This window comes from Micromys minutus (genome assembly GCF_963924665.1).
Source record: "Micromys minutus genome assembly, chromosome: 15".
Taxonomy (NCBI): Eukaryota; Metazoa; Chordata; class Mammalia; order Rodentia; family Muridae; genus Micromys; species Micromys minutus.
This window is the reverse complement of record NC_137984.1, coordinates 56,005,601-56,077,689: the sequence shown is the minus strand read 5'-3', so window position 1 is coordinate 56,077,689 and position 72,089 is coordinate 56,005,601. Positions and strand designations below refer to the sequence as shown.

Genomic DNA, 72,089 nt, shown 5'->3' with positions numbered 1-72,089 from the left:
ATTGGCATTAACTTTTCTTTGAAAGTTATTTGGTGCTAGTAGAATTTGGTGCTAAAACAATCTTGCCCTGGTCTTTAAAATAAGTAGTATTGTTTATTATTTATTTTATATGTATGAGTGTTTGTATACCACATGTGTGCCTGACTTGCTTCCTGTGGTGTAAAGAAGAACATGCCAGATCTCCTGGAACTAGAATTACAGATGCAGAGAATTGAACCCTGGTCCTCTGAAAGAGCAACCAGTGATTTGAATAGTGAGCCATATCTCCAGCTCCTGGCCCTGGTATTTTTATGGTTGTGAGACTTTTAATGACTGTTCTAGTTCATCCGGTGTTATAAGTGTACCTAACATGCTTATCTGATCTTGATTTAGGTTTAGAAAGTGGTACCTCTCTAGAAGTGAACAATTTCTTTTAAATTTTTCCAGTTTGGTGGAGTACAGGTTTTTAAAAAGACTTTCTTATGATTCTCTGCATTTCCTCAATTTCTGTTGTTATATACCCCCTTTTCTTTTGTAATTTTGTTAATTTGGGGATTTCTTCTCTCTGCCCTTTAGTTTATTTGGATAAACAATCTTTTTTCTTGTTTGTTAGTAGATCCTATTAATTTTTCTCAAAGAACCAACTCTTTGTTTTGCTGATTATATTTTATTTGTTTGTTTCTATTTTATTAATTTCAGCCCTAAATTTGATTATTTCTTACCACCTACATCTTTTGGGTATGATTTCTTCTTTTTATTCTAGAACATTCAGGTGTGCTGTTTGGTATGTGGGTGGCATGATATCCCTAGTGTTTTATGTAGGTACTTCCTGCTACAAACTTGCCTCTTAGAAACACTTCTATTGTGACCCATAAGATGGGTAAATTGTGTTTATTCTCATTCAATTTTAGACAGTCTAATTGGTTTTTCTTAATTTCTGTCTTGATCTGCTTTTCATTCTGTAGAGTATTTCTGTTTCTATAAGTCTGTAAGGTTTCTGTTTTTATTGATATCTGTCTTTTTTTTTTTTTTTTTTTTTTTTTTTTTTTTTTTTTTTTTAGTTGCTCTGGCTGAATTTATTACAGCACGTTGACTGGAATGCTGTATGATGCTACTAGGTGGTAATGCAGGGGAAGGCAAGGGTGGAAGGAACAGTCAGTGTTTCTGCAGGCAAGGTTCGAAAAGCCTCAGACGCCCTCCTTAGGAAGTAGTCAGGCCACAAGTCACTAGGCAGATGACATCCCTTAAGAGACTCTGGGCACCAAGTTCACAGCCAACTTACACTTGGAATGGTAAGCACACTGATGTACAGAGACAGAGGGCATAGCCTTGCGCCATCCACCTCTCCTCTCTGATGGGCTAGAGTCACTGCTGTGCAGAAGTTTGTACCTTCTTTAAGGGATACTTGCAAACATTCCCTGATGCCCAATTATTTCAAGATACTTTATTTTCAAATGGATCACAACATAAGCTTTTGGCCCATTCTGCCAATGTACAAGCTACAAATGCTTGCTCAGCAGCCAAGGGGCACTCATTAGTATCATGTCTGAAAAGTGAATAAAAATCCATATAAAATATTCAAAGTTTCCATAGGAACATAGTAAGTGTGACCCCCCCCCCCATCTCCTAGCCTTCCATACTGCATTGGTGCCAACCCTACTCTTACAAAGACATTCCAAACTAGCAGTAATTAAGTTAAATGGTCCCCCCAAATGCCATAATTCAAGCTAAACTTGCAGGTAAGAGCTACAAGAATGGCATCTACACATTGATACTAGCAGAAGCACAGACTGCAGGGTGAAGGTCCATCCCACTCTCCGGGGCACAGGACATGGGCAGAGTGCCAACATCCTGCTCCTCCACTTCCGGCGGGAAGCCATGGCTCTGGATCTGCTTCTTGAGTTGCCACATTGGCCGTGATATTACATAGTAGATGTTTGGCCTCTGGAACCCATGGAAAGTAGAAGCAGCAGCAACAGTGTATGCACCCATGTTTTCAAACAGCATCCAATCACCCACATGTATTTCTGGCAGGTTACAGCGCTCGACGACCCGATCAAGGCCATCACATGTTGGTCTCCAGATGCTGGATGAGTAACACTTCTCATCTGTCTTGGGTCTCTTCTGCAGCAGGGCCTTCACATGGGCATGATCATAAAGAATGCAGTTAAAGGATCCCTACACTCCATCATTCACATAATACATGAAGGTTTGCTCCTTTGACTCATCTTCATCGTCAGAGCCCAGCTGCTCCTTCCACACGGTTTTCTTGGCAATGATACTCACTGCAAGTGTGAAAGCTGATGCGACATAGTATCTGCCTGGCTCAGCTATGATTCTCACTCCAGAGTCTGATGGGAAGTACTTGTCCAGAGCTGGGCTTATTACACTGGTGATCTCTTCAAATTTAAGCTTCGTATCTTCAGATCCAGGAAAGCCACCACCAATATCAAGCAGATACATGTTGAAACCAATTTCTGTTCCCATGTCAAAGACACAGCGGGCACCTGACACTGCCTGCACGAAGGTCTCAGGGTCAGTACACCCACTGCCCACATGGAAGCTGACACCAATGACGTCGATATTTAGCTCTTTTGCCCGTTCCAAGAGAAGCCTGCTGGTTTTTAGTGTGGCACCAAACTTAACACTGAGGCGACAAACTACTTTGGAATCATCAGTGGCAATCCGCAAAACCAACTTTGCCTTTGGATGTGCTCTGGAGACTTTCATCAATTCAATTTCACTGTCAAAAGTCATCATCTGGACTCCATTACTGGCAGCATACTTGATCTGAGACACTTGTTTACAAGGATTTGCATATATAATCCTCTCTGGAGGCACCCCGAGCCCCTGCACCAGCTGTATTTCAGTCTTGCTTGCACAGTCAAATCCTGTCCCAATGGCAGCTAGGGTGCTCACTATAGCGCTACTATCATTACACTTGACTGCGTAAAAGGGGGTAACTCGGGGAAGAGCTTTTAGCCACCTCAGATGCTTCTTTACAATGTCTCCAAGGTCCGCAACATAGAAAGCATCCTTATCATCAGAGGAAGAAACTTCATTGATTTTTTGGTCCAGAATGTCCTTAGCAGTAAAGCCTTCATCAAGGATATGGCAGTCAAACTCTTCCTTAGTAAAGCTGTTCATGGTTCTCTGATGTACCTACAGGAAAAGCCCAGGGACGCGGCTGGCCGAACCCATGGAGAAGCCCCCGCCGAACCCCGAGGACCGCCCGTCCGTCCGTCCGCCCGCCGCCGCCCCGTCAGCCGCCTCGTCGAGCCCGCCGCAGACGCCGACCTGAGGTGGCGCCGAGCTGCTGGCTGAGGGCGGCCGGTGGCGGCGGCTGCAGGGACTGACCTGATATCTGTCTTTAAATTGTGGCAGTCTCATAGGACGCAGAGTGTTATCCTAATTTTCTTGTATCTGTTTGACTATGTGGTCAATATTGGAAAAAGTTCTATAATTGCAGAGAACAGGTATATCATTTTGCGTTTGGGTGAACTTGTCTGTTATCTTTTAGGTTCATTTGGTTTATATTATGCATTAATTCCAGCAGTTCTCTGTTGACTTTTTGTTGGACGACCTGTCCATTGGTGAGAGTGGGCTATTGAAGTCTCCCATTATTAGTGTTTCATGGTCAATATGTGATTTAAGCCATAGCAGTGGCTCTTTTGCAAATGTTGGTGCCCCTTTGCTTACAGAATACATGCTACAAGTTGCAACATCTTGGTGGATTTTTCCTTTGATGAGTATGTTGTATCTTTTCCTAATCCTTTTGAATAGTATGAAGTGCATTTTGGTAAATACTAGAATGGACACATCAGACTGATTTTTGGTTGTTTTTGCTGGAATGTCTTTCCCTAACCCTTTACCCTGAGATGATATCTGTCCTTGATGTTTAGGTGTGACTCTTGGATCCTATTATTCCATCCATTGTTTTAGTGTATTTTTATTGGGGGAATTGTAACCATTGATAGTGAGAGATATTAACTATGTATACTAGTTGGTTCCTGCTATTTTGTTATTGGTGTTGGTGGTAGGGTGTGTGTGTGTGTTCCCGTGTCCCTTCTTTTGAGTTTGCTTGTCTGAGATTATTAGAACAGAGAGGGAACAGAGGTCACCCCAGAATGTCTGCTATAGAGCTCGGGACAAAGCTAAAGTATTAGATATGGAGGAGCAAATATCTGGAGGCAGACATGCAGTCCACCTTGTCATTTCCCTAGCAGGAACAGCCTTTGGATGAGCAGGGGGTGTCTCCTCGACTAGGGTAAAACAATGGTAGGTGGAGGGAGATGATGAGGGGAATTATGGGAGATACACAGGAGATATCAGTAGAGAGACTAGGAAGGGCACAGCAGCTTGGGATGTTGTAGAGCTAGAGATGAGACTGGAGGGAAGAGAAGGTTTGGAGAGAAGTGGGCAGGGAGTGGTGCAGGTTAGCTTATCTGTTACTTTGGCCTGCTCAGCTGGTGTGTTCCCAAGAAATATCTGCTGATCTTGGAGCCTGGGAGCCTGGGGTGAGTTAGGAGAAGGAAGATTAGAGAAGGCTTTTGTTTGGTTATGAGGTTATGAGGAAAAGGAGATCTTAGCAGGTGTTCCACTCTCGAGTTGTGAGGACCAGGAGAGCTGAACATCTGGAGTCAGCCTACCTGCTGGACATCTGGAGTCAGCCTCCTGCTGGACATCTGGAGTCAGCCTCCTGCTGAACATCTGGAGTCAGCCTCCTGCTGGACATCTGGAGTCAGCCTCCTGCTGGATATCTGGAGTCAGCCTACCTGCTTCCTTGGCAGGAGTCAAGGCATCTTTTTATAATATACTCAACTTTGGTTTTTGTGTTTTACATAAGTATATTTTCAGAGTTAATTTCATAGTTGTGGTATTAAAAATGCAAGGACTTTACAAAGGGAGCCAGGAAAGTATCCCTTTACACAAACAGTCCCAGGAAAGTATCCCCTTACACAAACAGCCCCAGGAAAGTATCCCCTTACACAAACAGTCCCAGGAAAGTATCCCCTTACACAAACAGCCCCAGGAAAGTATCCCCTTACACAAACATTCCCAGTCTTCTTGACACATCTGCACCAGAATGCATCCCTCCTTACTCCCTATCCTCATCTTACCGTGTAGCCTTGCCCTGCTGTGTAAGAGTGTCTGGGGTCACAGGGATGATTGAAAGCACCAGTTTAGGGTAACCGTATGGGTAAAAATCCTTTTCCTAGGCCGACCTCTGACCTCCATGAGCACACAGCTGCAACAGCAAGATACTCCCCCATCCCATGTTCACACAAAATAAATAAAATGTAAAGAGGAATTTGCATTTAAGAAGGAAATAAGTAATTTATTTGAAGGGAAGGCCTTATGGTTGAACAACAATCCAATAGTGTATACCTGCTTCTATGAAGGAGAGCAAGGCTCACCTTGTGTTAGACCCTTCTAGCTAGGTGGACTTAGAATTCAAGTAAGTCTCTAGAAGTAACTCCTATGTATAGGTTGTACGATATAAGCTGGAGAAGAAAAGCTTACACAAAGTGGAACACTGTTACACCTGTAGTCCTAACATGTGGAAGGCTGAGACAGGATGATTGTAGAGAATTTGAGGTCAGTCTTGGACACATAGCAAGATTTTAACTTGAACGAACAAATTAAAACAACACAACATGAGGCACTCAGGCCATCTGCCACCAGGAACACAGGATATCCAGGGACACAGGCCTGGTGAGACTGCGCTGTGAGTGGCTGGGGTGCAGAGAGGTCTGGGTTAAGCGCCCGGATAGCGCCTGCCCCCCAACTGGTTCAAGAGAGCAGGAACTCTGCCATAGGGACTTGGTTTCCAACTGGAGGGCCTGTGAGTGCAGAACAGGCGCTCAGGCCATCTGCCACCTGGAACAGCAGAGATCCAGGGACACAGGTCAGGTACACTGGAGAGACAAGAACCAATCACTGACAACAAGACCACGTATAATCACAGACAACAAGATGGCAAGAGGAAAGCAAAAGAACGTACTCCCAGGGAAACCAAGACAACCTGCCAACACCAGAACCCAGCTCTCCCATCACAGCAAACAGCAGAATGTCAAACACTCCAGAAAAAGAAGACTCAGACCCGAAATCATACCTCAAGATGATGACAGAGATCTTTAAACAAGAACAGGAGGAAAAGCATAAAGAAATAGAAGCTTTTAAAGAGGAAACAAGAAAAACACTCAAAGAACTCAAAGAACTAGAGGAAAACAGAACCAAAGAAATGAAGGAAGGGAAGAAGGAATTTAAAATAGAAATGGAAACAATAAAGGCAACACTAAATGAGATAACCCTAGAGGTAGAAAACCTAAAAAAGGAAACCAGGAGTCACAGATGTAAGCATCTCCAACAGACTATAAGAGATGGAAGAGAGAATCTTGAGGGCCAAAGACAACATTGAAAACATAGACAAAACAGTCAGAGAAGATGCAAAAACCAAAAAGTTCCTAACCCAAAATGTCCAGGAGATCCAGGACACAATGAGAAGACCAAACCTAAGGATAATAGGAATACAAGAGGGTGAAGAATATCAACTAAGAGGCACAGTAAATATCTTCAACCAAATTGTAGAAGAAAACTTCCCTAACCTTAAGAATGAGATGACCATGAGCATAAAAGAAGCCCACAGAATACAGAATTCCAAATAGAGTGGACCAGAAAAGAAATTCCTCCCGACATATAATAGTCAAAATGCCAAGTGCCCAAAGCAAAAAGAATGCTAAAAGCAGTAAGGGAAAAAGGTCATGTAACATATAAAGGCAGACCAATCAGAATCACATTCGACTTCTCAACAGAGACTATGAAAGCTAGAAGATCCAGGACAGATATCATGCAGACCCTAAGAGAACACAAGTGTCAGCCCAAGCTGCTATACCCAGCAAAACTCTCAATCACCATAGATGGAGAGACCAAGATATTGCAAGAAAAAACTAAATTTACACAATATCTGACCACAAACCCAGCACTACAAATGAATTATAGGTGGAAAACCCAATACAAGGAAGGAAACTACATCCTAGTAAAAACAAGAAAATACCTAAGGAAGAGAACCAAAAGAAGAAAGACTCGCAGGCACAATTCTACCTCTAGAAGCAAAAATAGCAGGAAACAGCAACCACTATTCCTTAATAACTGTTAACATAAATGGACTCAATCCCCCAATAAAAAGATATAGGATATCAAACAGGATACATAAACAGAATCCAGCATTTTGCTACATACAGGAAACTCATCTCAGAGACAAAGACATACATTATCTCAGAAAAAAAGGTTGGGAAAATACCTACCAAGCAAACGGCCCCAAGAAGCAAGCTGGAGTGGCCATTCTAATATTGAATAAAGTAGATTTTCAGCCAAAAGTTATCAAAATAGATAAGGAAGGACACTTTTTACTCATTACAGGGAAAATTTGTCAGGAGGAACTCTCAATCCTTAACATATATGCTCCAAATACAGGAGCACCCATATTCATAAAAGAAACCCTACTAAAGCTCAAAGAATACATTGCACCCCACACAATAATAGTGGGAGACCTCAACACCCCACTCTCACCAATGAACAGATCATGGAAACAGACACTGAACAAAGACACAGTAAAACTAGCAGAGGTTATGAACCAATTGGAATTAATAGACATCTACAGGACATATCATCCTAAAACAAAAGAATATGCCTTCTCAGCACATCACAGCATGTTCTCCAAAACTGACCATATAATCAGTCACAAAACAAGCCTCAATTGATATAAGAAGATTGAAACACTCCCATGCATCCTCTCAGATCACCATGGTCTAAGGCTGGTCTTCAATAACAACAAAGACAACAAAAAACCCATATACACATGGAAACTAAACAATGCTCTATTAAACAATAGCATGGTCAAAGAAGAAATAAAGAAAGAAATTAAAGATTTTCTAGAATTTAATGAAAAAAAAAAAAAAAACCGACAACATACCAAAACCTATGGGATGCATTGAAAGCAGTACTGAGAGAAAAACTCATAGCTCTGAGTGCTTCCAAAAAGAAACTGGAGAGAGCATACACTAGCAACTTGACAGCCCAGTTGAAAGCTCAAGAACAAAAGGAAGCAGATACACACAAGAGGAGTAGATGGCAAGAAATAATCAAATTCAGAGCAGAAATTGACCAAATAGGAATAAAAAGAATCATTGAAAGAATCAACAAAACCAAGATCCAGTACTTTGATAATATTAACAAGATTGATAAACCCTTATCCAGACCAACTAAAGGGCAAAGAGAGAGTATCCAAATTAACAAAATCAGAAATGAAAGTGGAGATATAACAACTGAAACTGAGGAAATTCAAGAAATCATCAGATCCTGCTACAAAAGTCTATACTCTATAAAGCTGGAAAATCTGGAGGAAATGAATGAATTCCTAGACAGATACCAGATACTAAAGTTAATCCAGGACCAGGTAAACTATCTAAATAATCCCATAACACCTAAAGAAATAGAAGCAGTCATCAAAAGTCTCCCAACCAAAAAAAGCCCAGGTCCAGATGGATTCAGTGCAGAATTTTATCAGATATTTATCGACAATCTAATACCAATACTCTCCAAAGTATTCCACAAAATAGAATCAGATGGAACACTACCTAACAATAATAATTTTCGAGGCCACAATAACCCTCGTTCCTAAACCACACAAAGACCCTACAAGGAAAGAGAACTTCAGACCAATCTCACTTATGAACATTGACACAAAAATACTCAACAAAATCTGTGCAAACCGAATCCAAGAACACATCAAAACGATCATTCACCATGACCAAGTAGGCTTCATCCCTGGGATGCAGGGATGGTTTAATATTCAGAAATTCATCAATGTAATCCACCATATAAACAAACTCAAAGAAAAAAACCACATGGTCATCTCACTAGATGCTGAGAAAGCATTTGACAAAATTTAACACCCCTTCATGTTAAAAGTCTTGGAAAGAGCAGGAATCCAAGGCCCATACCTAAACATAATAAAAGCAATATACAGCAAACCAATAGCCAACATTAAATTTAATGGTGAGAAACTTGAAGCAATCCCACTAAAATCAGGGATTCGACAAGGCTGCCCACTCTCCCCCTACCTATTCAACATACTACTGGAAGTCCTGGCGGGAGCAATTAGTCTGCAAAAGGAAATCAAAGGGATACAAATTGGAAAGGAAGAAGTAAAAACATCACTGCTTGCAGATGACATGATAGTGTATGTAAGTGACCCCACAAATTCCACCAGAGAACTCCTACAGCTGATAAACAAGTTCAGCAAAGATGCTGGATACAAAAATAACTCAAACAAATCAGTAGCCTTCCTCTGCTCAAAGAACAAACATGCAGAGAAAGAAATTAGGGAAAAGATACCCTTCACAATAGTCACAGACAATATGAAATACCTTGGTGTGACTCTAACTAAGCAAGTGAAGGACCTGTATGACAAGAACTTCTAATCTCTAACAAAGGAAATCGAGGAAGATTTCAGAAAATTGGAAGATCTCCCATGCTCATGGATTGGAAGGATCAACATTGTAAAAATGGTCATCTTACCAAAAGCAATCTACAGATTCAATGCAATCCCCATCAAAATTCCAACCCAATTCTTCATATAGTTGGAAAGAAAAATGTGCAATTTCATCTGGAATAACAAAAGACCTAGAATAGTGAAATCTATCCACAACAACAAGAAAATATTTGAGGGAATCACTATCCCTGACCTCAAACTACATTACAAGGCAATTGTGCTGAAAACTGCATGGTACTGGTACAAAAATAGGCATGTGGATCATTGGAATAGAATAGAAGATCCAGAAATGAGCCCTCATGTATATGGTCACCTGATTTTTGACAATGGAGCTGTAAACATTCAATGGAAAAAGGACAGCCTCTTCAACAAATGGTGTTGGTCCAAATGGCACTCAGCATGCAGAAGAATGAAAATAGACCTTTTCTTATCTCCTTGTACAAAGCTCAAGTGCAAGTGGATCAAAGATCTCCACATTAAACCAGGTACACTGAAATTATTAGAAGAGAAACTAGGGAAAACCTTAGAACACATAGGCACAGGAGAAAACTTCCTGAACAGAACACCAATGGCTCGTGCTCTAAGGTCAAATATCGATAAATGGGACTTAATGAGATTGCAAAGGTTTTGTAAAGCCAAGGACACTGTCAAGAAAACAAAATGGCAACCAACAGATTGGGTAAAGATCTTTATCAACTCCACATCAGATAGAGGCCTAATATCCTAGGTATACAAAGAACTCAAGAAGTTAGACACCAGAGAATTAAACAACCCTATTAAAAAATAGGGTACAGAGCTAAACAAAAAGTTCTCAATTGAGGAATATCAAATGGCTGAGAAGCATCTAAGGAAGTGCTCGATATCCTTAGTCATCAGGGAAATGCAAATCAAAACAACCCTGAGATTCCACCTCACACCAACCAGAATGACTAAGATTAAAAATTTAGATGACAGCAGATGCTGGCAAGGATGGGGAGAAAGAGGAACACTTGTTCACTGTTGGTGGGATTGTAAATTGGCACACCTACTTTGGAAATCAGTCTGGCAGTTCCTCAGAAAATTGGACATAGTGCTACCTGAAGACCCAGTTATTCCACTTCTGGGCATATACCCCAGAGAAGCTCCAACATACAACAAAGACACATGCACCACAATGTGCATAGCAGCCCTATTTATAATAGCCAGAAGTTGGAAAGAACCCAGATTCTTCAGTAGATTTATGTATACAAAAATTGTGGTATATTTATACAATGGAGTTTTACTCAGCTATCAGAAACAATGACCTCATAAAATTCCTAAGAAAATGGATGCATCTAGAGAATATCATCCTGAGTGAGGTAACCCAGTCACAAAAGAGCAGAGATAATATGCAGTCACTGATAATTGGATACTAACCCCAGAAAACTTTGAACACTCCAGAAACAACTCACAGGCTATATGAAGTTTAAGAAAAACAAAGGCCATAAAAAAAAAGAAAGAAATGAAGCCTCAGTTCTGCTTAGGAAAAAAAATAAATGTACAGCACCTTCTCAGAGTTTGGTACACCTGAACCTCAAATTATTAAGTATCCAAGAACTAAGATAATAGCCTTGTGTCAGTTTTTTTATTCACAGATCATTGTGCTTATTCTTTACCCAACAAGAAATCTGTTTCCATGTTACATTCTGTCCTACATGTACTTTATGTTTATGGTAACTAGTGGGATTCAATGCACGCTATCAAGCCTCTAATAGATGTACTGACAAAAATATTCATATAGTGTTATGCCAAAACGTCTTTAAAAATCTTTATATGTATCCCTCTTTTTTTTAAAAAATAAAGTTGTACAAAAATCAAAAGAAAATTATTTGGTGGATCAGTACTTTAGAAGTCACCATGTGACTTTATAAAAAAGTGAGAGAGGGGGGTGGTGAGGGGGAGAGGGAGAGAGACTGTGACCAGAAAGTAAGACCAGGAGCTTGTCACTCATGCTGGCTGTGCTATTGAGGTACATCCCATGTGGTTTTGTTTCTTTATTTTGACATAAGGTTTGGCTAAGATGCTCAGGTAGGTTTTGTAGCACAAGCAGACCTTGAAGCTGTGACTCCCCTGTCCTAGGCTCTTCAGTAGCTGGATTACAGATCTATGCCACAGGCCTGGAAAATGTGTCCTTATAAAAGGCATAAGATTCTGTATTGTTCCCCTTTGTTGAATTGCAACTCTTTTATTTTATTTTATTTGCACAGACTTGGTCTTATCCAGTGATATCTTTCTAAGATTTCTTAGCAATTTAATGAGTATATTTTGTCTACTTTTCTGTCTTTTAGCCTAGCAACATAAACCAATTTTCTCTCTTAGATCTACAAATAATTCCTTGGAGGAAGAAATATTAAGTAAAATTGTCCCTTTGTACCTTTCTTAAAAGTCAGACTAAGCTGTGTATAAAAAAAGGAGTGAATTGTTATTTGTAATTTATATAAAGCAAGTACCAGCCTTGCAATAGGCAATTCACAAGCACTGTGTGGGTGAATACATTTATTCTAACCTAAATTGCTCATGGGTAGGGCTTAAGAGCCTGTCCTGTGTTGTTTGGTGTACCAATGAATCTTTTATAAGTAGTAAAACTGTCATACTATTTGTTAAAAAAATATATTTTAAAAATCTTTTCTTTTTGAGTCAGGGTCTCATTATTAGACTTACCAGACAGACCAGCCTGGCCTCAACTTGCAGTCCTGTCTCAGCATCCCAAATGCTGAGATTATAGGTGTAAGCTGCCACACTTGCTTGACAATCTACATTCCCGACAAAGGAGCAATCCTCACTGATTTCAAAGGGCTGAGGGGAGGCTGCTCAGGGAGAGGGTGTGTTGTTATGTGTTATCTGTATTCTGTTCATCCTGCAGGGGCCTAAGGCTTATAGATACCACGACCCAGACAAGCCAGGTATATATCTTCAACATGTTTGTTCCAGAAAATATGCTTTTATCCCTTTGATCCTGAGCTCATGTAAGCACAGTGGAAGAAACACGAATACTATGTCTCTTAGACTCTAGCTATATCTCTGGTCAAATCCAAGATCTTGGGCAGATGACAAGCTTTTGCTGTCCCAAGCTGTGGGGTAGTTGTGCTATTCTTAAAGTATAAGGAGGAAAATTTCTGTCAGAAGGGTTGTATGTTTTCTAGTTTTTCTCCAGAGCCTTTGGTCAGAAAATGACGCAAAAGATTGTAGCTTTAACCAAGTGCCCAGAAAGTGGTAAAATAAGACAGCAGAAGCCAGCACGAGGGGCCATGTCCTACAAGAAGTCTATGAAGAAGTTATTACTGGGATACTTAATGACCAGAAAACTTAAGAATAAAAAAAGTACAAGGTTCACATGAATCTTCATTCACTCCCTCATTAATCTGAGTAATTAACAGAATATACAACTGTTATTATGAAAGTAGAATCTCTGCTCTTAGAGACTGCAGCTCTGAGGCCAGTGGATAAAGAGGGCCATCAAAGGGAAAGGAGACTTTTCATTTAACTTCATACTGCTCAGCTTCTGCCTTTAAGAACTGATGCTCCCCTGCCCAGAATCTAAGCTGTTCATTTTAAATATCTGTAAGTTGCAGACATGACATCAAGTCTCATGATCCCATTCCTCCCAATCTTGGGCTGGCAGTCAAAACCCAAAGGGTAAAAGCTTGTTTGAGGGTGTGGTTATCTCAGAAGAGAATGCTTCCAGGAAGCTGCATTTTTGGATGAGTCAATGGCATTACAGCCATTACTAAAAGCTAAACTTGGTAGGTTCCAGAAGTAGTGTAAAAGCCAAGACTCACAGGCTTGCATCTCCACTTGTTCACTCTTTCTAGAGAAAAGGACAGGGTGGTTTATAAGGGACTCATTTTTATAATATAAAGGGAATTGTTTTCAAAATTTCTCAGTGTTTGTTTTAGCAACAGTTGGCTATTAGTGGCAGGATGGGGAGTTGACTAAAAGAAAACTAACGGCAATTAAGAATGGTGAATGGGAGGAGGACCACACAAACCTAGGTTCTTTCACAATCTTGCACAATATTATTAAGTTAATGCTCTAACATGAAGTCCTTGTCCTGAGTCACTTTCCTTGTGTCTGGAGAAAGTCCAAAAGGATGATAAATTGGTCTTTGTGGAGGCATGCTGAACTAACACAACAGAACCCATGGGTACTGATGTTGCTGAACAAGAATTGCCCTGATTATAAATAGTTTGCATATGGTAAAGGTCATTCATCCAATGCCATCTTTCTTAGTAAGCATTCTGGTTCATGAGCTTATATGGAAGTATGTTCAGTAACCACATGGTAGAAGTTGAGCATGTATGAGTGGACTCCTTGTCTGTGTAGTGATTCCCTGGATCCTTGGACAGCTTTCCCCGCTTTGTTTCCAGCTGCTGCTGTTACTCTCAAAGCAGTGTCAGTTGCACCTGGCTATGGGCTTCTCATATTCTCTTAGTTACTTCTCTGTTGCTATGACAAAACACCAAGGAAGGAAAAAAATGGGTTGACATTGGGATTAGGGTTCCAGAGAGATAAGAGCCCATCACCATGACAGCAGGGAAATTTGGCAGCAGGTAGGCATAATGGCAGGAATAGCAGAAAGCTCACATCTCATAACCACAAGCAACAAGCTACAACAGCCCCAAATGGGAATGGCCCAAGACTTTTGAAACTTCAAAGTCTGCCTTTAGTGATGTACCTCCTTCAGCAAGGCCATATTTCCTGAACCTCCCAGAACAGTGCCAACAACTGGGGACCAAATATTCAAATGTCAGAGGTTATGGGAGATATCTCATTCAAACATATCAGAATCATACAGCAAACATGGTGTTTCAACTGATTTTGACAAAATATAAAACTGAGGCTTCAAGATCTGATTTAAAAATAGAGAACTCTACAAAAATGCAACCAGGGAAACTCAAGCTCCCGGAAAAGCCACAGGAAAATAGCACAAATTACTAGAGGATTTCAAGGATTTGGGAGAGACACATGGATCCTTTATATGAAGAGATTTTGAGGCATGACAACCATTTAAAATGTGCCATCAGTCCTTCCTTTGGTTCAGATTCAAACAAACAAACTATAAATGTGACAGAACTGAGGTGTGACTGTCAGTGAATGTTAACTAGATTTCCTGTGAGACAAACAGATTGCTCATTTTGAGGTCGTACAATGGTATGGTTACAAAAAAAAAAAAAAAAAAAAAAAAAAAAAAAAAAAAAAAAAAAAAAAAAAAACCGTGAATGTGAAGGCTAGAACATCTCAGGTTCTCTTCAAAGTAATCTAGATCATGGGAGTAGTAGATAGAAACGTTAGTAATCTAAGATTGACCATGAGCAGATGTAGTTTAAATTGGGTGGTGAATACATGGATCTTGACTAGACAACTTTTTTTTGCTTATGATTGGGGATATTCACAACTTAATGATAAAGATAATGGTAAAATAACCATTAGGATGAGTGGACAAAGATGTAAAACTTTCTATGAGTAACAACTATGTAGGTTTATGTTAAGGCAATATATAATTGGACAGTGGAAAGGTAGGTGGCGGAGCAGAAGAGGCAGAAGAAGGCGAAGATTGATGGAGGAGATGGAGGCAGATATGTATGTTCCTCTTGTCGTATCTCTAGCTTGATGAGGTGGTCATAATTATTTCTAAGGGGTTCTATGGGTCTAATTTATCTTTTCTGGATGGGCAATTTGTATCTCTGTCTGCTAGGTTTAAGCTTATTGTATAGAGGGCTTATGGATTGAGAATTTAACATATAAACTTGTTTGATGAATTAATGGTTGTAGAGTCATGTTTTTACTGGGCAGTGGAGAATGTGAGTTAAGTTCTCAGCTGGCAGAGGAGCAGCCCAGGTGAGTGGTTTCAGTGTGGTTGCCTGTGGCCAAAGTTCCAGACTAAAAGGAGACAGCTGAGAGAGGGCGGCGTGGGGGACAGTGTGTGTAAGCTATGGCTAAGATAGGGGGGCAAAATAAACTACCAGGGAAGTGAACTGAGTGTAGTGGGCGTCTAGTGCCTGATTCTGCACTAGGGCAGCTCCCTTGGAGTGAGACTGAGGTGCCAATAACAACAGAAATTTTTGTTATTTAATGCAACACAACTATCAATTGAATAAGCCACCAGATAGCAGGGTGAGAGAGTTCCCAGAAAGCATTTTTAAAGAGAAAGCACAAAATTACATGGCTGAAATAGTCCAGACATGTCAGCAATGATGATACATGGACATGGATTAATTCACTTGTTAAAAGACAGATTGAGTTAAAAGCATAAAAAGATTTGCTATATGCTTTAAGAGACACTCCTAAAAAATACAGAGTTAAGGACAGTGAGGAAAATTGAAAGTGAAGAAATGAAAAATTATCTCATGTCAATTAAGTGATAATGAAAAATTAGGCATAGTCTTGGAGTAAGAACACTGTAGTTGATTAGCATCAAAGGAGCATTGGCGCCCTTGACAAGAGCAGCTCCTGTGGCTTTGTGGGTCAAGGCCAGTGGGTACTACTATGACAGCCAGGAGAGCAGAGAAAGCAAAGGAGAAATCTGGGGAGGGATGGGGGAACAAGACTTTGTAGTTAGCAGTGCTACATTTTATTGTTTATTATATTATTATTTATTATAAATATATACATTTATATTTATTATTTATTATTATATATCTTCTTTATATGGGAGAGGGGTGATATACAAGAAGTGGGAGTGGGGTGGGGAGGGGAAGGATAGAAAACATTCCTGGGACAGTAGTCAAGTGGGGAGGCAGAAGACAAGACCTAGAATGCTGGAGAAGATATTAGCAGTAGACAAGAAGAAAACACTTTCTATTTCATTTTATTTCTAATTTATTAATGTCACTACAGAAACAGTACATGAATGCAAATTCACAAACATCAAATATTACACTTTAGGCTAACGCACACTGCCAAACTACTGTAAACAGCTTAGTTAGTATCCTTCCAAACTCTCTATTTAAATTGTACACAGATAGTTATTTGCAGAAGTACACTATACAGTATTGTGTATGGCATGTTTTTTTTTTTTAACGTCAACAGTATCATGTGTCTTACATTTATTTCCCCCAAGCTTTTAACAAATTTAACATTGCATCCTAGAGATCTACTGTCAGCATAGTCCTTCTTCATTCTTTTTCACTGATAACTAGTATTTTATAGCATCTAGCATATTCCATTATCTTGGTAGATTTTGATTTGTCCAATTTTATATTCTTAGAAGCTGCCTTGTGAATACATGTGTTTCTTTAGGGTAGATATTAAAAATTGGATCCATTGGGTCACAGGGCATCTAAAATTTCAATTTTACTAGACATTACCCAGCTGCCTTAAAAAAAAGTGACTGTGCAAACTTTACATTTTAAGATCCCTGTTTTTCAACATTTGTCAGCTCTTAATCCTTATGTGTTCAATGCTCACCAACTGGATCTGAGATAGTGTGTTTCATGTGCGCTTTGCTTTGCTGAGGCTGAGCATCTCTTCATAATTTATCAAACTATTCATTTTCTTGCATTATCAAGGTTTTGAATTTCAGAAAGTAAAAGACTCACTTCTAGTGTAGCTGGAGTTTTTAATTTTTGTGAGAGAGCTAAGCTTACCTTTGTTACCCTCAGAGGTTATACAGTCTCAACATTGCCTGCTGACTAAGCCATTTTTTCCCCTAGTGATCTGAACTGTAAGGCTTACCGCTTACCTAGCATACAGCCTTGTATTTATCTCAAAATTCTCAGTCCCTAGTGGAGATTCATTCATTTTTGGCATCAGATACCTGAGTTATTAACTCCATTCACTGAATAATAGCTGATTAGGACAGCCAAAATGCATGTTGTTTATGAGACAAGACAATATAATTCATGACATGAAAATTCTAGCCAATAGGTTAAATTAGATCAATTGTCTACAAACTGAGAGTATTAAAAATGTGTAAACTCTCTCAGATTAGTTTTTTTTTTTGGGGGGGTGATCACCCAGGCTCATTATAGGTGTGAAAAGTCTTTTGTCTGGTTTCTTTCCTTATTTTCCAGAAGGCTTATTTGATGCTAAAGCTTTTTGGTGATTCAGTTATTTCCTTGCAGTGGCAAAAGATTTCACATGACACAACAAATTATTACTGATTTAGAGAACCTTCCAACTAACAAACAAGGTCTAGGAATTGTATTGTGGATAAGCAGCATAGTACTTCAGCTGCTACTCTCACACTGGATGATGAGACCCTGGGGTTGGGGGCACAGATCGTGTCCTAAACAGCTTTCTGTCCTCAAACATTTAGTAAGGGCTAAGCACCTAAGTTAAGAGAATTGAATTGCTTTTCAACATTTCTAGGAAATAAACATACAAACAAAACCCAATTTTCCCCAGGCATCAGCATATTTATCTGTGAAGACTGCCACCTTATTAAGGGATTTACATTCTTTTTCAGTGAGCTAGAACTAGACACTGGCCTAGAATTATATATGCCATGTGTGGACGGTGTTTCCTTGTCTGCAGTCTTCTTTGGGGTTATCTATCGATGTACTAATTGCAAGATGACGGAAACTGTGATCTGGAAGACAGTTTGAATTGCAGTGGGCAAGAGCACTTTATGGTTGTTTTGTGGGAATAATGAAAGCATGCAAACAGTTGGCACTACAAGTGCCTTAACTTTTACTATGGGAAAGCTGAAGTGTCATTTGGCTTGTCTTAATCTCCAATTAGTTTTCTAAAGTTAGCAATCTCTTTTCCTTCCTTCTTTCAGTTTATAGAACATTATGGCTTATGTGGGCAGGTCCTAGTCTGTAAACATACAGACCTGGATCTAGGAAAGGCAGTAAGGAAACACTCCAAACTGCCAAATTTATCGGTTTCCCTGGCAAGAAAAGGAAACACAAAGCTAACTCACTATCCAATCATGTTGAGCAAATTTAGTTTCCAAGTAGACTGTGCCATTACAAAATAACAGCTCATCTTACCATCATTAATCATCAATTCCTCTAAGACTGCTCATTTTTAAATTCCATTAAAAGAGAGAAAAGTGCAGTTCTGTGAAATTTAACTTGCTTTCTATAATACACACTTAGCAATTCCTCCATTTGAACATATCAGACCAATACAGATCACCACGGGAACTCTTGCATAATAACCCATCATATATATATATATATATATATATATATATATATATATATATATATGAAAGATTCACAAAGAGATTGAAATAGAGAAATTTGTAACCTGTTATGGAACTATGAGACAGAGATGTTCTCTGGAAGAGCAAATGGTGGGCCAATTGGTGCAAACATCAGAGGAGATTAGTATTGGAAAATTGAAAGACTAATTATTAAGAAGGCTTGAATCAGGGGCAGGAGAGGTCTGTTACTGCATTAGCAGGGTATTGAAGAGAAGGCTGCAGGGCTGACTCATGTTAGAGAATTAAAGGCAAAGTTAAAGGGAAACCTTTTCTTAGATGTCAGTACTGGCACTGGAGCCAGAATCCATGCAGAATCAGGAAGCAAGGGACTGGAGAGGCTCTAGAATTTGGTGACCAGTTATTAGTGGAAGATTCAATTGTTTACCACTGGGCTGGGTCTACAGAGACAGTGACCAAATTCCTGTTTGCCCCACTCTTCAGTTAGATTCTTGCAATTCCTTCAACAGGAAACAAAGACCTTAATTTTGTAAAGATGCATGGCTCCCGGGCATGAGACTTACTGCATGTACAATTATTGGCTGAGGTGCTTTTGTTCAAAGAACCAAGTGGAAGTGGTATATTCACTGAGAAATGGTTGAGGAATTCTCAACTTCTTTAGTGAACTTCAATTTGCCTCATGGAAATGCTATCTCACCACTTTTCTAGATTTTTCTAAACTGTCTCCAGTTTCCATCCACCACTCTACCAATGAACTGAACTGAGCTTATCCCACTAGCTGTCATCCAAATGAATCATTCTTGTTAATAATGCCAGACTACCAACACTGATGGGGCAGTTATTTCTAGTTTTCTTCCCACAAAGTTCTGTGCTTTTAGGAGCCCTGTTTATGCTTTCAGAGCTTGGAGCAGGCTTTTCTTGTGTTTGAAACACACCCTTCCTCTTGTGACCTTCAAGAATTAGATGGCAGCCATCCTTTACTGTTTTGTCTCACCCTATTGGTTGGTTTGTGTAGCCTCAATTCAATTGCGAAGCCTGGGGACTGGCCTTTCACCTTTTAACAGAATCACTGAAGAGAAATGAAACATGTCCATCATAAAGGACCTGTCATCAAGGTTGAATAGCTTCATCTAACAGTTAAAATAGCAGAATGCTTAATATTCTAAATCTCTACACTTTTTTGTTTTGTTGGACAGATCTTAAGATTACATTAGGACTACCTAAAAATAATTTCCTTTGGGCAAAGTTAGTTTTTAACTGCACATGCAGTACTGTATTAGAAAATTAAACCAACATAAAGCTTAAGTGTTAGCACCTGGTTTATAGGCCGAGACAGAAAATTAAAGGTAGACGACATTTCTGTTAAGACTTACCTCACAAATTGGAATTTCAACTAGTTGACAGTCTAGGTATTCAAAGACACTAATCCCAACAAAGACCTAATCTAATTGAAGATCATTAAGAAACCAATTAGGAAGAAATTATTCAAATTCAAATATTTCCAAATAAAAGCACAACACCTGGGTCACTTTTGTTCCTGACTCTGGAGTTCAGTGTGCCTCATAGAAATGGGAAAAAGATTGAGGTGTAAACTTTATTACACAACTTAAAGTGGGGGACAGGGTAGGCAATCAATAAAACTTCTGTAACCCAGGGAACAAATGAGTATATAGGATATGCACAAATTGTATTTTTTGAACACTGTTCCTTAAGTATCACACCACTGAGCTTGTTTACTAATATTTAAACTCTTAATGTACACTGCTAAATTTCATTCTGGAGACTACAGAAAAGCCCAACATACTACATTAATTCCCAATATTTAAAGACAAAACTGATTTAAATGATTTGCATTTCTTAGTTTATCAGAAGTCAATCCTTTTGGGATTTATTTTTTAAGTTAATCATTTTCTAGGATGTTTGGCCCTTTTAGAAAGTTAAGAGTAGTAGCAATTGCTGTCACCATTTTTAACCTTAGACTATTATTTCCTTGGTGGATACTATTATATTTTGTTTTTCTATCCGTAGAATAAAAACTCATTTCTTGTTTTTACAAAACTGATTTTTGTCAAGTGCCAGGCATCAAACAACATCTTGTGCATTCTTGGGCAACCATCTGTCATTTAACTGTCTCCTTCTGCAACCCTATTCTAACATTCTTTGTATTAGCCATGAAGGGCATGGAAGGTTTATATTCCAACAGCAGTTTCACATCCTATCTTGCCCACAGTGGCTCTACTAGAATCTTACTCTGAATCCTTAGGGTTATTACATACTCAAGTCTACACACTTACCTAGTTCTTTTAAGTATTACTAATGTTACTAATTAAGATGAAAAATTTGCTTACTGAACATTATTTCTTGTAGCACTAGAATATAAAATATTTGGTAATCCCATGTATGTTTCAATTTTATTCCTTTTGTTTGAAGCTAGAACGTTTCAAATAGATAAAGAACATTTAACCTCTTCTAACATGGAACGCTGACTACTGTTTCTCATTAAGACTTAATTAGCTAGTGGGCTACCCATACAGGACATGTTAATTTCTACAGGCACCTTTCTGAATTCAAGTAAAAGTTTTGGTAGACAAGGATTTCCTATTTATACTGTTAACATAATATGAATATTGAGTACAAATATTGCTCACATTGTGTTCTTTAAATTATTTTACTTTGAAAATTTAAGAACTATCATTGTCAATAACATGGGTGTTCACTTAAGGAATATTTTGAACTGTGAAAATACAAATCTAGTCAAATTCTGAACACATATAGAGCCAAATATTTGAACAAAACTGTAGTTTAATTTCAGAAAATGTGTTAAAATATATATTTTTACATCAATTTCTGACATACACTTAATGTGTTAGTATACACAAAATGATGCTTTCTCTTGAAACTGTATTTATGAAATGTACATTTTAATTTAAATACTCAGTATACACTGCACTTAATCTGCATGTTGCATTTATTAAATACATTAAAATCTGCAATGTAACAAAACGTTTTCTGCATATGAAATTCAAAACACCATTTTAAATGAACAAAAGATGGCTCACTTCATTTTTGTTTCTGTACAACTGGTGCATTGTGCACTAGCTCAGCTCCACCATACGACCTGTTCCTTCTTTTTTATTTGACATTGTTCACAGACTAGTACACAGTACAATAAGAGTGCTGGATAAAAAACATGAGGTACGAAAGTGTTCAAAGATTACAGGCCATGCAGATCATGCTAGACAGCAAAGAAAATTGTGACCAAGAAAACACTAAATAAAAATACATAAAGAATGTGCATTATAAAACAAAACAAAACTCCATTACACAGCTTTGCTTCTTTGGTTACAAAGTAGGTTGAACAATTTCACAGCTTTTTTATTCCCACCCAAAAAAAAAAAAAAAATGTCATAGGAAATGTTGGAAAGCAGAGGAATTGTGGCAATTTCTATTAGGAAGTAGAAACAAATGAACAAAGTTTTCTTCATGAAAATAGCCCAATTATTTCTTATATCACAATAACTGGTGACTACCTGTACAGGTGCACTGTGTTTTTCATACTTACAACTATACAAAATTTACATTCAAGCTGGATCTTTACTATTGAAAATAAATACCAACGGTAAATTGCCATTAGTGTTAGAAATGTGCCAGGATTCTTTTGTTCAATTATTGCCTAAACGTTTTTATTTATTAAATGTAATCCTGTCGTTCAATTCCTTTACTGATACTTATAATTATTCAAGAAAATTAAAAAAGTTCTGTGACACTGTTCATGTACAATATGAAAATAGCAGCCCTGTAATAAATAAAACACAAAATAAAACTTATGTAGGCAAATGTTACTGATATTGAAAGAAAAGTGGCTCTTTAGGTGAACTGTTACTTATAATGCGACAGAAGGCTCAAGGTACATCCATGGGTGGTAAGAAACTTGGGAGAGCCACCAAAACTTTTAAAGATCCCACTCATGCGCACATGTAGAATGCAGACTCTGTTTGCTTTAATAAACCCCATCTAGTATTCTCCTCGTGCACTGTTGACAGGAAAGTGCACATCAACAGTGCTGCAGGACACAGAGAGGGAAAGCTCCTGTAGAACGATTGTCTAATACTGAAAAGGCCAAGCACACAGCCGAAGCATGGCTACTTGCTTTCTACAGAGTGGAAAGAACACCAGTGGCACACAGGAAAGATTGCTTTCAGTTTTTTCCTTAACGAGGCTTAAGAAAGCTTTATGCTGAGGAGACATTCGGCTGCTGTGGAGGTTGCGTTGGCTGAGGAGGCTGTGCTATCATTGCTTGCTGTTGAGAAGTGCTACCAGGATTGGCCTGTTGGGCTGGGAGTTGGGACAACTGATCATTGTTTGAAAGAGATTTTAACAGTGCATTTTCTCGTTCAAGTAAAGAGTTTCTTTCCACTAATTCTTTTATTTGCTCCTTTAGAACTTCCACTTCTTCTCTTACTGCATACATCAAATGGCTTTTCACCAGATCCTGTGAAGAACAAAATTAGGAATGTCAAAAAGGAGTTGAGAAGAGTTAAGAGCTAGTTCTAGATTATTTGGGTGTCTTATAAACACTATGTGGTTTCTATATTTTTTGCTATTTTAAAGCAGTTTTCTCCTCTTGCTTTTTAATGTTTCTGTGATATCTTAACAGAACCTGTGGGAGATAGGGTGGAAAAGTCTCTTTCCCAGCTAGTATAGAAAGTGCTCCCAAAGTTTACAGTGAGCTTAAAGACAACAGAGAAGTAATATTCCAATGCAAAGCTGTCTGATAATAAACTAGTTACAGGAGTACTTTAGAGACTGAAGTGCCACATAGCTTCCACTTTAAGTGAACAAAAGGCTGATGCTTTTCAGATGAACACATACTGTACTGAATTATGTTCTGTTTCCCTCTTATGGTCCGGATCCACGGTGCAGCGTGATTGGATGGAAGGCCAACTAGCATGTGTGGACTAGAATCTTCCCATGTTCTAGCATTTTCTAAATTTTGATTCTGTAACAGGTAGCTCTTGGCTTAAGAAATTAGTCTGCTATCTGGACCTGGGAGATCCAGTCAGTCTGACCAACAGTGAAGTGAAAGGACAACTGGGAACCTACTTACCATTGCTTGTTCTATTTTGTTGTCAATGGCTACAACACCGCCCCCAGATGCACTGGAAAAAATTAGAATAGTTCATTAAATTATCCTCGAAACTTTAACCATCCTTTCAACTCTTAAAATAATGTAAAAGATATCTGTGTTTACCCAATATCAAATGTGATAACTTTAAATATAATTTATTAAGTATATTTTTAATAATTCAATGCTCAGAGGTTTCACTTCTTAACATGACATCTTGGTACATGGCTGTCTTCTACAAATCCTTTATAGTCCTAATATTTATAATTTGTCTATGACATACATATGTCACTTTGGAACTCCCAATTTTAATTATGAGTCTTCTCTTTGGTGGTCATAATACATTAAAATTTAGATGATTTCTATCAATTTTATATTTTAACATTTGGGTTTTAAGTGTGTAAAAAGGGTTTCCAAAAATAATTCAACAGGATTTTGGATTATCTGGTTAAAATCTATTTGGTAGATTATAGGTTACTTGCTGGCAGTTATTACCTAAGAAAAGCATGTGTTTTTCTGAAAATAATTCAGTTTTCTGGCTACTATGTAGATACCCCAAGTTCAAATACCACCTGAACATTTATATGACACAGAAGATTAAATAATTGTTCCCTATGATTTATATTTTCCCATCGTGTAAGTGGTAAAAGTAGCAAGAATCTATACATAATACTCTTGATGGTATTTTTATAAATTTTTCAAAGACAGAATTAGTTTAAACTTTTGTAAAAGAAATCTGATACTTCTTTGAGTTAACATGAAGACTTTAAATATAATTTTGGAATCAAACATTACTCAGTAATACTTACAAAGTATACTATACCCAACAAGAATTTGGGATTTAAAATAACTGAAGATTATTTTACTTTGAGTGGTATGGGCTATTAGTATTATGCCAGGTTGAGGCTCAGAACCATTCTTTCCCATGTACCTTTTAAGACTACAATCCAAGAAGGTCTGGCTATCATTCCAGGTTCTGCTACTCACTCATTTATTTAATGTCCCTGGATATAAGAGTCCCTGTCTGAAAATGAATGGAGTCAGTCCCTAAGCTTCAATGGACTTGCCTCCTTGGTACTTTCAGCCAACATACAGAAAATGCTTTATGTCTTTTTGTACTAGTTAACTTTTTGTTGCTGCTAAGATGAAAGGGCACTGCATATTTAAGATCTGAAAGGATATTCACTAACCAACATTGGCTATATGCCAATGGCTTTCAGTCACTGGAAAAATATGTGCAAAGTAAATTAAGATTACATGTAACTAAATTACTGACCAACTAGTATAATTTATAAGGCTTAGTATAAAAAACTATCACAAATAAAGATGGTGACAGGCATTTAAACTAGCTCTTGCTTAAGAATTCTGGTTTATATTTTCTGTATTATTACTTCTACCAGGAAAGACTGTTACTTTAAGTCATTTCATGTTAACTATAATACCAGTTTTATACATACAGCTTAAAAATTTTTAAAAGGTGTTTATTAATTCCTTTTCTTGTTAATTAACAAGTCAGTAAATTTCCAAGTCATTACTACAGCTAAGGAATAGGAAGGAACATGCTACACTTTGAATGCTGACCTAACAAATCCTTGTCCTGACTCTGATCTCACTGCAGCAAAGAAGAAATGGATTTACAAGCTATAGCAAGATCATGTTAAAGAAAAGTAGTCTATTGGGTCTTACCATTTCAATTTTGTTAAGCACTGTACTCTAATAAAGTTAAAGCCCTAGTACAATTGTTACTTTAATAACAGTCAACAATCTATACTGATTATTTTTCAAATTAGTATGCACCAATTATTTGTGGGTCTAGAGTAAACAGACTGCTGAGCTCTAAATGCACTTCTAACAAGGTCCCAGAAAATGCTGACTCTGTTACCTGACTGCTTTGAGAACCACTGGCTTACAGTGAAAATTACAGGAGAAAGAATAAACAAAAACAAACAAAACCCCAATCCTATTGGGGGGGGTGTGTTAACAGGGTCTTACTATGTAACCCTGGCTGACTGGAAACTATGTGGATCAGGCTGGCCTCAAACTCGAGATTTAACTGTCACTGGCTTCCCAGTGTTGTTATCAAAGGTATAAACCATCACACACAGCAACTAATCCTACTTTTAAAACGACTTAGTATATAAAATTCGTCATGACTCTGACATTTGTTGTACATGGTCTGTTATTCTTTTTAAGTATTCTGGTCTTATGTAATATTTGCAATCTAATACCCATGTTTTTCTCATGTTTTCTTCACTTAGCAGAAATTGCTCCCCGCATGGAGATACCTGAAGTTCCAATTTATGTGGCGTTCACACTTGTTCTTTAAGGAGCATAGGGCCATCTCTTTCTGTGATACCTTTTGCTGACCTATAATATAGCCAATTATTCTATCCCTCTTCTAGTCCAGCAATATGTATACTTTTTAATTTTAATAGTGTAGGAAGACGGCACAGCACCATACCAAAGTCTTGATCCTTAATAACTCACTGCGAATTTTGGGAAATTAGTTTATATATCTTTTTTTTTCTTCTACTTCAAAATAGTCATTTTATGTCCTAATCCTAATCCTTTGAGGATTAAATGAGTTTAAATAATATTTTGCATAGTTCCTGGTACAATGAATGATCAATGCAAGGTAGTGATTGGTTTTATGATACTAATAGAACTACAGTTGATTTTTAGATTGAGGTTCTTGAGGGAAGTTCATTATCTTTCGAGAAGAAGTAAGTAGTGCCCCGATACATAAGAGCTCAAATGCATTCTGACAGGAATTAGAGATAACAATAATTTGATTCCAAACATGAAAATTCTGTGAATTCAGATAAACCAGTTTTCAAAATGAAGTTCCTTTTAACCAGTACTAACTGGTTAACACTGCAACAACACTACCTGGGAACTCGCTAGAGGTGGCTCTATCTGAATCTGCCCTAGAACTACAGAGTCAGACACTCCTGGACCGAGGACAGCTAGTGTATTTGAATAAGCCCTCTGGGTGAGTCTGATAAAAACTTGGGTTTTGGGAACCGCCATTTAAGTGGCCAGATTTAAAATGAAGATACAGATACAAACACTGTTGTCTTCAGTGCAGTTTCAAATAAGGTAAAAGTTCTCTGTGGTGCTCAGGCCACAGCTTCTGCTTCCTTTAAAATGAGATTGATGAATGAAACAAAGTATTTTTTCCTTCAAGTTTTTGTCACTCAATGCTGATTTATATCTTGATTTCTTTTTTAGTACTACATCTACCATATTTTGAACAGTTTCAAGTTCTACTCTCCTCAAGGGAATATTCTGTCTTTTTATTTTTATTTTTTGCAATCTGTTCATATGGATTATCTACCCATTATATAATTAGTTACCCCTAAATGTATTGTTGGAATAAAAGCAATGTAAGAATAAACCATGTGTTTTAGATTAAGGGGTGGTGCACACACACACACATATAAACACTCAAACTGAAGTAAGTTCATTTTAAATCAAGTGCTATAATTACTACCAGAAATACAGAGAAAAATGAAACACTCAGAATCTTCTTGCTTTAAGCTATTAAGTGCAAAATGAAGCCAAAGGTTTCAATTATGGGCAACATCTTTTAGGGAAAATTTTTTTTTTTGATTAGCATTTATTAACAAGTTAAAAGTTCTAACAGAGACAACGAACAAAAATATAGGATTTTGAAAGATAACTACTGAGCTACATGCTTAGCCCTGAATTTAATGTTTAAATAAAGCTAATGATAGTTCTAGCCACAGAAAGAGCAGAAGGCAAAGTAACCATGCTACATTAGGTAGTGTGTCTGTCCATGCTGATACATTTCATCCCAGCTGGCTCCTAGTAGCTGAATTTCTTCCTATGTTTTTCTTATTCTTTAGCAACTGGTCATGATCGAGTACGTGCAGCTTTACCGAGAAGATAAGAAGGCAGAAAGAAACCTGGACTTTACAAGTGAAATCAGTGAAGACAAGGTCATCTAATTTGACTTCACTTTTTAAATGACATGAGAGGTAACCTTTGCTTAATCTATAATAAGGTAGACTGGCATGGAATAGTTACCTGTCTAAAATAAGAACAGAAACAATAAAAGAACAATGCAAACATATTTCTTCAAGTGGACATGGTGCTCTGACACATAAGAGCTCAAATGCATTCTGACAGTAATTAGGGATGACATAATTTGATTTTAAGTACTAATGGCTTGTAATGAGAAGCCATGAAAATTCTCTGAATTCAGATAAACTAGTTTTCAAAGTGAAGTTCCTTTTAACTAGATGCAGCAACACTACCTGGGAACTTGCTAGAAGTGGCTCTATCAGGATCTGCCCTAGAACTACCAACTGAGTCAGACACTCCCAGAATGAGGCCAGCTAATGTATTTTAATAACCCTCCAGTCTCAGGTCTTTTCTCTATCTAAATGCTAATGAACAAAATGATAAAGCAGAGGAAATTATGACAATTCATTTAACTGCAGGCCTATAATTATCAATAAGCCTGGGCAATATTCACATTGTAAAAGTAAAGAAACTAACACGCTATGGTTGAATTCAAACCTAGGCCTAATGTTAAAATCTGTAACTTTCTTCCTGAGAAAAACTAAAAGAAAGCACCTATCTATAGTGACCTAAACAAACTTTCAACTGTGGATGTTAAGGAATGCTCTAAATAAGCAGTAAATGTTAGCTGTGAAACTGAGCACGGACCCAAAGATTAAACAGTGTTCATGACAAGTTATTTATCTTATCTAGCACATTCCCAGAAGTAGTTCCACTCTCAGAATGAGGGAGGCAACTTCTTAGAAAAGGCATTTTTTGCTCATTGATCTTTGGACAGCCAGTAGTCTGCCTATTTGCTAGGAACTAAAATGTTTTTTGTCTGTTAGAGTTAATATATTAAAATTCTGTGTCTATGAATCAAAAACTATAAAAAAATTACGCTGTTTTTACTCAAAGATCCTTTGGATTTTTAGTCACATTCACAGTGACACAAATACAGTAAAAGAATTTCTTAAATTACAGAATTAAATCTTCTGTAATATGAGTCAATTACTTTGGTAGGTAATTCTGATTCTTTATCCCTAAGCTCCCTTCTGTAAACCAGGTAAAAGTGACTCTTCATCAATCATGAGAGGAGCTAAGTCCTAAACTCTTCAGATATCATATGCTGCTTACAGTAAATTATTTACTAACTTTATTCCTACCATTTCTCAATAGAAAGATACAATAATGACATTATCATTAAAACGTTAATTGAGACCCAGGTAGTATTTTGCCAGTCTTTCAAGAAATGCGGTTATTTAAGAGATAACAACTGTAAGCTGCTGACTGAAGAAGACTAAGTCTAACATAAAGTCCTACAAAACTGAAGGCTAAATTTACTTAAATACTTAAATTTTATTTATTTCTTAAGATTATAATTGCACCATTTCCTCCTCCCTTTTCCTCCCTCTAAAGCACCGCCCCCTTGCTCTTTCAAATTCATGGCCTCTTCATGATTTATTTTATTTTTGCTGTTGTTGCTGTTGTTTTTCAAGATAGGGTTTCTCTAATTAGTCCTGGCTATTCTCTACCAGACTCTTGCCTCTTGAGTTCTGGGATTAAAGGCATGAGCCACCATGCCCAGCTTAATCATGGCCTTTAAAAAAATTAATGTTGTTACAAAGATACATACACACAAGCATAATTCTAAGTACAACCTCTGTAGTCCATATGGTTTTGTTTGGATGCATGTTTTCAAGGCTATTTGGTAGTGGGTAATTAATCATGTGCTCTTCCCTGGGGAAGACTATTTCTCCAAACTTGCAGGGGCCTAAAATAATTACAGTCTAACAGTTAATTCTCCCCTCCCCTGAAAGGAGTCCAAAGAAGTAAGATTCACATAGAACAAATCTCTAGGCAAATGCAAATCTTAATCTCCTGTCTTAAGAAGAAAATATTACGGCTAAGTGCTTGTCTAACCTATGTGAAGTCCTTGGTTTATCCCTAGGAAAACAAGACAGAGACAGAGCATGCACCTGCATGCACAAGTTCGTGCGTACACACATACACAGACTGAGGTAAATTAAGCTAAACATTCATTTTTTAATGTATTTTGTACTGACAACTGATCAACATAAATTCTAATATAAAAGAAATAATGTGCTTAATGACTAAAAACTCCCAGAAAAATGTTCAATTGAGATTTTCATTAGTAGTAACCTAAAGTAAGAAATGGAGCAGAGGTTTTTAATATGGTCTCACTATGCATCCCAAACTGACTTCAAACTTATGGACCTCTTTCTTTAGTCTTATAAATATTGGGATTATAAACATGTGTTCCTATGCCTGAATCTCAGTAGGTGACTTTTTAAAATAGCTATTACTTATCTTGAACAAGCAGATATGAAGGCTACTGTAAGATTTAGGTATTATTATTTTCTCAAGTAACCAGAGTTAATAAAGATGTAGAAGCTTTTCAAAAGGAACCTTTGAAAACTGAGGTAAATACTTATGTAAAGACTGATATTCACAGCTAGCATTTTTTATAAAAATTTTGTTCACTAATCCTTCATTTTTTTAAAAAGTAAATTCATCAGCTAATTTTAGGTCAAATTCCTGGCCATAAAGGCAAATGTTTAAAAGGAGAAAAGGAAACATGTGGATAGTATGTGCCTATGTCAGGTTTCCAGTTTAGACATTAAGTACAGTCACAGAAGATTATTCATGGAACACACTGGTTAGTTCACAAGTCTCCTCTCTGTATGTATGTGTTTATGTGAAATTTCTTATAGTAAAAAAAAAAAAATTAAAGACATTCATATGGTAAGAAAATAAATTTGATAAATATGTGAGAGCATGCAATCAATTCAATGTTCCTTTCCAAATTTAGCCCCCCTTTGTCTAAAGTCAACTATGTAATTTATATTAAGGGGTTCAAAAAACTTATTAAGAACAGTCTATGTCTGAAACATAAAGAAAAGCAAAACAAGAGTCTTCTATAATTTTTCTATGTATAAAGTACTTATAGATATCTGAAGGGCTCTGAGACTAACAGAAAGACTGAATTCATACAGACAGCTTACAAAAATATTCAAGAAGACCAGACTGGTGTACATGAGACTGTTTCTCCAGACAAAACAAAACAAAGAGCAACCCCCCCCCCACCAAAACACAAAGAAAACCAGAAGACATGAAAAAAAAACATACTATATAAACTAAAACTATAGCATAACGTTTTCCAATTCAGACAGTTAACCCAATTTTCCCTCTCTTTTATTTATACGCTCTTCCAGTCAGTAGCCCTGTATCTGAGAACCTCTCAGTACTCATACAGTGTCTTATTTACAAGGCCACTCACTGCGGCACTGTTGTATTTATTTATTTGACCTTTTAATTTTCTGTGTCTGGTATTTTGCCTGAATGTATGTCTGTGCAATGTGTGTGTACAGTACCCATGGAGGCCCAAAGAGGGTGTCAGGTCCCTGGGACTGGAGTACAGACATTGTGAGCTACCATGTAAGTTCTGGGAATCAAACCAGGGTCGTCTGGAAGAGCAGCCAGTGCTCTTAATGATGTGCCACTTCTCCAGCCACTATAGTACTGTTTTAACAGCAAGAGTTCTGTGGAAATGTGGTTAAACAATAGCTGAATGGTATGCACCTCTAAAAGAGCAAACACCAAGACAGTTTCTCTCACAGCATAGCAATATATCTCTGGGTCAGGGGGTGCTTTTTTAATTTACTGAGGAGGGGACAATGTACAGAACATCTTTACAGTCACTGTGCGTATAATACATTATTGCATACACAATGGAATAATATATCTTGTATATGCTGTGCAAATGTACAAAGAAAACAAATAAGCATATCTACAAAAACTAAGAAGGTGCATTGGTGTTTGGAAGGTGGGCAAATGGAGAACAGAGATAAATGACTAGTTTCACTATATGAAGTATACAGGAAGAACATCTAAAAATCACTTATGTTATCCTGTGCAGCAGAAACTTAAGAGTCTATGGCTGCAGAAAAAACAAACAAACAAACAAACAAAAAAAACTAATGTGAAAAGGGGAAAGGATGGAAGGAAAGGAGGAGCTGTTGATTCCACTGTCTCTAGAGATTACTTCATCCTACAAAATAGGGCTTTTCTTCTTACTTTTCCACTTTAAAAAATGTGGCTGTATGTGCACATACCACACTGTCTGTACGCCAGTCAGAAGACAACGTGAGAGAGTACATTCCCTCCTTCTGCCATGTGGTTCCCAGAGATCAAGTTTGGTAGCAGCACCGATATCCACTGAGCCACTGCCATGAGGCATTAACATTTATTATCATTGCTGCTGTGTGTGAGGGCACACACGTGGAGACAACTGAGAACCGCCTCCTCCTGAACGGTTATAGGTTATAGGGATGGAACTCCAGTTTTAGGTTTACAGGGCAGACACTTGTACCCACTGAGCCATCTCACTAGTCCAGAACAAGTCAATTAAATATATAAAATAGAACTTACTGTAACATCTATGATTGGCAAAACTTAGGTCCTTAGTTTAGGAGAGTTGAACATATTTAGGAATTATTACAGTTATGGTAATAAGTGTACTTCTTATTACTGTTGGCACTGTCTGTCCAGTCTACTTACACAACAAAAACAGCTGAATTGTAAAGAAGATAAAACCAGGACTAATAGTATCTCTTTTTGGAATCTGTCTCCAATTCTATATCTGGGGATGGTGAGTCATCCTCGCTTTTTCAAACAGTAGTGATATATAAAAATAATCTGCAAATCGCAATATCCATTTAACATTAGCTTGGGAATTCTCAGTAGTAACAAAAAAGATGCCTCCTCTCCCTGCAAAAGGAACTAGATTATTTTTTAGACTGATTTCAAAAGGTAAGTTTTAAATCCCCCCACCCCCCTTATTTGAGGCAGTAGCAATCTTAGTCTAGGCTAGCTTTGGTCTCTTTTACATTCATGCTGAGGTCAAGGACAATTTGCAGGTACTGATTCTTTCCTACACGTAATTGCAGGATATAAAACTCAGGTAATCTGGCTTGGCCTTTACCTGGTGAGCTGTCTCACCATCCCAACTTTGAACTTTTTATATTTTATATGTATGGGTGTTTTGCCTACATATGTTTATGAATCACATGCATGCAATGCCCAAGAAGGCCAGAAGAGGGTGCCAGATCCACATGGAGCCAGAGTTAGAGAATGGTTTTGAGTTACCAAGTGCGGGCTGGCAACTGATGCCTAGTCTTCTGGAAGAGCACCACTGCTCTTTACCAGTGTGCTCACTGCCCAGCCCCCAGCCTTGAATTCGCTTGACCCTCCTGCTTCCACATCCAGAGTTTGAGGATCACAGAAATGAACTACCATATGTTCTTTCCTAAACCCATTTCAAATACCTGTTCAAATTTTAAGTTGGAAATTCTTCATTTCATTAAACCCTCCCAAGTTCTTTTACTCCTATTTTTTTCTCTTGGTGTCAAGGCTGGGGTCCAGTGTCTTCTGCATGCTTGGCAAGTGCTCAGTTACAGAGCTCTTTCTCCAGAACTCCCACTCTTTGCTTATCTCTTTCCCCCAAGTACTTATGGGATAATTATTCTTTTTTGCTCTCACTCAAATTTTCTCTTCTATAGAGGTTTAAAAAGATTGCATGTATACTTGAATCCTGTGTCATTTGCTATGCCCTAATTCTGAGGCCTTGTTCTGTGTATTCAATTTTATATCACTTCCCAAACTGATTCCTGCATTTATCGTGTAACTTTCCTTATGGTAATTCTTCCTAGATAGTGGACAGCGACAATGCTATCATTTTACAGTGGGACCCAATGAATATAGAAATAGTTCTAAATCTCATTCCTCATTTTTAGTTTGAAGCTAAATACCTGGCATTTAAAAACTTTACACTGATTTCATATAAGCATGCATACAAATAAATACTCATACACACAAAATAAAAATAAGTAAATTTTAAAAAAGGGGACTGGCTAAAAGGGGGGGGCTCAGTGGTTAAGAGTACTTCCTGCTCTTGCAGAGGACCCAGGTTTGATTCCCAACACCCACATGGCAGCTCACAACTGTCTGTAATTCCAGTCCCAGAAATTTGATATCTTCTAACCTCCATGGTCTTAAGGCATGCATATGATATACATACAGACAAGAATGCAAAAATGTCCATACATAAAACAAGTGAAAATATTAAAACATCTTTAATTACACTGATTTGTTTATTTTCTGCCTGTGAGAACACAATGGTTTATGGTCAAGGTGAGAAGAAAAGTTTTGGGATAATACACTTTCAACAAATAAATGACAGCATAGATTAAGCATAATTAATGAATGCCGTCCAGGCCCATCACTTTTCTATACCAAGGATGCCAGCCAAAGAACATTGGTTATAAGCAAAGTTTGGCAGCAACCAAAGGTGGTAGGATCACTAGATATGGTATTAGTAAATACACAGTGTAGCTTGGCTTTACCCCAAGTCATTTGTCCTTTGGCAAATTACTCTTATTAGATATATATTCCTTTATCAATTGGTTTTAGAGTTTTATGAAATAGTATTACCATGCAAATATTGGTTCTTTCCCTCTCTCTGTAGGAACTGGTAATAAGCTGAATGGTAGAGAAAAAGTTAAGGAGAGAAGCAGAAGCAGACAGGTATTCATAGGTATGAAACAGTACTGTGTACTTAAGATTAAAAAAAAATTTCCAAACTGAAACATAGAGACCATGAGAGATCAAACAGATGAAGAGGGACAGGGGCTCTACTGTAAAGAAATGCAAGGAGGCAAAAGACAGGGCCTAGGACAATCTGGAATTGGATAATGGTAGTATGTCATAATGAAGGCAGCTAAATTTGTAGGTAAAGTAGGAAAGTGAGTTTAGGTTTCACCTGAAATGTGAATCCTGGCAGAGAACTACAAGAAAGATATAGGGAGTACACACTTAGAACTCTAGGAGTCTCAGGCCAAGAGCTCTAAATCTGAGTTATAAGAATGTGGTAGCTAGCTTAACCTGTGGAAGAAAGCGAGCATGCTTAAAGTTAAGATAAAAGGGGACGCTCACTGCAAAAGACCTAAAGAGCTACAGAGTAAGATGAGCTTGAGAAAGCATGTACAGTTTTTAGAAATACTGTTTAATCAACAGTCAAAAACTATCTCCTTTCTCAAGAACCTAACATACTGTTTCTTCCAGCTAAGCAGCCATTTTTGAACAGATCCTCTCAATCCCATTTCTGCATGAGACTTGAACAAAATGAAAATCAAAACTATTCCCAAGTGAAATTTAAACAGCAACGAGTATATAGTTCTTACCCATTTTATAGCTAGTATTTTTAGTTATGCTCATTTCTTCACAGAAAAGATATTTAAACCTGCATTCTAGAAAAACTAACTCTATGAACAATGCAGATGAAAATAATGTTTTAAAATTAGCCAGTAAGATTCCACAGCTAAATCATTCAAAGGTTACTAATTTTTTTCTTTATTACCTTATGTTACTTCATTCATAACCTGCCCCCATCCGAAGTCCAGGGTAGTAATAAATAAAATAAAGGTTGTCAAGGGATTGTTTCAAAACTGGGCTAAACCCAGAAGCATAAGAGAATATCTTGAGGTTTCTGATTATGTAATTGCTTGCTTCTTGTTTGGATTAAAATAACACCAAACAGTCATTATTCCTTAAGGAAGTGAACAGTATTCTTTATTGGAGGAAATGTCTGCTCACTTTATTTTACTTAGAATTTCTTCATGTAGCACAGGTCTAAAACTTGTAATCCTACCCCTTCTTTCTCTGGAGTGCTGTCATTTCTGGTGTGCTTCTTTGGGTTTTAATAAACCAATCAATGTTTTCGAGTTGGGATGTGTAAAAATTAGTCTTAACTCTGAATAAACGAACACTTTCAACAAATAAATGACAGCATAGATTAAGCATAATTAATGAATGCCGTCCAGGCCCATCACTTCACTACTACTCCAGTCCCCTTTGTTCTCTTCCATGGTGGGAGTAGCCAGTCTGGGAGGTAAAGTATCTTTTCTTTTCAAAAAATATTAGATACTCTCTGTATTTACATTTGAAACATTTGAAATGTTATCCCCCTCCTCCACTCTGCTCTTATTGCCCCTCCCTTTCCACTTGTCTCCACAAAGATGCACTCGCTCCCGATCAACCTTGTCATTCCCCTACATTGGGAAGACATGCCCTCCCTGGACCAAAGGCCTCTTCTCTCATTGACGCCAGACACTGATATCTTCAGCTACATATGCAACTGGAGCCATAGGTCTCTCCATGTGTACTCAATGGTTGGTGTTTTAGTCCATGGGAATTGGGGAGGGTTTGGGTGGTTGATAATGTTGTTCTTCCCATAAAGGAGGTAAAACATCTTATCTCTCATCTGTTGTCTGAGCCAAAAATTGAATTCCCAAAGAATATTACATTTTTAAGAGCACATGCTTTTGAATTTAAGAAGTTAGGTGTTTTTTTTTTTTTTTTTTTTTTTTTTTTGTTGTTGTTGTTGTTGTTGTTTTCAAGATAGGACCTTGCTACATAACCCAGGTTAGCTTCAAACATGAAATTTCCTCTTTCAGTTTCCAGTTGTTTTTACATCTAAATTCTATTCCATTTATTAAAGGGGTGCATCCTAGAGAGTTAACATACTATGACCAGCCTCATTTGTAAAGCGGGGGTCACAGTTGAAGCATGTTAATGGAAGCCTGTCAAGGGGTCTTGTGCAAATACAAGATTCAATTAGTTCATTCTACTGTTTGAAACAGCTACCTTGTCTTCTGACCCTGTAAGGCCAGCTTTTTAAATTATCTTAAACTACAAATTAAAAATTAAAGTCCCAAGGTCATGAAATATTAAGAAATTAATTATGATTAGTTATTAAAAACATGTTTACTGTTATTCTGAAGAATTTTAAACAATTATAATTATAGCCTACTAGATTTGCTTTGATTTTTTTGTATTCTATTAGTCAAATTTTAAGACTTCATACAATCCTAAAATAGATACAATGAAATTAATTTGATATTGTAATTTATATTAAGGTTTAAAAGAGTATTTATGTAGACTACACAGTAATAAATCTATTTAATACTTAGACTGTCAGAGTTTAACAGTATAAAATAAAATATAGTAACTGGAAAAAATCATCAATGGTTACTGGAATGTAACAGAATCAATTTAACATAAAATTTGCAAAGCGTGTAACTTAAATTACTCCAGGCCTTTTCTTTTTTAATTTTCTTTTTTTCCCCCCTTTTTTTATTGTGCTCCCTCTCCCCAACCATCCTCTCCACCACAGCTCCTTGATATTCCCCTACACTGGGAAAACACTCCTTCACTGGACCAAAGGCCTCTTTTCCTATTGATGCCAGACACTGCCATCCTCTGCTGCATATGCAACTGGAGCCATGGGTCTCTCCATGTGTGCTCACTGGTTGGTGTTTTAGTCCCTGGGAGTTCTGGAGGGTTTGGTCGGTTGATAATGTTGTTGTTCCCATGGGGTTGCAAATCATTTCAGGACTTTTTTTTTTTTTTTTTTTTTTTTTAGTGTTATGTGAAACTCTACCAATAAATATTACAAAACAACAATAACAAGACAACCAGGCAACATTGGGATACAGTGCTGCCTTGTTTAAACCACTTATTATCCTAGTCTTTCACTGCTTTAGACAGTAACAGTAAAGAATCTGGTGTGGAACAATAATGGCACTAGGACAATGTACAAGGGTTTCAATTTTCTTTTTCCATTAAAGAAAAATGGTGCAAAGAGTGGCACATGGTCAGCTTTAACTACTAACAACTTTCAAGTTTAAAGTGGAATCATATTTCTGAAATGATAGTGAGGTATATTGTAGGTAACAGTAAAATTTAGATGTGTCACATAGCAGAATGTCATAATAGCTGTTCACATCAGCTTATGTAAAATCTTTACGAACTTTAAAAATTGCTTAATTTACTTCTTTACTGTGTGTGGTGTGTCTGTAGGGAGTCAGATGACAACTTGTTAGGCTTGGATTTGATTAGGAATTGAACTTGGGTTGTCAAGCATGGCAGCAGGTTCCTCTATTCACTGACTCCTCCTAGGGGCTCATTTTTGTATAAAGTCTTTATGGTGAATCCTAAATTTCTACCATGATCTGGTATTTGTTATATTAATTTAGATAAAAGGTAAGTCATGTGTGATGGGACCTTTCCTTTCAGGCCGACATAACCACCTCTGTCCTGTCAATAGTCTTTGGATTCGTCACCATTCAGTCCTGTTTGCTCTCCTTATCAAATGTTCCCTCTTAACTTAGACCTTGGCAGCAGGAACTATCTATCCATCTCAGGGGTCTTCTTATACACTCTGAATATGACTAATATTCAGCACATTTCCAAAAAACTATGAAACACAGCCTATGATATCTAATTACAATATTATCTAATTACACTTGTAAAGATCAGTTTGAAATTGGTACTATGTTGAGTTTGCCAGGACAAAGATGTAAGAAACTAATTGGGTATTTAAATGATTAGAAATGACTAGAAGGGTCCCATAGGAACAGTTGAAAATGGGCAGCTCTCCCTACTAAGGTTAGTTTAAGTCAGTAAGTACAACTCTTCCTATTCTTTTTTTTTTTTTTTTTTTTTTTTTTGGTATGCCTAGCCTTTAATGTGTACTCCTTCTAAAATGTTCTTTAATTTGGTTTTATTTATTGAGAAAATATTATAGCAATTTCTATATGTTACAGGCCACTGCATGATGTATACACCAGTGAAACACAGCAGTTCTATCTTGAGCATGGTGATAAAGGAATGGAAGATTTTACAGAAAACATGGTGGACTTTCTAAATTCCTAATCTTTCAGATAATAAAGACTTTGCATGTTACAATTAGAGGTTCAGAGGTCAATCTAAGGAAAATATGAATTTTATAATCATATTTCTGAAATACCTATCCATGAATTCCTCTCAACTGACCAATCAAAGGATTGATCAGAAATGAGTCTATGAGGAAGAAAAAGGAGCCAAGTTATTCTGAAGGTGAGCAGAGCAGAACAAAGATTTGAAGATCTAGTTATATGAGCTAAAGATGATTCATAATGCTTTTAAAATGCCTCATAACAAGTGGGAGTTCTTAGTAAATGAGATTTTGAAGCATGAAAAAATTCCAAGACACTTTACTCTGTTACATTAGTAGATCTGAGCACAAATAACCCTAAGAAGTCAACAACTACAAAGATAGGATATCCTTGTGATTTCTAAAATTAAAACTGTTATTAAGTAATACCTCTTACCATTTGGAACTATGGTTATATTAGTACTATAACTATATGACCATTTTTATAATTAGGACATCTGTAAGAACTAGACCATGTCCCTTCTTCAGTATTTCCACAGAATTTGAAGTGCAGCTAACATTCTTCTGTATGTGTTATGTGGTAGTAATCATCTTTTCGGCATCTAAGTGACGCTGGCTTTGTAGCCATGCAGAACTTAAAACATTGAGGGGCCATAGAAACTTCCACTGATGTCCAAAGAAAGCCTTGAAAGCCAGGCAATGTGTAGCAAGCCCTTGAAAGGGCGGTTATGTGAAGCTGTAAAAGTTATCCTCAAGCTGATATGAAGATTCCAGAAAGTCAGAGATGACAAGAACATGGGATATTTGCCAAGGAAGCCACAGGTAATGAACAGGGCCAGTCCAGTAGAGAGATCATGTGTGCTGCAACCAGCCAGGCCAGAGGGGTAGGGCTGGCTACGTGTGTAAGAGTGCACATCATACCCCTGTGTGTGTCAGACGCCACACAAGGAGTCAGAGGATCTAACGCCTGCCCTGCTGGGGTTTGGTCTTGTTTTGGTTCAGTTCTTCATGCCAATGTCTCCTTCACTATTGGAATGGCAAATACTGTGGGCAAACTGGAAGTATGTAACTTGGTTTGGCTTTTAATGAGAGCCAATAGGTGTAAGTTTGTCTGGAGTCTCAGAGGGGCTTTCTACGTGGAACAATGTTGGGACTTTGATGTTGACTAAATGCATTTTGCATTAGATACAGACACAAGTTTTTGGAGTCTGAGGCAGACTAATGTGGTTTGGATATGAAGTTTGGCCCCTTCTGAGAGGTAACTACATTATGAGACTGCTAATGGGCTCTTTGGAGGTAGAACCCTAGTTGGAAGTAGATCATAGGGATATGCTATTGATGAGTGTACTTTGTGTGCAAGACTCTTCCCTTCATACTCTTCTTACAGGCTCACTGCTACCCTGATGACACAAGGTAAGCTACTTTCCTCCACTATGCACTTTCCACTATGATGTCCTACCTCTCTCTATCCAAAACCACAATTTGGATTGAGATCTATGAAGCTGTGAGCCAAAATAAGCCCTTCCCTTAAACTACTTTCTCAAGTACTTTGTCACAGTAGCAAACAAAATTTACTCTCACATATGAGTTTTACTTTATGTTAGCTTAAAAAGCACTGAAAAGTTACACAATTACCACTATTAGTATATATACTCATTATGTGTTTACATGTGTATGTATGTATGTATGTGTGTTCGTGCCTGTGTGTGTATTTATGCATGTAACTCCAAAGTCTAAAGGAGAATAAAAGTAAATTGTTCTAGAAAGTTAGATAAATTGAGTTTCTTTATCTGGAAACAATGTCAACGTTACTACAAACTCTTATATGATTTTTAACGTGAACTTGTTTAAAACAGCATCATTTTACACTATACAATTCATGACATATATTTTGGAAATACTTTATGGGTTAAAGGATGATTTACTCAATTCAACGTGTTCATGTTTTTGTATAATATAAATGTATCTACCTGGTTATCCAGGGTTACTCTCCATGCCAGCACACTGAGAGTATGTATACATTCCAGTGAAACTAAATGTGACTCCAGTGCCACCATTTAATGGCTATGTAATACAGTACTTAATCTTTCCATGCTTCCATTTCCTTTTCTGCAAACCAAGAAAATTTGGTAGGAATGATAGTACATACTTTTAATGATAGCATTCTGGAAGCAGAAAGGAGGAGCCTTTATGAGTTCAAGGCTACCCTGTCTACATAAGTTCCAGGCACCCTACTACAAACCAAACTCAAAACAAAACAAAACAAACAAACAGAAACCAAAAAACCTAACAGCAAAACCACAGATACTGATAGATGATGTTTATATAGTTATGATCTAGAAAAACTAAGTGAGATATGTCTAACTAACAGTAGCAGAAACACAATAGTTTATAAAGAAACTGAATCAAAACTTAAACAAGGATTGACAGTATAAGAATCTCTAAAGCCCTTCCTGTCCCCCAAAGAAAAAGGTAGTATTTCTGTGTCATCCTGGCTTTCCTAGAGCTTGATCCTTGGAGCAGACTGACCTTGAACTCAGAGATCTGCCTGACTCTGCCTTCCCAAGTGCTGGGATTAAAGGCATGTGCCACCGTACCTAGCAGTATGAGATCTGATTTGTTCTATCACTCTCTGTCAATGTCAATATTAGTGAAAATCAGTAGGATCAATGCACTTGTTAAACATTTCTTTTGTAAATCATACACTTGGCTGACTAACAAGACTTGCCTTTAAAAACAAACCCATTCACTTTATTTGTCTGTTATTTTTCAGAGGTTTCACTATGCAGTCCCAGCTGTCCTGGAACTTGCTATGTAGACCAGGATGGACTTCAAAGATCTTACTCTGGAGTGTTAGGATTAAAGGCAGATGCCACCAAGCAGAGCCAGGCATTCAGTAGTGATAGTAACTATTCTTGAAGATTTGATGAATGGTCTCAACTTTTTACATAAGATTTTGTACAATTCCACCTTAAATTTCTAAAATTCACAATTTTCTGAAGCCTTTAACTATTAAATATACTGCAGACAAATTATAGACATTCTCTTGATTGAATTAGGCAGATTTGTTATAGAAAAATGAAAAAAACAAGAAGTACATTCTATGAAGAATTTACTGGTTTGTTTTATTTCTTTCTATACTCACAATTACTATGTGAAGGAATTTAAGTTTACAGAGTAGTAAACCACACTAGAAACAACTGAGATGTCAGTGTAGGCATGCATGTGGCTAAGGGGATAGTGTACAAAGACTATGTCTGCTTGAGTATGAAGTTGAAACAGCTACAGTGGCTTGCTTATTATCAACCCACACCGTTTAGCTTTCTTAGACAGTAACTTCAAATAGTTCCTGATAGCTTTGTAGTGTTTGTATACCATACCTTAGTAAGAACATTAGTTCTATAACTATATAATTATGGACATAAAGCTTAGCCCATACTTTTTTCCTTTCATTTTTAAAGTATGAACTTTAGATTAAAAAAAAATAAAGATTTTATTTATCCTGACCTAACTCCTACTAAGAGTTTAGTTCATTAAAACACAGCTTTGGAAAATGCACCAAGGAAGGTACATAAAACAAGCTGTTTTCTAAGCAGAGACTTCTGAGAGAAATTAGTTTTCAGGATATAAAAAAAGTATACTGACATCTAATATACTCTTTTCATACGACACTGGCATTATAAGTATTCTCAACATTAAAACTGGAAAAAACTGGCTGTGTTTAGAAACAAAGGTGGCCTTTATGAAGAAAGTAAAATCCTCCAAAGAAATAAAATTTATACAATATTTTATAAAGAAAATAAATATATTCCTTTAAAAATTACTTCTCAAATATTTCCTGGAAAATAGCTGCACAGTGTTTTGGGCTTTCACTGCACAAACTACACTACTGAGCATCTATGGCAGATGCAGCAAGTATTTAGTGTCACTGTCATACAGGATCTCACTTTCTTTCTAAAACTGCTTCACTTATTAAATACTACAGGAACAGGAGCTTGTACTTCGAGGGACTTTGAAATTATTACATAATCCAAGCTTTTAAAATTTTAAGTCTAACTTATATTTCACACTATTAATTACACAGCGTGCTCATTTTGTTCATATAGTCATCTCAACACAATAACATCAGGTATAATACATGAAATCTAATCCATAAGTCTTACCAATTTATGACCTGATGACACTCGTGTGGACAACACTCAGTCCTTAGAAGCTAGAATAACCCTCCAACCATGTGAGGGCATCACAACTTTTAAACTTTCGGCTTTCGATCATTATTATGTCACATTCCTCCTCCGATGCTGAATTCTAAAAAAAATTCTAGCAAAGAGTTTAAGTAAATAAGTGCTGTAATCAAATGCCTTCAGAACTGTTCATAAGCAAAGGGTCATTTTACCGTGATTACACAAGCGATATTTTTACATGTGAAATAATTTGAAATACTTGATTTAATTAAAACTTAAAATTCCAACTTGGAGTTTCAGGCCACCAGAATACTTGTCAGTGAAGAGTCAAACAGAAATGGAACCAATTAAAAGTGTAAGATCATATAGTTCAGAGACTCTGACAACACCATACAACTTGGTATAGACAGTTTATTTAACACTATATATAGTGCACTGGAGCACTATTCTCTGGCCATAATCTATGGGTGTTTCTAATCCAGTGCAGTTGGCATGATCATAAAAATCTGCATGGATCACTTCAACGCTTACAGCGTTCCATGTTTATTCTGACATCTGTCTGTCTATACTCCCATGTTGGTAAGAACAAACTTCATCACATGCTTTATGTATGAAAATAGTATATCTCATATTATTCAACAGTGGTCCTGGAAATATCTGGATAAAGAAGGCAAAGAAAACTGGAGAATACTTAAAAATGGCCAAAACTACTTTGTTAAGAGTATCTTCTTAAATTATTATTATTTTTTTTTGCCAGAAAGTTTCCTAATGGGCATCTATTTCAATCCCTAAAGAATGACATCATTAAAAAAATTCCGATCTTATAATACAAATTTTTATTTTTAGTTGTTAATGATCCACAACAAAGGCAAAAATTGTGGATGCAATTTTACTTAAATTAGACTCTAAATAAAATTATTTAATGGGTGTATTGGGAGGGGAAAAGAGGAGGGAGAAAGAAAGAGACCCATTATTGAGGAAGATCAGTATGTTCAAAACTAGACAGTCTTAGAAAGGAAACTCTGCAGCTATCTACGGTATCTGACCTAAATGTATGAGGTGCATTATGCTGCCACAGATTTTACCTTTGAATATCATACATGACTATTTAAAAATACAATCTTTCCAAATGTAATCTCACAACACATTTGACTTCATTAAAATTATGTGAATTGGATTTTTCCCCCTGAATGCGTAAGTTTATAATGAAATCACCTGGTGAAGGCAAAAATCCATATTTATCCAAAGCTGTGATTGCTTTATCGACTATCACCAAATGTCTCTGAAAATTATTAGTTATAATCCTAGCAATCAAAACACTCAATATTTTTAAAGTTTTTTTTAAAGTGTCTAATTTTGATGATTTACTCTTATGAGAAAAATCTTACAAGATAAAATAGTCCTATTTAATAAACTAAATGCTTCTTGAAATGTGTATTGACAGCACTGGTAATTTGCTTGTCTAGAAGGCTTGAATGAATTGGTCATTTAATGAGCTATCTGCTTGACTCTTTGTTAAAGGGCCTGCTAACTAATGCACAGTATTACAGTTAATTGCCTAGGAAGGCTTTGGGAGACAGAATTAAACTAGCGATACATACAGCAAATTCTGTTACTTTACTGATAAGCTTATAGGAAAAAGTAAATATAAACATAATTGTGCAAATATAGCCCCAGAGTTTAAAAACTATGTTTAAGAAATACAAAACTTCCATTTCAATTTTTTCCTTTAGCACACATTTTAAAGAATTAGTTATTATATAGAACAGGGTTGTATTTGAAGACTTACTTCAAATAATTAAGTTCCAAATGGTAGAAAAGTCTTATTCTAAAATAAATTAGCTGAAGTACTTATAGATGAATAAAGAGTAATCAGATGATGTTTGACATTTTACCACTCGAATTCATTTTATGTGTTTACCTAGAAGACTTTATCAACCACGAGCTAACAATATTACTATTGTTAGGAAGAAAATCACAGTTAACTGACAATGTGCTTTTGAAAATTTCAAGGTAGGAACTAAATGTATGTTTACCATCACTTAATTCATTTTTTTGTTTATGAAAAACAAACAAAATGAAAAAAAGCACAGAACAAAATAATGAGTAGGAGAGCACAAATGAATGACTTAAAATGTCCAAATCTGAAAAGTGATAGACACTGAATAATAAGCTCGTTAAGATTTCCCCAAATGACTTTTTGTGAAAATCACTTGACACAGTAGGTGTTAAAGTCAAGGTGAATACTCTACCACGGACAGCTATATCCCTAACCTTTTGTTTGCCACTCAAATGAGTATCTTTGGAATCATACACAATTCCATCTTCAAGTATAAACCATAATTCTTTAAAAGTATTCTAAAAATTCTATAGAACTACCCATAAATACGTAGATATACTTTCATTGCTGTACCAAGTTCCCTATACTTTTACACATAGTTTTTCCATAGATTATGTATTAGGAATATGAAATTAAATATTTAAGATAAACAATTAATCTAAATAGTCCTGATAGGATAAAAGCACAAGAAGACCAAATGTTCCCAGAAATTAACACAGAAACTACAACAAATGTTAGAACTGATCTAATAGATTATGATACAGTGAGAAAAGCCTCTACATGCTGACATATAATATTTATTTTTGTGTCAATGTGTATGTATGTATGTATGTATGTATGTATGTATGTATGTATGTATGTATGTATGTATGTGTTACATGTGTTGAAGATATGGAGACCTGAAATTGACATCTAATGCTTCCTAAATCAGTTCTCCCCTTACATTCTGAACTAGGGCCTACACATTGACCTTTAAGCCCCATGGATCCGCTCCAGTGCTGGAATTGAACAGGTGTGTTGTTGTTCCTGATTTTCCCCCACCCCTTTCGAAATGCTGTGAATCAAACGAAGCCTCGAGCTGCTGTGGCAAGCATTACCCACGGCGTTACTTCCCTTGCCCATCCTCCTTTATTTCCTTCTCAGTGATAAGGTTTGTGTCCACAGCCTCACATGTAATTAGACACAAACTCATCACTAGCACTAAGTCACATACCCCAGTCCTATATACATTTATAAATTTACAAAGGGTACAATAACAAAATAAAAAATTGAAATTGGATAGAATGAAATAACAAAGTAAATGGAGGCCAGTTATATACTACTTAAGAATATGTAAAGAAATTCATATACTTTCTTAATGGGAAACTACATATTTAACTCTGAGTTGTTGATTTTCTTTGAGATGGAGTTCCTCTGTTTAGCTCTGGAGGTTCTAGAAGTTGCTGGCCACAAACTCAGAGAGAAGCACCAGCCTCAGCCTCCTGAATGCTGTTATTAAAGGCCTGTGCCACCATGACCGATACAATATATAAAGAGTATATTACATACTTAATTTAAATATGTACAAATAAGTAACTGTGGACAGTGACAGCCATACTGCCTGCACATATACTTTAATATATTGAGGATACCACTACTTCTGACTCAAATACTATAGAATTAAAAAGCCAAAAAAAAAAAAAAACCCAAACAGTAGCATCCTCCAAATCTTTCCATATTAATAATAATTAATCTTTAAATTCTGAAGAGATATCGTCATAACAAAGATACTATTTTTAAGGATTTTTAGCAAAAGGATAATTCCTTTCTCCTATTAAAATATATTTCTTCTTAATAAAACAAGTATTTTAGAAGTAGCCAACTGAAGTCCAAACATAGAAGCTAATTTTTAGTAATTCACAGCATTTATTTAAAAGTTCTCCTTATCGATCACCAAAACCAAAATATTCAATGATTTGTTTGTGATATCAGTATAAACATGTGTGTACAGGCACATACAGAACACCAGCTACAGTTTAACTGCTCCAAATCCTAAAAAAAAAATTACAATTTCATCTGATATTTCTTTTCAAAAGTCTTACAAACTGTACACGAGTTTAAATATACTGAAGTATGAACCTATGTTTTAAGCTGTTGATGAATACAATGGAGAAACAAAATAGCAAAAGAAAGGCACCCTATCTGTTCTACTTTAGTAATTTTAGGGTGCATTTCAATTTTCTCTTATTCTGTCCCGAGACTAATAAGAGGTTTCTCCTAATAAATCTTTGCTATAAAGTTCTAGATTTTGTAGAGTAGGTTAGTAAAATTACTGTTTTTTGCTATTTAAAGCTCTGGTTCTCTTAAAATTTGGTGAGAAATATATATAAATAATACCTTCTTAATTCAGCTAAAATTTCACCCTGAACATAATTACCATGATCTCTGTGTGATGACTTAGGTGTAATAATTTAAACAAAGACGGGTGGTAAAGAAAGAAACAAAACTATTTAGCCTGGTAAGTTGCTAAACAATTTCTGATTGTCAATTCTGAAGTCTACTGATGTGTAGAAAACAGGTATCAGTATATCAAGTATTCTAAATGAACTATAGTAAAAACTAAAAACTACAAGAAAAAATATCTAGGAAGCAATGAAACAACACTTCAGAGAGTAAACTTAAGATTATGGTTAAAACTCCAGCAAGTAGACAATTTGCCTAAGAGCAGATTCAAACTTTTCTTTTTTGTTAGAAAGCAATATTCTCAGAATGTTCCCATTTCTAAAACACCTTTTTTCATATTCTCTCTGTTCTGACCTCTAAATGCCAGGTGGTACTGCGCATGGTTCTGGCTTGACTCTTACCTCATTCTGTTTCTTGAAATCCTGGCCTCTTCTAAAGTTTGGACTTAAACAGCTAAAACCATAAATCTCATTATATATGTACTCTTTCTAAACTAATTCTTTTACTAATGCAACCTATAATATAAGCAATTCCCCAGTCAACTGGGTTTTTGACGCTTTCAAGTTCTTCGGGTGCTTATAATCCATGAGCTTTAAGATCTTACTGATTGATTCCTACTTTCAGACAATCATATTTTTTCTCTGTTCAATCAAGATCTTTGCTGCTTTTATACTTTTAAGTCAAATCTAACCATTCTATTATACTAACTCACACATATGTGTGAGTTCTTATCTTTACGATGGTCCACAGTACTGTTTCTCTAACTGGAATGTTCCTTTTCCTCAGTTCTCTAACTCTGCAATACCGAATTATATCTACTTTTCAAGTAAGAAAGCTACCTGCTGAAGTAGCTTTGACCAATGACTCCAACTCTCCCTGTGAAGTGGAAACTGCTTGCATATTATAAAAAAGCCATCATTTTCAATTATGTGGGTTATGTATCTGGTTATCTTTTCCCAGAGTTTTAACCAATTTCTTCATGAGGACAAAACACTCCAAGTGCTTATCCCTAAGGCAAATTTTTATAAGCAGTCTCACTTCCTCCCTTTAGTCTAAATGTTCTTTTCTCTAGCACTCCTTATCTTTCTGATATGCCATTAAGAGATGGTAAAACTGTCTGCTATAATTCTTACACTAAACTTCATAGATAAAACCTCTTAATGTTTGATTCTCAATGATTATTAAGACAGGTTTCTAAACTAATTTTGAAAACAAAACAAAGCAAAACACCAGGTAGACTTAAGAAATCTAATGAGCATAATTTTTAAAAGGTAATCAAAATTTAGTATCACTAAAATGCTAGTATGTGCAAATATCACAGAAAATCGATTTCACAAAAATATAACCTCCTAGAAAGCTAATTATATAAGCTACACTATTTATTTTAATGCACAGAGCTTAAGAAAGGGCTAGATTATTTTTGGGCTATAGTATCACTCTCTTCATATTTGTAGCGACTTTCACCAACTGGCCCTGAAGACTCTGTAAATCTGACAAATATGGAACACAAACTATGATGGTACCTACGAAATGATGAAAAGGAAGGCTTCAATGTCAGTACATAAGCAAACACTAGACACCTCAGGAAAAAATGATTTGAATATAGACAAAGGCAATCTGACTATTTTAAAAGTCTCTCAAATTGTTAATTCTAACTTAAATACAGGAAGAAACAAAGAAGAATTGGTAAATTATTAATATATAATAGCATATTAGTTATTCTTATTTTAATTGTAAAGATTTAATAAATTGAAAGTATCCTTGCAGGAGAAAAAGGTTTCAGTCCTTAAAATTGGGTGCAAGCATGGACCTTCAGATATTCTGAGACAATTATTATAAGTTGGCTTTCAAAGCTATCCCCAGGACTAGAGAGATGACTCAAGAGTTAAGAGCTCTTCCAATTATTCCAGAGGACCCAAGTTTGGTTACTGGCATCCATGATAGCTCACAACCTTTACTCCAGATACAAATTTGATGTCCTTTTATAGTCTCCACAGGTACCTACACACAAATAAAAATACCTCTCCCAAATAAAAATAAATCTAAAAAATGTTACCTCTACTGGATATCATTCCAAGATTTCAGAAAAAGAAGCCTGAAATATGGTATCAGGCAACATTAATATGAAAATTTATGCTTCAAAATATATGTAAACAATATAGACAGATCACTTATGGCCTCCTAAATCAGTGGTTCTCTATCTGCAGGTATGATCCCTTTATGGGGTGGGGTTGACATATATCCTGCATATCAGATATTTATATTATGATTCTTGTAGTAAAATTAGTTATGAGGTAGCAACAAAATAGTTTTATGGTTGGGGATCTCCACAACAGGAGGAATTATAATTAAAGGGTCACAACATTAAGAAGGTTGAGAACCATTGTCCTAAATCTTTGAATGGTTCTTTTTAACAACAGAATTAATTACCTGGTAAACTGTTAAAAAAAAAGAATAAAAAAGAAAAGAAAGGGGAAAAAAAAAAGGAAAAAAAGAAACTCCCTAATTTACAGTAGTCCAAAATTAGGCTCTTTGGTGAGATCCAAAACAAAGTCAAAAGTTATAATTAACATTTTAAGCCTAGTATTAAAAAAATCTTTAACCCATCTGCTATGAATAAATAGAACCACAATTGCTTTCTCAGTGTCCCTTAACAAGTCTGTAGAGACATGCCAAATAAAACTGTATAAAGTGTTTTCTATTTTTGTTTATAACTAATAAAGCTAGTAATTTTCCACTTTGGCTTGTGTGTATGTGTGCATGCATGTGTATAACTACTCTATTACTGAGCTATATCTCCAGACCACATTTAATTTTTTTTTTCATATAAAGTTAAAAGAAAACTATTCCCCAGTTTCCATTGTGTTTGGTTTGTTACTTAAGTACCAAACAGGACAGGTTACAGAGAAAAATATCTACAATATTAAGCTTTGATTATATTGGCAACCGTACAAATATCCAATAAACTTCTTTAGTTCTATATAACAGGCTCCAAAAGAAAATTTACATATTGGGGTATGTGTGTGTTGTGTGTGTGTGTAGACCAGAGGTCAATATCAGGTGTCTTACTCTATTTCATCTTATGGCAAGGCCTCTCACTGAATCTGCAGCTTACTAATTGGTTATACTGGATGGGTAGACCAGCAGGCTACTGAGATCCTGGGAGTGTTCTGTTGCCACAATTCTAATGCCTTGATTGCTACATCTATATCTTTTTTTTTTTTAAACACTGATGATAGGGATCTACGTTCAGGTCCACTGCCTTTTCCCCAGCTCAGAAATTATTTTTAACCAATAAGAAACAATACAGATACAGCCACTTGTCTCATTTCTGATGTGTTAAAAGGATTTGGTATGTATTAAAGAGAACACGTAAGTAGTTCATTGTAACAACAAATTATGAGCAAGTAACTTCTATGGTTGTCTTATAATGAAACCTAAAGGACCATTTTGATATTAGATCCAAATTATAAAAAATAAAAATCAAATCTCTCCAGAAAATAATACAGCATTCATACTGACATGACAGCTTATGAGGGCTAGATATTACAAATAATTAAACTGCATTAAAAGCTACTTTATTATATTCAGATTACTATATTTCTTTGTATTCAGAAAAAGCATAAGGTTCACCTCAAGTACTATTTGAATGACTAAAACTCCAAGTATTTTGCACTATAATCTACTTATGTATTTATTTATAATACTTTATACTGCTAGAGCAAAACTAAAAAATTTGATTATACATAAACAGTACTACAAATTTTGAAACCTCCTCTTCAAAATTACCCAAAATGATTTTTTGTTAAGTAAGGAACAAACCATCGACAAGATTCTTTGTTTAGAAAATAGCTTTAGAGGTATATACACAAGCCTAAAAGTTACAATAAAGGTTTACCATTTCCCATTAAGCCAATGCAGACCATGTCTTAATATGACACGTACATGCTCTTAGCAAGTTTCTTTTCTAATGAAAGAGATAGAGTTGAGTCCATAAGTGTTATCCAAAACTATGCCAGAAGACACAAATGCATTGCCAGGCAGAGTTAAAAGAATCTAACAAGCTTTATGAGAATTACAAAACCAAAACCAAACCAAAACAAAACAAACAAACAAACAAAAAAACAAAAAACAAAAACCAGTCCGCTCAACTCCTATTAATTAAACACTAAGTGATGGTTTGCTAGTAAATATTCAGCCAAATAACTGAACAAAGCATACGCTATTTAAAAATGTGTGTTAAGCAGAAAGATAAACCAAAGTATCTTTTGCCAAAAAAGGAAATCAAGTTTTGTTTTAATGGAAAAATAAGACCTAAACAATATCTCTGTGAAAAAAAACAAACTGTTTTGAGGGCTTATAAATTGCACAGATCTATGAAATTCTAATAAGCAAACTTGGTGACAATTAATGGCAATTTTGTTGTCAAGGTCTTGTCCCTCTTCTGGTTTTTTTAGTTTGAAGTTGTAGTAGTGGTGGTGTGTGTTATAAATCCTATAAAACAGCATAAAAATTAAGACCAATTTAACAAAAAAAAATGTTTAGTATTAAGATATATGAAGTGACTATTTCAAGACAAATACGTAAATCCTTAAAAAAGAAAGATATAATATGGACAGAATGCAGTAAAATAAAAAGCACATTTACATTTTATAGAAAATAGTCTTTTGGTTTATTTTGCTGCTTTGTCCCATGCTAGATTCTATGTAATCCATCCCCCTTTAAAATAGCAAAGATCAGTTTTATGCAAAGCAATTCATGCATACACTTTTGCATGTATGCATTCCATATCAAGTAATCATACCTATCCCAGAGGCTCTTTGATTCCTGAAACGTGTTCAAATGGAACGCTTGGTAGAAAGCAGTTGAAGGATTCCTGTGAGATCCAAGAATCAAATGGAAATGAAGTTGAGAATGTACAGTATAATCAGAACTTACAAAAATTGGAAGATTTTAGATTCCTACACAGTGTAACCACTTAAACTTGGAAAAGGTAAAAATATTATTGTTTAAAACAATACTTTGCCTGTGCACACACACATACACACACACACTTCAGAACCCACAGAAATTCAGGACCAAAGTTCTAAAAGAAAGAATAACAGATAACATTAAATACTAATATTCAATTTTATGCATATATACATCGATGTGACCAGTTCAGAGCCTATCAACACCAAGTTGTTTCAGATGCCTTATCTATGGTTTTAGCTGTTTTCCAGTAGACTATACATGAACAACACTAAGCTATAGCTTCCCAGGATTTGTTAAAAGTAAGAACAGCTAATAATAAATAATGTAAAATCCTTCCTGATTTACTCATGATACATTTCCACTTCAAGTTTATTCATGAGTAGTTTCTCTGGGCTAGTATATGTTTGGGGGGCGTTCTAATTTCTAGCATTAATGTACTGTCTCATTAAAGGGTAAAAAAACTATCAACTATATCACTTATTCCTACTTTCCTTAGGGCCAACATCACAGAACTGTAAGTAACTGATGAGCTAATGTAGGCAAACTCCAGTATGTACAACTGACTCTGTATGCTAGGAATAATTTCTTAAGGAGCTAAACTTTTGAGAAACCTGGTTCTTAACAGCTTTCAGTCATTAAGCATAATTTTAATGTCTCCTTCACCATCTACCTGTACTTTATGGGCATTAACAAGTACCTGTTACATCTCTTTAAAAGTCTCTGACTTTAAGCTGAAAATGGCCACTCTGGTTGAGACCACATTAAGTGCTGTTGCTGAGGGCCCTAGTTTAGCTACCAGGGTCCTCTCATAACTGCATGGGACCCCCAACTCCATGGTATCTTATGCCAAATCAATCAATCACCCACCCACCCAATCAACCAATCTTTCTTCTCTGAGTCCACAAGGAAAAACAACAACAAAAACCCAAACCTTTGATCCATGCTTTAGTATAAGAGCAGCAGCTAAGAACATGCTTGCTATATACTAGATGCTATTCACATTACTTTATATTTATTGACTCAATTTCCAAAATAACCCTACCTAACTATTCCTATCTCACTGATCAGAACTGGATCATACAAAAGTAACTCCCCAAATATCAGAGTAGGTGGCAATCTTAGCTGGGTCACAACAATTCATTGTAACTACAGTTCTAGGAGATCCAACACCCTCTTGTGGCCTACACGGGCACTGGCAGGCACATAATATATATTCATACACACATTCACATATACATAAATAAAAATTTAAAAAAAACCTTAAAACTATTTACAAAATTGTCTGCAATAGCAATCAAATATCAATGATCATCAAACTAAAACCAACAGAATCCTAACTTTAAAACCAGAACTGAGTCAAGCTGTATGCTGCATGTACAATTTCTTTTTAGAAAACATTTTAGATTTTAACCAACAGGTACCCCTTTAGATAAACCAGAAAAGGCACACTGACACTGGATAACAGAGAATAACAAAAGTAATTGTTGAATTAATTAGAACTCTTAAACAATGTAGTTCTCACTGCTTTTCCTATTCTATTATTTCCTTTCTATTCTTTGAACCCTTTAATCAAAAGTACAAATTAGATCTTCCAACAACAAAATTTAAGAGGATTCCAATATTTGCTAATTTTTATTAAGCCACTTTTCCCCCCACTGTGTTTCAAAATCAAGTCAGCTAAGACAGAAAGCAAATGATCTGAAAACCTAATTTGGCTCCTCCCACCACCAACTAAATCAGATCTGCCCAGGACCATATGAGAACTGGTTTGCTATCCCTTATATTTTGTTTAGAAACTTCAACTTTAATGAAATAACTAAGAAGATGACGGAGGGAGAGGAGAATAGCTGAGTAAACTTCCAAGTTAGTGCCCATTTGGAATTAAAACTTCATTACTAAGAGTATTTTAAAATTAAGTCTACTCAGAGAGATGACATTTAAAAAAAAAAAAGATAGTTTGACTTTGAAAATATCTGCATTTAATTTGAAGCAAATTCACCACCTAAGCAAATTGGCTTTAAATAAAGTCACATGACTCATGTTATAAAGTGCCATAATTTTTAAAAAACGTAATATTTTTCGTATAAATCAAAAATAAAATTAAAAAATTATCTACAGTTAACAGTAAACATTAGGGCGTGAAAAGGTTCTATGAAATAAAGTACAATAAAAGGAGGAAAGAACAGATTTTTATCAGTGGTTCTTCATTCTAAGAGCTGCTTTACTACCCCCTTAAAATTTTTTTTATTGGATATTCTCTGTACTTACATTTCAGATGTTATCCTCTTTCCCCCACTCCTATCCCCCCCATTGCCTCCATGAAGGTGCTCCCTTTCCCTACCACCCTCTCCACCTCAGCGCCTTGGCATCCCTACTTCATGTAAGTTGTTAGAAAACTGGTTTCAAATGTAATTTCTTGCAGGAGAATATACACTCAAAAACCCAAATGTTTAATATCTTTCAGTTACATCTTTGTGCTATTAAGTTTCATTTAGCATTCAAATAATCTTATTAACAGAGTTTTCCTTAGACCCCAAGGCCCCTCCATTTTTGTGTCATTTCAAAGTAACTGTTTAATTGTGCCCATTGGTATTTACAATGGCTTTTTCTTTCTCTAGTCCCTGGCATCATAGTCTGTCACTTTAAGTTCCCAGTTCATAAAAACAGTTTATCAGAAAGTGACAAACACATATAACATATATCTTCTTGCTTTAGTTGTAGGTTAACCGAAGTAGGAAAAAATATACATATGCGTATCTCAAAGCCATAACGTTGGTAAAGCTTAAAGTATGTCAAAGCTCAACTTTCAACACTTATGTAGAAACCAGATAAACAAAATTTAAAAAAATCTATAAGTGCTATTCCAATATTACATGTGGATTAAGCACTTGTAAGTATCCTTCAGGTCAAAACATAACCATTTATTAGCAGTTACTATAATTTTCCTTTCTTCCCATTCACTGTTTGCTAAGTAATAAAGCAAAAGGAAGACTGGCTTCTGAGTGTCAGACCTAAGTGTTTATGTTTTCTTGATCCATAAAAGAATACTTGTTTACAGGTTTTTGAAGATATCAAATGAGATTATGTTTATACAGGGCTTGACACAATTAAGCTTAATTTTAATGTTGCACAAAGTGCGACTTTTGGTGGAGAATTTTAACATGCATCAAGTGTTTCATAATCATCATCAAGGTAATGTTGAAGCAAAGAGAATAATTTAAAATTTAGAGTTAGGTGCATGCAAACTATTTAGTGTATTTGCCAAGTACAGCTCTGATTTTTGAGCTTCGGTGCAACGCCCCCTCCCACACAAGTTTATCACATTTTTAACGTATAATACAATAACTGACATAAATACTGAAGTAAGCTGTAAGATAAACACTGATTTAGCAATAAAAGCTTCAAAAATACTTTTAAATAGCAACTGAAAAGTAAGAATCTAAAGTTACCATGGTATTAAGCCCTACACTCTTCTTCATGTCAAATTAATCAAATAATTTGCCAAGTATGACAGTCTCACTCTTCAATTTCATTTCACAGCTGCTACTTCTTTGAGCTTAGCAAATCACTGCTTATCAGTGATCTAATGTGAATGGCCTTTCAAATTAAAACGCATTTCCAGAAGAGTTAGCCTCAGAGAATGTATAAATATTGGGTTGATTCTGAAGACAGAAAACTGGGTGGCTGGAGAACTGAGGTAAAAAGTTTTTGATTTATCCTGGTTTAGATATCTTATGTCTTGAACTACAAGCATACATACATACATATGCAAAGACAATGTCTAAAGAGAAGTCAATCTATATTAAGAAACCACATTTCTTTTTTATTTTATTTATATAAGTACACTGTAGCTGTCTTCAGACACAGCAGAAGAGGGCATCAGATCTTATTACGGATGGTTGTGAGCCAGCATGTGATTGCGGGGAACTGAACTCAGGACCCGTGGAAGAACAGTCAGTGCTCTTAACCACTGAGTTGTCTCTCCAGCCCGAGAAATCACATTTCTTAAACTGTTTCCCCACTAGCACTTACTATTTACTCCATCTACACCTAACACATGTAACACATAATCATGTACGATGCTACTTTAGAAGAAACAGAATCTCATTTCTGTACCCTAATGATAACAACTTGGAGAATACTACAAAAACTGAATGACTGGTATACTGTTCCTTTAGCTATTTATTTGCATTCAATTTACTTGTGGAGTATTTGGGTAAAAGCTTCATTTTCTTCCAATCAATCAATCAATCAATCAATCAAATCAAATCAATCAATCATACAATGGTAATAGCCAAAAAAGTGGTGAATTTTGACAAAAGGTTCTTCCCAATCTCATATTTTATGGTCTCAAGAGGAATAGATAGAACTTTAAAATACGACTAAGACCCAAATTCTAACATTATAAATGAAGGGGATAAAAGCTGAGGGGAATTAAATGACTTGATCAATTAAATCAGCAAAGCAGTTTGAAGAATCAAGATTAGAACACAATTTGCTATAACTCTTACTGCATCATGACTAAAGCAGTATTTTCCTTTTCCATGGGTACCAGCAGGCACACACACATGCAAGTAAAACATCTCTCCGTGTCAGTCTTATACTTTTAAATCAAAACTGAATACTCTTTGAGAAATTTATATCATATAATCTGTATCAGAATAATCTGTAGTGGAGATGGGAGTATTTACTCCACTTTATGTTATAGATAACTCACATAAAATTTAGTATGTTAGACCAGCAATTCTCAATCTGCGAGCTGCCAAATGACCCTTTCACTGGGTCGCACATCAAACATTTATATTACCATTGGTAATAGTAGCAAAATTACAGCTACAAAGTAGCAAAGAAAATATTTTCTTTTTTTTTGGAATGCAAATATATTTTATTATCTCTGATTATGTACAGCTCTTCCATGAAAACAGGATAGTACATTTTCTGTAATAGATCCCTCTTAGCATCCCTCTAGCCTAACTCCCAAAACAAAGGCCCGTAAGCAGAAGAAACAACATACATATGGAACAATCAGAAATAAGTATAATCTAAATATTTTCTAGATTCCAAATTCCAGGAGTAACTTATTGCACATAATTCTATATAAATGGACACATTAAACACAATCAAACAAACAGACAACGCTATTATATTTATTCTTCACCAATAAAGGTTAATGCTAGTTATAGAGTTGGTCACTGACCAGTGAGGCAAAACAGTACTATGCCCCTCCTCTCTGTTATTTCCTCTAATATAGATATTACTTATCATCTTTGATTTAGTTTAGTATTTGGGAAAATATTTGAGCTATAAGAAAATATTTTGATGTACTAAAGAGTCCCAGCATTAGGACTGAGAACTCTAAGGCAGGTATCCTCATTTTTCACATACAGAAGCAGAAACTTTACAGGGCTGAGTAGCTTAAAGACCAATATCCCAAATATACAGCAACTGACTGTAATTCAATTGTCTGGTGTCATGGTCATTCATGTGTTAATACACAAACATATTATTGACTGTATTTAATCAAAAGAACATCCTTTTTCATTTTTGCTTGTTTCAGAGGTAAACTATACAAAAGATTTGTTTGGTGTAATACACATGACCTCCCAAATGGTAAAACTATACAACTATTTTAGAAACTAATGGGCCATAAAATACTTTTGAAATTCTTTATTACATATTAAACCTCTTACCTGTTATATAGGCTGTTAATAAAAATAAGTCTAAAACACTCAAAATAGATATTCCAACATTTTTTTAATTGACATATTTGCCAGAAAAAGCGTATCTTCTACAGAGTAAAACTTCAGCCAAATTTTAATGCTTATGGAAAAAAAATGACTGAGATAATGTAAACTAACAATCAGATTTCACTTGCTTGCTCTGCCTAGTCTAATAGTAAATACCCTAAGTGGATAGCAATAAAATTAGTAACTTAATTATCTGCAAAGTTCTCACTTTATCAATACCTATGTATTCATACACACACACACTGTCTGATTTGGAGTTTTGAATTTGAATTGAATTTGAAAGGGGAGGAGTGTGTACACACACGGTGGCTCACTGTCTGCTACTCTAGTTCTAGGGGACTTGCCATCTTCTGGTCTCTACTGGTATCAGCAAACATATACATGGTTCACATACATACATACATACATACATACATACACACATGCATGCAGTCAAAATACTCATACATATAAAGTAAAATGAAGCTAATTTTTTTAATTTGAAAAATTCTGAGCAACATACATGAAGCCAATTTATGTCTCTTCAATATTATCATTCAAGTTTGAACTAAACACATTAAAGTGCATTTTATTAATGCCATGTTATGATAAGGCAAGTTGGTAAATCTTTATGATTATGAGAGGCATATAATTTTTACTTTTGAGATGGTGTCTCACTATGTAGCCCTGGCTAGCCTGGAACTCACTATTTAAACCAGGCTGGCCTTGAAATTACAAAATCTGCCTCTGCCTCCCAAAAAGGCAACTTTTTTTTTTTTTTTTTTTTTAAGAAGCAATGGCAGGCTATGAACACACAAATATTGAATTAGTATGTCTTTGATTTGCTATGGGAAAGATAATGATTTATGTATGTACATTTTTTTGTAGATGTACCCATCAGTATTGTGCTATCTAAAATAATAATTTAAACCACTAGTTGAGTATAAAAAAAAAACCTACAAGCTTAAATGTTTTTCAAAAACATGAATTTTGCTGCATAACACTCTACAAACAATACTAATATTTAAAATATCTTATTTAAAAAATCTGGTCTTCTTTTGCATAAGCATCTAAAGGGGATCAACATTTAGGCTACATTTAACAAGACAGACTAGTTTTATAAAGCCCCTTCTCCTTATATTAAAGAGTAAGTATCTAAAAGGTGTAAAACAGTCATCACAAAGTAAAAAGTTACACAAGCCAGACAATATTAGTCTATCCTCATTATTGACAAGTTCACTTCTAAGACCAATCTGGATGTTAGTCTGTTATATTTTCTTTCATCTTAGTTATTTGCCATCATTCAATACAATACTTTCCCACTCCTAAGTTCAGACCATCATGGAAAAATCAAAACCTCTTTTCTACCTTCCTCACATCATTTCCTCTATTAAGAAGACCTACTGAGGGTAGGTACATTTGTTTAATGGATCAACAGAGGACATCTGCATCTAACCTCTCCTTGTGAAAAAAAAAGACAAATTCCACTCCAAAGTATCACACACCAAATGCATAATCCCAGTATCATACCAATTCCACATGAATGTTGTCAGATCCTTAAAGAATAGACTAAAGGTGTATTTATTCTCAGAGGTACATATTATCTGTTTCTAATACTATGTAAAATGACTTCTCACAAAGGTGATTTAGTACATTTATGATTCTATACCCTTCTTTCACCTACCTGAAAGAAACCTGTACTAAAATAGTTACTTGGAATATGTTTCATCCATGTACACATAGCATGTACTGTCTTTAAAATAATAAATATTTGGCCCATAGTAACCAGTTCTCAATTTTAAAAAGTTATGTTCCTGTGAATATAAAAGGCCAAGATCCTATTACTGAAAAAGCTGTGGGAATTTCAACTTTTTTGGAAATCTGTAAATTCAAATTTTATTTACATCTATGTTCACAAACTAATATATATTTTAGCAACTAGATATTTCTAATGATCATTATCAGTTTTTATACTAAATCTAATGTTTGAAGATATCTAATTTTATACTTTGTCTACCAACCATCTCCTGGGTAGGAATACATTCCCAAAGTCTTAGCTTGGCATAAGGCAGTATCTTGCTGGCGATTTACTCTTTAATTACTTCCATGATGCAACAGATTAAAAAAAAAGGTTAAGGTGCAAAGAAACAGATTTAAATAAGAAGCATTCGTTTTAAATTTATGTACAGGAAGATCAAGGAGACCTTTCTGTAACATAGCTCTTAAAAGGGGGTCAATATATTCTATTCCAAGATAAGAGAGAAGTATTGTTCCTAGTATATATTTAAATAAATTCTTACTTAAACTTCAAGCCAAAAAAGACAGAAGTCCATTAAAGGTATGTGAAATCCATTAAATAAATATATATGGACAAATTTGTTATAGCACATACCAACACATGCCAGTTAACATTACTAGATATCAGCAAAACTATTCAAATTAACAAGATTAAGTAACATGTCATTAAGGGATCCTTACAATAATCAGCTGACAGTTCACAATTGTATCCATTCATGAGTTTCTGCAATGCTACCTTCTGAGTTCACACTGGTCAGTTATTTATGGAAAACAACCTGTACTGTGCTAGTGATAGTTTACAGCTCCTCTCATTTACAAGGAGAGGAGTCTGTTAAATGTACAAGCAGTTTAATCAAAGTTTGTAATGTTCACTGTAAAAGTGGCTACATAATTCTTTATCAATCATCATTATAACCACTAGTTTGCACAAATTCACTGTGAGAAATCTTAATGTGTAACCATAAATTTTTCTAATCAAAATGGCTAGAAAAACCTCATAACTTGATTACTGTAATGTAGGATTAGCAGACAATGTAAAGGACTCTTTGCATCAGTAGCTGTTTAATAATCTCAAAACAGATTCAATATAAGTCTTTATATGGAACCAAACCATCATAGACTTCCAATGTTGGAACCTAAAACCAACCCTTTTATTAACCTCCCATCTTCCTTCCTTTCACTTCAAAACAAAAGAACTAAAACCTGTTTGCTAAATTTGGAATTTAAACAAAAAAAAAAAAAAAAAAAAAAAAGAATATTTACATGTATTTCCTTAGCATCTAAATGTGTTAACCTATTCAAGAAGTTTAAAACATTAATTCCTTAAGATCTCTCCAATTTATATTGTATTTGAAGTATTACAAATGATACTGCAGATTTTAAGTAACCTCAATTATATTAAAAGTAACGTTTCTAGTTAGTACTGTTTCGTAAGTTATTCATCTGGGTAATTTAAACATGTGCCTGGGAAACTGTTATCCGAAATGTGTAAACTTTAGAATGCCCTCTTTTACACAGACTTTCCTTTAAACAAACAAATAAACAAGCCAAACCCTATTTCTATTTAATGGATTCATTCCTTCACCAGGTGTATTGGTCTTGTGACAAAACATCAAGTATGTAAGATTACATCTTGGAAACTAGCATGTTAAAAACAACGGAAAAACTAATATGAAATGCAGAATTTAAGACTGGGGTAAAGTGGCACATTTAAAATGGGAGTCCACACAATCAAACCCTTGAAAAGGATCAACTGATCCGAGAACAATGACATAGCACTACCTGTAATCAAAACATTCATTATATTTGGAAATAAGATTTCTGAGATTACTAACTTTTTCTACAGTGAGGTAAAATACATGCATCTGTAGAAATACTCAACAGAAATATGTTTCAGAGTTTCCATTTGTCAATAGATTTGTTTCAATAATATATTATTCTCCTTTTAAGTTCTGAAAACTGTAGATGTTATACACTGTATAGTATATGAAGAGGAAAGATGTACTTTTCATTCATGGGTTTTATGTGTAAAAGAGGAGATTGGGAAAAAGTCATTAATTGAAGAGATACAGACAAGACAGTGTATAGATCAGGGAGGGCAAATAAAATATAATTTCTTAACTTAGAAAACATAGGTTGCTGGTAGTTAGAAAAGATAAGGTACTATTCACCACCATTAAAGGTGAAAGGTAAATTTCACCTGTCTGTCATATGTGGCCCTACCCTTAAAAATAGGAGCAACTACAGAATAGAGGGGGTTTTGTTGTTGTTGTTTTGAGCTGCTTATGAAGTCAGCTTTCTTTTTTTCTAAGTTTGTAATCCCACCTATATTAAATGTTTCAGTGACTGGCTAGTTGACTAGCACTCTTAGGAACAGAGTTCTCAAGTGCAACAGGTATCTTACAACCTGACTACAAAAATCTTGAATTCTGAATCACAAAAAAAGTGATGAATGAATTCCAGTAAGCATCACCCCAAATTTTGATCCTTTTAGCTCTCAAAAACCTACAATGTAAGATACCCAACTCTTCCTGTAATTTTTAGTGTACTGTTAATACCGTAATTAAGTTTTTAACAAGGTTGGAATTATGTAAAGTCAAAGGTCTATGTGACAGCTCCTAAAAAACAAAAAACAAAAACAAAAACAAAACAAAACAAAACCCCTACAATTTCTAAGTAGGCCACAACCAAACATAACTGCTATTGAATAGTGTAGCAATACACTAATTTTTACCTAGAGTGTAAGTTTAGGTAATTTTTAACCTAAACTTACACTCTAGGTGGAGGGAGTTGGTTTTATTTATATATATATATATAACATATATATATATATCAAAACTATAGTTTTTACTATTGTTTAGGCATTTCACACCTCCCCTTTTCCTACACTAAAGACTGATAGGAGAACATTTATTTTTTTCAGTATTTTTTTTCTATCTTTTTTCCTATTTTGCTTAAACAAAAATAGTATCTTTGAGAAGTTACTGGGAATTCTCATGGTCCCTTCTATTAAAAGACTGACTTGACATTTTATCACTGTCTCCAGTCTTCCCAACACTGATGGAGACTGCATCTGTTCTATCACTTCCCTGCCCCCAGGAGAAGGCCTTCTGCCTTCCAGTCTCAGAGTTGCAAAACTCTGCAGTAAGCACTCAAAAGTAATTACTACCTTAGAAAGGGACCCCTCTTACCGAAGGGTGGGGGCAGTACCAGCTCTCATCTTTAAACTGCTAATCTGAAATATATCAACGGCGTTGAATCACTATCCATTTAATTTCTTAAAAAGAAAACAAAAAACAAAACAACAACAACAAAAATCCCGTGTCTTTTGTCTCCTTACTTCAAAACTTTGAATTAATTTTTACCAAACTTAAGTTTTAAAAATAAAGACCTTAAGTGGAAACAAACAAACAAAATCACTCCCAAAACTGCATCCTAAGCTATTTGGTCAAACAACTCTACCAGATACTCAAAATAAAAATTTACATACCTGTCTTCATCACCATCAACAGGAATAGCTATGCTGAATACAGAGGTGGCCAGACTGTTCATAGGTGTTAACTGAAGAGGGTTTGCTAGGGCATCTGCAACTGGAGGCTTATTTTCAGCAATGAGAGAAAGTGGTGCTTGAGGTAGGGGTTCTGATTTTCTTCTAGTATCGTCAACTTGCCCGACTAAAGACTGGGTCTGAGTCTGAAACTGGCTTAGGTCAGACTGTGGTAGACTTGTTGGTGCACTGTGTGTGCCTTGCGCTAAGGGTGGACCAACTTGCTGGATGACGCTGCTGCTCCGGCTGACTGGCGTATGGCTGCTCAGTTGCTGAGACGGGCCCAGAGGCGCGGGGACATTTGGCATAGTAACAGAAGTGGTGGGCACACTAGGCACGCTTGGAACGGGTACCGCTGCAGGCACGTTTGGAACTCCGGGCACCACGGTGTGAGGACCACCAGGCACGGCTGACAGCTGGCCACTGCCACCCATCTGCGGCGGAGGCTGCACGGACTGGGGCTGCCCAACCCCAGTCAGCCCAGAGCCTGGCTGCACCACGCCTCCTAGAGCAGCAGGGGCCACTCCGGCCAGCTGACAAGGAGCGGCTTGGCCCACAGGAACCGGGCCCGGGGCTTCACTGGGCTGGGCCGAGGCGCCCATCATCTGGGCACCCAAGGAAGAAACGCTCTGGCCGGACCCCAGAGGAAAGCTGGCCGCAGCAGCAGAGGTCGCGCTGGCGCTGGTAGCCAAGGGCTGCGCGGGGCTTGGCGGCTGCAGGGCCACGTGCGGCGGCAGGTACTCACTCTGGCCCGCTGGCTGGACCGGCAACAAATGCCCGGGCGGCATCGGAGGCTGGGGATAGGCGAACTGCTGCGACAACGAGGAGCCGACCGCCGGGCCGGGCTGAGCTGCCAGGGCCACAGGCTGCGCCAGGTTGACATTCGGCGGCGGCAGCCCCTGGCCAACAGGCCCCGGGAGGGCGCCGCCGGCCACGGCTCCCAGGGGCTGGGTTGGCTGAGCGGCTGCCGTCATTGGCTGCGGCCCGGTCGCCGCTCCGGGGAACGGCGGTAGCGACGCCGAACTCGGAGCCACAGCCCCACCTACGGGCGGTGGAGGCTGCGGCTGCCCAACGCTGAAACTCTGCGGCTGGGCGAGAGTGGGCTGGCTCATTTTCTCCGACGGGGGTAGCTGTGACACAGCAGTCAAGGAGCTGTCAGTTCCCGAGTCCAGCCCGTGCGCCCCCTGCATGGAGGCCACCACCACCACTACCGACCCTCCGGTGGCGCCCAAGCCGCTGTCCCGCTCCGCAGTCTGCTCCAAAGTATTGCTGTGTCTAATGCAATCCCCGGACCTAGTGAGGACGCTACTATCTGAATCCCGCTCGTAGTATTCCATACACGTCCATCGGCCGCGCCGATACGGTTCTCCGCTCCCGTGGTCTAGTTTGATCACGCGGAAACGGGAACTACAAGTGGCAGGGGGCTGAGATGGAGTTGCACTACTTGGCCCAGGGGCAGGCACCGAAGTGGCGGCCGCCGCCAGGGTCTGGGCGAGTGCCCCCGCCACGCTCCGGGCAGGCACGCCGCCGCCTCCGTTGGCGGGCGCAGCTGAAGCGGCTGCCAGCTGCCCATCTAGGATGAGGTTCGGGGACACAGTCCCGGGAGTTTCAGCATCCCCGACATTGTTGAGCGTCTCTTCCGAGGAGCTGCGCTCGCACACCTCCTCCGGGCCGTAATCCGTGGCCCGAGAAACGTCGAAGATCTCGGAGGACACGTCCTCCGTGCGCGACTCGTCCGGGTCGTCCAGGCTCTCGGTGTCCTCGGTGATGCTAGTGGCCACCTGGGCCGTGGTGACACTGGTGATCTGGAAGCAGCTCTTCTTCTTGGCCGGCATCTTGGACATGGTGGAAAAGGCTGGAGGACAGAGGCTCCTCTGGGACCCCACCGGAAACCGACAAGGGCCGAGCACGGGCCCCCAAAGACAAAGTCCGAGTTCGCGCCTGGGTCTACGGCCCACGCCGCAAGTCACGGGCTGCTCTGGGCGCCGGCGTCTCGGCGCGACATCCTCCTCTTTCCTCCTCACCTCCCGTGGCAGTGGTGCCTCAATTCAACCCGTCAGTGACGGCCCGAGCGTGGTTCAGGGGCGGGCCGGCTGCTCGCACAGCTCAGCCGCCGCGGTCAGTCCAGCTCGGCGCTCGGCGCGGTCAGCAGGCCCCGCTGGGGGTGGAGCGCAGGGCGCAGGAGGCGGCGGCGGCGTGAGGGGCGGTTCTGCCCCGCTCGGGCTCTTCGGGCCGGGTCCCGCGGCGGCTCCCGCGCGGCGACGCGGAGGAAGAAGGCGGAGCGGCGAGGCCGGGACCGGCGCTTCCTGACGGGGCTGGAGGTCCGCGGCGGGAGGCAGCCCTCCGTCCCGGGCTCTAGCCCGAGCGCAGTCCGGGGGCCATGCCGGCGGAAGCCCGCTCGGGGGCGGGGAAGGCCGGCAGTCTGGCCTCCCTCAGGGAGCCACCCGCGGCGGCGGGCCCGGCCTCCTCGCGGCTCTGAGGCGCGTGAGGGGCGGCGGCGGCTGAAGGAACGGCAAGCGAGCGGAGGCGCTCGCCGGCGTGAGGAGACCAGTGGCAGCGTCTTCCGCTCCTCCTCGGCGCGGCCGGCTCGTAGACTCCGGAACAACTGAAATTCAAACTGCTGAAGCAGCGGCTGCAGCTCCCTCCTCTCGGCCAAGATGGGGCTGAAATGGCCGCGCCAGGGATGCTGGGAGGAGCAGCAGCCCCGCAGCCGCTGCCGCCGCAGACTAAAATGCCGCCGCTGCCGCAGCCACCGCCAGCGCCGCAGCCGCCGCCGTTCCGTGACGCGCCGGCGTCGTGACGTCACAGCCCCGCCCCCTCCGGTTTCCTGCAGCTTCTCGTGGAGGCTGGCAGGGGTTCGTGGGCGGGGCCGAGGGTTAGAGAAAAGGGAGTGGGTTCTTCTTTTAAAATTTTTTCAAATTTAAATTTCACGCTGCAGGTTCATTAGGAATCGAGATGCCAGAGAACGGTTTTAATTTGCAAGCTTGGAACGGTGCACCGTTTAGTGCCGGCGTGTGGAGATCCTGGATGACTGGAGGTCATGTGCTGGGTCTAACGTTTAGTTTAGCCTTAGTGGAACCTGGGGAGAAAAGTAGGGCGATCCCGCTGCTGAAGAGGCTGGAGAAAGCGAATCCAGTTAAAAGCCTTGAAAATATATTTTGACTGCGATAGCCGCAGAAGTGAGACTTAAGAGAAACGGGAGTAACAAACACAGAACAGCAAGTCAGATTGTTAGAAAGATGATCTTTCAGACAGAAATTCTGTCTTCAGCAACGGCGTTAGGGATGGTTATTGCCCAGAGTTAAGTCGGTTTCTGAAAAAGATTAGGAGTTAATAACACATTCCTGATTTTCTCGGATTTGCCGTGGTTCAAGGCTGGAAGAGTTCATTTAAACTTTTTAGAAGTTGAACATGAAATCTGCTTATAGTTCCAAAATTTGAAAGCTTACTGTGTAAAATTAAGTGTAGCTCTTTTGATTGTTCTAAGGCTCTTGTAGCCACGTTGGATCATGCACAATTATAGAAGACTTCTTTCTTCCAGTACTAAGCAGCTCTGAAAGTGCCACTGAATTTTCCATCTTGTAGCTACTCCCCAATCAAAATCAAGAGTCTAATTTTTAAAAGATTTATTTATTTGTTTGTTTGTTTATTTATTTATTTATTTCTGTCTTCAGACACACCAGGAGAGGGCATCAGATCCCAGTACAGATGGTTGTGAGTCACCATGTGGTTGCTGGGAATTGAACTCAGGACCTCTGGAACTGCTCTTAACCATTGAGCCATCTCTCTAGCCCCCCCTCCATTTTTATTTAATTAAATTAATTAATTAGTTAATTAATTAACTTTAAATGAGACCTTTTGTAGCCTAAGCTACTTATTTAAACCAAAGCTGCCTGGAACTTAAACAGTAAGCTTTCTGCCTCTGCCTCCCAGGTACTGGGAATCATTCCACTTTAGGAGGGTGACACTGTTAGACACTGGCCACTCTTGAATTCTTGACACATGAAAGCAACTTTCATTTAACTAAAATCTGAGATTTTTTTTTTGCTGGAAATCAAGATGTCAGATTTATTGCAGATTTTAGAGATCATATCAGGCGGACTTGTTTAAAGTTGTTTGCTCAGTTCTTTAATCGATTACTCTTTTATCCAAAAACAGATTGAGAATTAAAATTTTACACATAATTTTTTAGGTACTTAGCTGAAATTTATAGAAATAGGTTTTAAAGGCAATAGAAACTCTTTCAAACCCAAGTGACAGGGGTCAGTATATAAATCAATACCTCATGGTAACAGCCCTGTTTCTTGAGGGGGCAGAAGGAAAAGAAACTAAGTGTTACATGCTGGTATTATTTTGGCTGAGATAGCTAATGGAATACTTCATTTCTAGATCTATAATTTCAGTAATTTCTCAAGGACAGTAAGGTAGAAACAATTGGCTTGTTAAGTCCAATGTGAATTTATAATCAATTCTAAAATTTTTGATGTTAAAATTGGTCATCAGTGGGTATTGTTAACCATATGAGTTTCAGAAAAATATATACCATATGCCTGATCGTGACATTCCATTAACTCATTATTTAAACTTCCCTTCCTGGTTATTAGTATGCCATCCTTCAGCCAGACAATTAAAGGGGGAAGAGGAATCTCTAAGCATCCATTCCTAAACAATAGGTGGGACCTACTATGAAGAACAACATTTCTGCTAAAATGTTAAAAACATTTTAGGATTCAGTTAAAATGTTTAGATATTTCATGAAAAGTGTGTGTGTGTGTTTGTCTTCTTGAGAATAGCATTTTCCATACATTTAAAGACCCTACTCTTCTGTATTTTTCCTTTAAAAACATGCAGAAGTCATTAAGCTGAGACGGATGGATTACTTGAGCCAGGAGTCCCAGGCCAGTCACCTCCCTACCTCAGTAATACCCTGTTTCTTAACAAACAGGCAAACCCTAGGTTTTTTTTACTTTAGACTGTTGGGAAGAAATGGAAAAAATTCTAGATGTAGGAATTTTGAAATCAAAGGAAACATAACTATTTTCAAACTACAAAAAGTATATAATTCATAGTTGTCCACAAGGAATTAAAAGTCTACAAATACCAGCAAAAATGACAGTAAATAAATAATAAACAAAATCAATAAAAATAAATCAATCAATAGACTGCAGACTGTTCCTGTAAGTACCTTTGTTAGTGTGTAGAAAGTTGTTCATACATAATATGGCAACCCTCACTGGAATTAGGTCTCTGGAGAGCCACACTTCAAGGCCTTAACCTGGCGCCATGCCTGTACCCACAAGCCATGCAGTGGAGGCTGTGGGAGCCCTTATCTTGACCATTTGACTTAAATCTGGTACTTCCCCAAAGACTTTTTCAGCAGTGTTCGGGAAGACGTAGGGGAAAAACCACCTTAAAAACGAAGGCCCCGTTTTACTGATGAAAAGCAGTGCTGCAACTTGAGCTTCTCATTGTTGGTAAACAGCGTTCGCTTGGTAGGCGGTTGTCTTGCACATCACTGAGCTTCATAGCCGTCAGATCGGAGACCGTGTGCCACAGGGTCTCACGAAAGCCTGACATCTCCATCTCCCAGCAAATAACAGCACACCAAAGAAGAAGAAATTATTTGGGAAAAAATACCCACAAAATGAAGGCGTGTTTTTCAGTGCTTTAAGGGAATCAATGAAAAATACAGAGTTGTGTAAGCAGGCACTCTTTGGATTTTTACTAAGGTTTTCCTGGCAATCTGTTTCTGAAGCATTTCACATTAATAGATCCTCAGAGTGAAACTATGTACAATATTATCCAGAAAGAATGGAAAAAATACAGTGCAGAGGGACTAAGCTAATGGAAGTCTCTGGTTAGTAAAAGAAAACTCAAGTCTTACTAAAGTGTAGAAATCTTACTTGAAAATGAATGCTTAAAATCTTCACCTTTAAGAAAGTTACTGTTAGACAGGCCTAGGATCTGATACAACGTGAAACAATAATGATCTCTCCTCATTTTGTAATGGTGAAAATCTCCTTGGGTCCCCAATACCCTTGAAGTTAGGGCATAATGCAGGCATTATAGATGCATTTTGAAGTAGCAATAGTGCATTATATAAATTATATAAATGCATTTGAAGTGATGAACATGGTGTCCTAGTCGTAGCATGCTTTATTTCCTTAATGAATTTACAGTGTAATCTCAGTGTCTGAGATGGTCTCTCTGTGGCTCGACGAGAAAGCTATGAAGGACCATTATTGTTCCCTGTCATATGTGGCCACTGGCAATGAATAACATGTACATTACATGATCGAAGAGTCCAAGAATGAGTTCAGTTTTGCTATAAAATTGTTTTATAACTGCCGATAAGCCTCTTAATCCTTCAGTTTCTCTATTCTGAGAAGAAATGTCTAGCAGCAAGCACTACAGAAAACAACGAGAGAGTGTAAGATAGCAGGGCAGTGCTTTGACACCTTGAAGAAATGACAGCACCTCAGCGGCTGCTATAGGCAGTAGCATTTCCAAGGGAAAGGAAGCAGTGGGGCTTGGGAGGTGGCTCAGTGGTTCAGAGTACTTACTGCACTTCCAGATGACTCACACTCAATTCCCAGCACCCACATGGTGACTCACACAACCTTTCAGAACTTCAGTCCCGCAGCATCCGAACCCTACTTCTGGCCCTGTGGGCACTGCATGAACATGCCGTGCAAACTTATGTGCATTTACGTTTTTACACATTAAAACCAGAAAGAAAGTAATTACCGGGTATACATGATTTTTCAAAGGAGTCACATTCTGTCATAGGTGAACTAGCTCATTTGGTAACATTTCATAGCTATTTTTTTACAAATTGAAACATCACTTATTGAACCTTTCATATATATGTGAACTAAGTGTATGTAAAATTATGTGTTGCTTAAAAATAATAATTTTAAGTTGTAATTTCAACACTCATAAAACATTGGAAGTTATTGCTAGTTTCTAGGCTTTAGCTTATCTCTCTGTTGATTATTAATACTATTATTGTACTATTAATATTAATTAATACTAGTTCTAATTACTACGGCCAGCTTACAATGTCTTTTCTTTTTAAAAATATGTTTGAGCGTAGAAACCTCTATAAATTGGATTTTAATATAAAGATGTTCCAGCTGTTGTTCTTATACTTTAAAATGTGCTCTCCTTCAGCGCTGAGACAGAGCTCAAGCCTTGCACATGGTAGGCAAGCTTTATCCCTAGACAAGCTTCCAGCCCCAGAGTGCTTCTTGAGTGATGTCTGGGGCTCCTCCCAGCTTGACTGATTGTACCACCTTAAAAGGTAGAAGCCAGAGGCTGATTAGCACAGGGTAGGTCTTGAGTACCTGGTACTTCCAGCTGTGCTTTCATTAAAAAGAATTAGATCTTTAGTCAGCAGAAGCAAAACATTTTTAATATTTAGCATTATAATGCTTAAAAGCATACTTTGAAAATGTTTCTTATTGAGATTGTAATTCATGATCCATAATCACATAAAACTTGATCGTTCCTTAAAATGGCCATATGAGCTGCTTGTTAACAAATTAACATTTGCTCCCTTTCCTGCCTCAAACTTGGGAACCTTAAAAGACATAAAGTCACGAAATGGAAGATATTAGAGGCAAATACAAAATCAAAATTAAAGCTGACTAGAAGATCAGTCCAACTTGGGCCACTAAGTCCCTGGATACAAATAATAAATATATTTTCTTCAAATGATGAGAATTTTTTTTATCTAGATTTCACTAGTAATCTTTTTTGGATCTTCTATCTTTACTCAACTACCTATATATTTCTAGATTTTAAATTAAAAGCATTATTTTTTATTGGAGCTTTATTAACACAATGGTTCTACCTTCTGTGATTGTTAATGTTGTCAACTTGACAAAATCTAGAATCACCTAGGAGACAAACCCCTGTGTATATCTGAGAAGGGATGTCTAGGTTAGGTTGGTGAGGTAGGAAGTCCTACACAGAATGGGAGCAGCACCTAGTCCATGGATTGGGGTTCCAGGCTGAATGAAAAGAGAAAGAAAGCTGAGCATAATTAATCTCACACTGCATCCAGTCTGCAGATCCACCATCCATCTCCCCTATGATGGACCAGGCCTTCAGACTAGCTTCTCCACTTCACACTGCATCCAGCCTGCAGATACACCATCCATCTCTCCTATGATGGACCAGGCCTTCAGACTAGCTTCTCCACTTCACTCTGCATCCAGCCTGCAGATACACCATCCATCTCCCCTATGATGGACCAGGCCTTCAGACTAGCTTCTCCACTTCAGTTGCTTTGTTTCATTCTCTCACGGTAAAAAGGGAATTAAATTATACACCCTCTGTAAGAAGAAATATCAACATTTCCCAGACAATATATGTTTTCAAGAATGATAATGTGATGGTTTACATATGCTTGGCCAAGGAAATGGCACTATTAGAAGGTGTGGCCTTGTTGAAGGAAGTGTGTCACTGTTGGGGTGGACTTGTAGACCCTCCTCCTAGCTGCCTGAGGATGCTCAGTTTGTTCCTGGCTTCCTTTGGATGAAGATGTAGAACTCTCAGCTCTTCCTGCACCATGCCTGCCTGGATGCTGCCAAGTTCCTTCCTTGATGACAATGGACTGAACCTTTGAACCTGTAAGCCAGCCCCAGTTAAATGTTGTCATTTTTAAGACTTGCCTTGGTCATGGTGTCTGTTCACAACAGTAAACCCTAAACTAAGACAGATAAATTACATGCTAATGATTTATTTATATTATTAAAATATCTACCACTTTTAAAATTTTGGCTAATAACTATGTTTAAAATAATCTTAAGTATTAGTATTTCTCTTCTCTTTTTGTGTTTTGAGACAGGGTCTCACTATGTAGACCAGGCTGGCCTTGAACTTACAGACATCTGCCTGCCTTTGCTTCCAGAGTGCTGGGATTAGAGGCATGTACCACCAAAGATATAAAGAAATGTAGTAA

At 37.3% G+C, this 72,089-nt stretch overlaps 2 protein-coding genes across 3 annotated transcripts; both read right to left on the bottom strand.

Moving 5' to 3' along the window:
- Positions 1-1,740: 1,740 nt before the first annotated feature.
- Positions 1,741-3,145, bottom strand: LOC308430237 (ornithine decarboxylase-like; the record flags this gene model as incomplete). The annotated part of the gene is given in 2 exon segments (XM_080929383.1): positions 1,741-2,157; positions 2,161-3,145. Coding segments are annotated over 2 exon segments (1,383 nt in total). The 5' UTR covers positions 3,127-3,145.
- An 18,417-nt stretch (positions 3,146-21,562) lies between these two features.
- TSC22D2 (TSC22 domain family member 2) lies at positions 21,563-65,816 on the bottom strand. Of its 2 annotated transcripts, XM_080929616.1 has the most exons (4): positions 63,065-65,816; positions 51,882-51,953; positions 23,773-23,824; positions 21,563-23,157 (listed from the first exon to the last, which is right to left on the bottom strand). In XM_080929616.1, the coding sequence occupies exons 1-4, from the start codon at positions 64,963-64,965 to the stop codon at positions 22,897-22,899; spliced, it is 2,286 nt and encodes a 761-aa protein (XP_080785742.1). In that variant the 5' UTR covers positions 64,966-65,816; the 3' UTR covers positions 21,563-22,896. The 2 variants fall into 2 exon arrangements, with proteins under 2 accessions (XP_080785742.1, XP_080785743.1); XM_080929617.1 differs by lacking the exon at positions 51,882-51,953.
- Between the last annotated feature and the right edge of the window lie 6,273 nt (positions 65,817-72,089).

Bases quoted from the DNA above. Each gene is read 5' to 3' on its own strand.
- TSC22D2 (XM_080929616.1), bottom strand. From the start codon at position 64,965: ATGTCCAAGATGCCGGCCAAGAAGAAGAGCTGCTTCCAGATCACCAGT. The intron at 23,825-51,881 runs GTATGATTACTT...AATTTTTTCCAG, and splicing joins TCAAAGAGCCTCTGGGATAG to TGCATCTGGGGGCGGTGTTG. The intron at 23,158-23,772 runs GTAAGTAGGTTC...TGTTCTTCACAG, and splicing joins ACAAAATAGAACAAGCAATG to GATCTGGTGAAAAGCCATTT.